At 39.1% G+C, this 72,089-nt stretch overlaps 2 long non-coding RNA genes across 3 annotated transcripts; one reads left to right on the forward strand and one right to left on the reverse strand.

Moving 5' to 3' along the window:
* Positions 1–7,440: 7,440 nt before the first annotated feature.
* Positions 7,441–50,184, reverse strand: LOC137168390 (uncharacterized). 2 transcript variants are annotated; one of them, XR_010924273.1, is made up of 5 exons: positions 49,726–50,184; positions 22,576–22,829; positions 8,351–8,469; positions 8,189–8,244; positions 7,441–8,015 (listed from the first exon to the last, which is right to left on the reverse strand). It is a non-coding gene; the product is annotated as an uncharacterized lncRNA (long non-coding RNA). The 2 variants fall into 2 exon arrangements; XR_010924272.1 differs by having other exon boundaries at positions 7,441–8,244; positions 49,726–50,182.
* A 16-nt stretch (positions 50,185–50,200) lies between these two features.
* Positions 50,201–53,289, forward strand: LOC137168391 (uncharacterized). Its single transcript, XR_010924274.1, has 3 exons — positions 50,201–50,595; positions 50,678–50,797; positions 52,304–53,289. It is a non-coding gene; the product is annotated as an uncharacterized lncRNA (long non-coding RNA).
* Positions 53,290–72,089: the final 18,800 nt, after the last annotated feature.

Raw genomic sequence — 72,089 nt, forward strand, 5'->3', positions numbered from 1 at the left:
CCAAAACATTACAACCAAACTAATTTCACAGCTGAAAAGCAAACTGTTGATAGAAGCGTTGGTGTGTCATTTCGGATAACTAGCAGGATGTGCACCATTAAAAAAACGCACCATCACAGTACACCAGAGCTGACATCACGCTAGCTTGTGGTATGACAGAAGTTAGTGCTACCAGTTTTCATAGCATTTATTGTTAAAAACAAATAGTTTGGGCTCTCTGTGAACTTGTGTTTACCTGAGGCGGAGGGCATTGCCTACGACCTTGAAAATGTTGCCTTGGATTTCAAAATGGCTTGAATCCATTCAAATAATTTATTTAAAATGAAGTCAGCAATTTGCAACAGCTATACATAAGCTTGCCTTTAACAATGAATGTATAGGCTGGAGATTTTGGTACATTCTTCAACTGTAGATCCAAAGTCAGATTAATATCCACAATAGTTAATCAATGATTAACTCAGACTGACTGCAAAGCAACAAATGGTCAATACATGCAGAGAAAATTCTTCTGAAGTTAATAATCCAACATAAAAATGCATGTGCCCACTCAGCTAACCAACACACAACCACACTGACTTAAAAACTCTACTAGCTGAACAAATTTTAGAAGTTCAACTGATTTAAATCATCACCTGTAACAAAACAAGCCCTCTAGTAGCATTGCCAAGGCAAGTTAGGAACAAATGGGAACAAAAAGAATACATAAAGACTCACAGAGCCAACAAAAACAACTTCAAAGTGGCCCCAACAAGTCTTGTGTGTGCCTTAACAAGTGGAGAAAGTCTTTACAAATAACTCTTCACCCTGTTTCTTTCTAGGTCTTTAGCCTTCCCAGTGGTATTCCAATCTGTAATTACTGACTCTATTTGATTCTAATCACCACTCTGAAAAGACAGATACCACATCCCCTTTTAAACCCTCCCACAAAGACCTAGAAAGGTGCAAAGCTATATTTCTCCCAATTATCTAGTCAGGATCGACTGGCTGAGTGCTGAAGTTCTCAGAGTGTGTTTGCCAATTTGCTGTGTCAATTAGATTTTCTCCTATGTAAGTAATCAGACTCCGGGAGAGGGTGAGAGAGGGAAAGATGAAGGGGAAAGTAATTACAGCTTTTTGGGAGGTTTGCAGCTGCTCCACGGCGCCTCTGTACCACCCCTGTCTTTTTTAATCTCTTTTATTGGACTTTACGGAGAGCCTCTGCTTTTGTGTGTCTCAGTAAGAAAAGAGATTAGACACAAACACAGATAGCTGATAAACATGTGGAGAATGCATTCATCTGCGCACATGTATGTTCTCTTGCTTTCAGCTGCATGCACACACACACACACACACAAACACACATAGGCAAAAAGAGAGAATGCTGAGGAGAGAAATCTCAACAATATGACTGATGACAACAGTGTTTCTTCAGCAGTCGGAAATCTCTCATTTATTTCAGCCCATTGCTGCTTGGCTGAGGCATTGTGTTGGGAATGTTATTTAGAATTGGATTTCTCCTCCAAGCATACTGATTATGACTTGGCATGAGTGGAAAAAAGTTTAAACGTGATAATCACTTTTAATCTAAGTGAAAATGTGACTCACAGTAGCCAAAGTTGTAAATACATTTCAAAAGCTTTGTTAAGAACTGGCCATTTAATGCTTGGATAGATTTTCAAAGCAAAAAGAAAATTGCATCAGAACAAAGCAGTAATTCATTCATTATATTCCTGAAAGCTTGACTGATCTGTCTTTGTGTTCTTGTTTGATAATGACTTGTGGAGAAATATGGAAGCAAAATGGGGAACAGAATTGAGCAGACAGAGGAGCAGAGATAGGCTCACTCTCTGACACTTGGCCGTCCTGTCTGCCCTTGTCAAAGCCTGACACCTTACTAATCCCTGCTCCTGACCACCCCACCACATCCCCCATCTCAGCTGGCCAAGGTTGGCTCACAGACAATCCTGTCACCCAGTCAGAGATCTTGGACCTGTCCAAGTCCTGTCCAGATGTAGGCACCAGAATTCACACGAACACCTTTGGTCCACTGGGCATGCCTCCTGAGACAAATCCTCTGACAATGTCCTTGGCCCTTTTGTATTTGATATGACTTAATGTGTTTATTTAAAGGAATAGTTATAGGAAAAATGAAACCTGAGACATTACTGTATCTAATTAGTCTCATGTCAGCTGAAACTACATTTAATTTTAAAGGAACATCATCAACAAAACCCTTGTAATTCCATCGTAGCAAAAGCTCTCAAAGTTAACAGTACAATCTTTTTACAGCTTAACAAAACCCAAACAGCTTAAAATACCCCTAAAATTTCTGAAAAACAACAAGTGCAGTGTTAGAGAAATGTTTTGTGGGAAAACAACTGCACCATGGGACCACAAGAGCGATATTTCCCTCATTATCTCCTACTATACAGTTTATCTTTTCTTAGAGACAACATTCTATACATACATTAGTTGTTTGCTTTGAAAATGTGTTTTTATGCCTCACAGTAACCAGCCTTCGCATTTCAAATGTAGAAAGTTTTGAAGTGAACTCTTCAAGTTCTTTCACAGCCATATGAGCAGATGGGAGTGGGTGGTGTGCCCCTTGAATTTAATTCATTCTAGATATTGGGATATTATTATGGGATATAATTATTATACCAGTGTTCTTTTAGATAGAGGCATTTCTTAATACAGTCATAGGTCTATACTGAAAAAAACATGTATAGTATAAATGTGCAGCATCAGGGTGTGGCTACAAAGAAAAAGTACAACGATCACATATTCTACCCTTGTACACAGAAAGTGGAAACAAACAACCATAAAAAACACCATAAATTTCATGTCCAGTGCAGTGAAACTGTCAGAAACTTTATTGCAAAATCTACACCTGCTGTATCCCTCAAACTGTGTGTGTAAGCAGTGTGAGGTTAAGCAGTAACTGTTTCACAGTCACTCAGTTCATTTAAGACTGCTATTAAAATCATTAACAGCAACCAGAGGAGGCAGCAGCATCCACAACTGCTCTTAAGTTTCAAAGTCAAACACACAAAAAGACATTTAAAGGCCCAAACAGGAAGTTTTTACCATATAAATCTGAGGTACAGTAAATTCACATTTAAAATCAAAGCTTTTTTTCTTGTACTTTGTCCTTGGTATGTTTTTAGTCCATAATCAATGAAAATTATGTCTCTTTTACTGCTTGCTTTTAAAGGGAACATTCATAAATTGGATTTTGCTGTTGTCTAGTACTAGTCTTTAAATCCACATCAATTTGTTGTCTAAATGTATTGTCTGCTCATACCATCAGCATTTCATAATTCTCACTAAGGATAGTCTTTGATCCAAAATTCAATTCACTATAATCACATTATAGGGGCACAGAGCCTTTATTACAAACAACAACAAAGTGGATTATAATCCTGGTTTGAAATGAAAAGTGGGATTGATAGGCAAATAGAAAACATGGGAATTATCTGCCCTACTAAGAAGGATTGTTTTTGTAATAAAAAAGAAAGTTGGGATTCACTTGTAATTATTTTAAGGCTTGCAACTACTTTTTTTTTTTCATTTTGCACACGTGTATACTAATAAAGACATCATTTTCTCAGTGGAATATGAGGGATAATCAGATACTGGAGGCACTGACTCACTGATCTCCTGTGTATATGTTGCAGTATTTGGGTACATTTCTGCATTAACAAGTGCATAACAAGTGTGGATCCTTCCTCTTCAGTTGAGCCTGAAAATTACATCAAACACATACACTCATATGTACATTCTTAATATTATTTTAGGGGGTTTTATGAAAACACACGCACACACACAAATACATGCACAAAGAGGGGGAGTACATGACTACACACCGTGTTCATTAGCAAGGCAGAGAAAGTAACACCAGTGCTAAAGGAACAGTGGATGTAACATCAGATACGTATTTCCTTAATGATCGTGTTTGTAAAGTGTAACACTGCACTCTTTTTTGGATGTTTAGTATGAATGCAATCACACACACACACACACACACACACACACACACACGTAAGATAAAGATGTTTAATGAAAATCAACGGGGATCTTGTTTCTCCTTGTCAGTGTAGGATGTTGTATAATCATCTTGTTGTATATCCTAACAGATGTGATGCATTTATTTATCCTATATCACCTGCTTACTGGACCTAACTGTCCTTACTAACCTGAAAAAATGATGTCAACAAACTAAAACATTAAGGAATGTGAATTTTTTGGGTCAAGAACATTTACTGTGTTTCCTACAAAGTGAAAGTATTACCCCAAATTGAATTCAAAGTGCATATTTTTGATAAGAAAATGACATTTTTTTGTTTTGCATATGAAAAATCAGTTAACAGTCACTAAATATGTGACTATAAATATTTTCATACATTAGAGATGCATATTAGCATATAAGAGATGATGATACAAGTCATGAACATATACCATTACATTTTAATATATGTAAAAATAACTGACATGAGATGTCTTGTGTGAAATGTATGATGTATGATGCTTTGAGTTGCCATGTGAGTTTTCACCTTTGTTTTTGGCAATGACATTTTAAAGCTTTAATCTACCAAATATTTTTGAGGGCTTCATACATGGCATCATCTTTATTTTCCATGCAGATAAGTGGGTGGCACAGCTGTTTACAAACTGTGCTGTAGATGATTGGCTTGATATTTAAAATGTTAATATAAATGAACTGAAATAATGCATATGTATATGTTAATTAAAAATGAGTATAAATACATCAGAACAAAACTATTAAATCTTGAACAATAAGATATGTGAGATGTAAATACGTGGTTGCCAGTAAGTGACATTTGTGTGTCTGATTAAAAAGGAAGCCTTTCGTGTGCAGAGCACACAAACACTGACATCATAAAACTTTACACACACACACACATACACACACCTTCAGCCAACCTAGAACACCTTATCAGCTTTTTGTTAATTAAAAGCCAAGCAATTCTTTTTCCACTTCTTCTCCTCCACAAGAGTGAAACACTTCCCGGAGTAATCACTCAATACCAATCACTTAATATCTTATTTAAAAGGTGTGTGTGTCCGTGTGTGTAGATATGTAAACGTGTGTTAAGTGTTTGCGTTCTATCGATTCATATTCATTCTTTGTATGAAGTCTTTCCTATTCCTGCTCAGACAGACAGAGCCTATCCCTGCATGTATTGGGCATAAGGCAGAGAAAAACACCCTGAACAGGTCACCACTGTATTAAAGGAATGACCAAAATAGTATTCTAAGGTATGCAGAGGAAATTGAACTGTCAATTAAGATGACATATTGTAATGAGGCCTATTATTCATAATGTTTTAGTGTTTCACTTCATTAAGCTGCAAAGTAAACCTATCGACAACGGAGACAGAGGATTTCTTTTAAGCATAACCCAATCTTGTCATGATGTCAGATGTCTATGTTAAACATGGTCAAAGTTCTAAAACTTGAGGTGAACATATGTAAAATACTCCCTACAAGTCAAGTCAGGGCTCCAACCTGCTCTTGTGGTTGGTTTGCAATATTACCTCGACTTCCTCCTCGTGATGATGTCACATTGTTCATGCATGCCCACAAACTGCTGTCCATTCTGTGGTCTTTGTTGCCAAGGTTGTTCCCACACATTGTGCATGTTGTCCACTCACATATTTCAGATTGGATTCAGGCTTGAACATGTATGGATGTATTTGAAAAGTTGACATTTTAACTTAAGAACAAGAGAAAGAAATGAAATCCTACCACTACTGTTTGTTTATGTAGCATCCAGAACCAAAATTGGACAATAAGAGCGGAGTGGGCTCATCGGGAAGGGGGTCTGACTGAGACTGGAGGTAAAATGGCCTTTTAGAGACTGAGGCTGCAGATAGAGCCAGTATAAGATAAATAAGGACTTTTTTGAACTGTAAATCATGCAAATATATTCTAGTAGAGCCCCAGAATATAAATAAAGAAATGTGCATGACTCCTTTAACCATAACCCAGTCTTTCCATAACCTTAACCAAGGAGTTAGTGGCAACAATTTAAAAAAAAAAAAAATTAGGAATAGTCAATAGTTGTTTATGAAGCCACTAACAAACAACATATTTTATCATTAAGGTATGAGGACTAGCTGGTTGTACTCCATACAGTCCGTTGCTGGCAACTGGTGTATTAAAGGCATTCTGGGCTTGAGGCTGACTGTATTACTGTCTTGAACACTCTCAGTCCAGACACCAGTCAGAGCACCATAATGAGGGCAAAGCAGCAAAGCAATGAGACAGAGTGTGGAATCTGGCCGTGAAGGTTAGGCCAATATATCAACACACACTGGGGGTCTGACGGGTCTCTGAGCATTTTCCTCCGGTTTATTTTCCCTCCTTCTTCCCCCTCTTTCATCACCTTCCTCTGCACCTTTGTTGGTTGATGTCTGACCTGGCCTGCAGGAGTTTTGAAGTGACAGACTACAAGCTTGTCCCATGTCAAAGGGCATTGTGATGGGGGGAAATATTGGTCACACATACACACATGCATGCACACACACATACTCTATACCGCGGCGATGGTGGATACGTATGCTGTCAAAGTCGATGCAGTATAAATTTGCCTGTGGCTTGTTACACTCGTCTGCATCTTGAACTTTAGTTTTTGCAGCTCTGCAAAATAATTTAAAAAATGAAACTGACATGTTTTTGAGAGATCTATACAGTTTGTTCTGTTGTGTTACACTTCATAAAAAGAAAAGTACATTTGGTTTCTATGCAATTACTACAATTCGCATAAATAAAAATGATCACATTAACAAATGGACACACTTTGTGTCATCAGATCTTAATTTTGTTAGTGAGACATAGAGTTGGTCCAGAACATTTGAACAAATGTGTACACCATAGATTGTAGCTACAGATTCATTAGCATTGATTTATATTCAAGTCAGATTTTACTTTAATGGCATCCTTTGAGTCATTTCTCACTGTAACATAACAGTTGCAATCGTATCTTAGCAACAAAACAAGGACACAGTGATGGGAAGGTGACCTTAGAGTGTGTGTACCTGGGTCTCTCTGGAGTCGTGCAGAGCAAACTGTGAAACTGCTGGAAATGGATTTGGAATTTGATCAAATTTCATCAGCATCATTTACTTTATATTCCACTGTCTTTCTAAAGTAAAGAGCACAAAGAACAAATTTACTGACAGTTAAGTTGCAACTTTTAAGGTATATGAGTTAACACTACTGTCCTGCACACTGCAGCATTAATCACGAAACAACTGTCAGAGGAATAACAAGTAATTCCCTCAGCAGCTGGGGCTGGGAGATGCAAAATACATCCATCTGTGTATCACAACCTGAATGGAAATATGACACATTATACATTTTTTTGAGGAATATTTACACTGGTCATCATACAAACATGTGTAAAAAGTGTTTTTAAAATGCTAAGAATGTGGAAATATCACAGTTGCATCATCGCTATTCCTTTCTCTTTTCCCTGGAAATAACTTTGCATTCAGCACATCCAAGGAGTGACTGACCACATTATGAGTCGTTATTTACTACCATGGTATTTGAATGATTTCATGATGACAGTCAAGTATTTAATGCTGAAACAAATGAAGAAAAAATAATATAAAACTGTGAGAAACACTTATGATTTATTTATAGATTATTTGTATGCAAATCACATCTGGCAAATGCTTAATAATTTTAATGAATAGGTAATAAATGTATCAGCAAGATGTTCTTTACTTATGCCCTTTTATATGGTAATTGCTTGAGTTAAGGATTTTTGGAGGACGGAAACATGCTAGAGTTGATGTTACATAACACATTTCATAGAGTATCTACAGTAGATTAAAGGGAATATATTTTTATCGGTGTAATATTAGAATACATATGCAATGCCTGAAGAGGAAAAAGAATTTCATGTCATAACCTCCTTAAACCTGAAGGTTATCTCACCAACCATAACCTATAAAAACTAATGAAGTCAGAGCTTAGAAACACCTTCCTGATCCAAGTGGAATAGGCTGGAGGAGATAAGGAGGAAAATAAATTTACCCGAATGTGCAAGAGATAGACATATTTCATATTTCAAACAAACATTTCTGTTTGTAATCTTTAAAACAACAGAATTTGTTAACAGCCGGGTTTGTCAAAGGGATTCCTACAGTTAGGAGTGACATTTTAAAGCATATGGCACCTCTTTAAGTCTGTGGAAAAGAACAGCCGGTAGAACCTTCCCTCTCTCAACTCCATCTGAAAGGAAGAAAGAGGCTGTTGAATATTCATGACCATATTCATGACAGCATAAGGTATCCACTGGGATGTCAGAGGGGCAGGTCAAGGCTTTGAACGTACTTACCTCAGTGAGGGTTCTGTTAGATAGCAGCCCACAAGAGGTTTAGGTAAGAGAGCCCAAACTCTCTGAACCTCCATGTTGTGTCAAAGGTCAATGCTCCGTTGACCCTGGCAGTTGGGATACTGCAGGGAGCCAAAGGACAATCAAATTAAGACAGTCAGAGGTTCTGTTTGTGTATGTGTGTTCGGGGTCACTGTCAATATCCAGTCCCACACGTTGAGGGCATGTGGCCCGTTTGCTGTTTTGTATTCGCTTCAATCCAGTCAGTCAATTGTTCTCTCAATAAAAGATTATGATGAATTTGTTTTGTCCCAAAGAATCTACTTCCCCCCCTCTGCTCTTTTCACTTTGTATGAGTCAAGACAACAGACTAATTGGTGCATTAAAACAACCTGAAGCCTGAAATAAAGTGAGGCGGAGAGTACAGTCTCAAAGCTGCGTGAGGATTAGAAGACAGAAAAGAGTTGAAGACAGAAAGAAAGAGGGAAGCAGTGATAATGAAGAGAGAAACAAAAAAGACGAGAAAAAGGGAACCCGAAACAAAGAACAAACATGATAGGGAAACAAACTTAGCAAGCAAGCCGAATGAAAGACACAGCCAGCCTTCTAGCTTGTACAGAGATTTGTGAGTGTATGTGTTAAAGTTTTATATGTGCTGGAGACAAATTGCAGCACAGAGAGAGCATCTGAGCTGGGATCAAACAACCAAAGAGACGAGGGGGAGGCCAAATCAGCGGTGGCTCCAGACCTGGCAGGAACCTCACGTCTCTTACATACCAGACTCTCACACTGAGCCTTGTTTGTTTGTCTGCTTTTCTATTTTCATCCTCCGTTCATCATCACAATAATACCCCTCCTTTCTCCTTGGCCAAAAACTCCTACAGTATATCTCATCCTTCTTCTTCCCGCACTCTCTCTGTGGCCAAAAGTGATTTTTCTTCTCATGTTCTCCATGTTGCACTCAAGTTACCTTACGTTTCAAGCACAAAGTGACACGAGGACAGATTGTGTTTCATAATGAAGTAGGCAAGATGCATCAGCTGTAGTTGTAATATTCTGTAGGGTGCTGTGCTTGAGCACCTTGCTTGTACTTCATACTGTATAACATACATTATAAATAGTGCATATTAGCACAACGTTTGACCCTGTTACATCATCCAACCTCAGATGCTTGCTGAAAATGTCATACCGTTTTAATACGTCAGCAAATTAGTGAAGCCACATAAAAAACAAAGAATACATCACAGTGTTCTGTCAGACTATGTGATTTTCTTTTTAGTTCATTTCTGCTCACCTTAGTGTGCAATCAGCTTATTTTCACTAAAATTAGCCTCTTCGGTAAACTTGATTCAAGTCAAATTCAGAGGACAGACAATTGATGGAAAAAATGAGTGAGCCGTGAAATGCCTTTTCAGATATTTTCCTATGCTTTGATTACAGTCTTGCGCTTCCTTTGTAACACAACAACACTGATATACAGCTACCAAATGGCTATAATGTGGTGCTGAGCCCATCTCTTACAAAAAACCAACACAATAGACCATAAAGTAGTGAAAAAGCTTTGTGATAAAACTTTGATTTCAAAAGCAGTTTAAAAGAAGACACTGAGACTGTCAGTTTGATCTCCTTGATCCAGGGTGGTATAGACCCCACTTCAGCCCCTCTAGAGTTTCTGAGATGCCAGTTTGAGGGTATCTTGGCAGCTGGCATCTCTGCAACTGTCTTGCATCGTCTGGCATTCACCCTGCCTGCAACAGCTGGAGGGGGGGCGGACTGACAGTCACAGACAGCAAAGATCAAAGAGAAGTAAAAATGGAGGGACAGAGCCCATCTGTCAACCCAAGCAGTCACATCCTGCTCAGTGCTGTACAATGGCAGCTGGCTGGAGCCCTACGCTTGCTTGGCAAAGCATCAAGTCATCCTGATTATTTGCATCCACCCATACCAGGTCTAACAGTAGTTCAACAAGGAGATACCAACAAAAGATTAATTACTTTACTTATTTACAAGATAATTGGGCCTAAAAGCCAATGCTGGCTCAAACATCTTAATGTAACTGAGTGATGTTGTAGATGAGTTTGTCACACAGCAGAGATCTGAGTTAAATATTTATGTATTTATTCTGGATTGATCTTGTGTTGTAGTATTTGCATGTATTTTGAGTTATCTTGTGTTTATGTAGTTTTGCTTTGCATGTTAGTTGCTTTGGATTTCTTTGCATGTATGTTGACCTGCCTGTGTGATCATGCCAGATCACCCACACCTCTGCGCAGTCTAGTACCTCTAATTAATCAATGCATGCAGATCCCGGCAAGCAGTGGGCCAGGGAAGGCGGAACTGTACCTCCAGAGAAGGTACAACTGGCTACCTGCCAGAGGTCAAAGGCGGCAGCAGGAAACAGAAAAGAGGGCAGAGAAGAGAGCATGTGTCAGGAGGAGGAGGCGGCGGTGTGAGAGTTCCTGAGGGGAACGACAGAGATGCTAGGTGTGTGTAATTTTGGTCATTGATGGCTTGAGTATCTCTCTCTTTCAGCATACCCATGGGCGCATCTTTTATTTATTTATTGTGTTGACATTTTTACCTTATTGTATTCTCATTCTAAAGTTTTGTACTAAATTATTATTTTATTAATTTCTTTCACGTGATCCTTGGTTACCCAGTGCTGCTGTCTGCCTGATAAAAGAACCTGAACATAAAATTCCTAAGGCTAAGTTTATGTGTGAGATGATGGACCTCTGATACTAAAACAATCAATCCTGGACACTGGTGGTGTGCTGGGTGGAGGACTGTCACTGATTTAAAAACAGTGGTAAGACAATAAACATAGGGAGGTTATGACTGATTTTGAAGTGGCCTCTAGAAAAGAGGGAAACAGACTGAAGCAAAGGGAATGTCCTCAGAAAAGCAAAGGAAATGTTTCGAATAATGGGAACGATAACAGAAAGGCTACACATGAATGTAATGTACTGACAGCAACCTTTTTCCAGAGTGATTATTTCAAGTCCGTTGATGAACTTTTGCTTAATTGGAAAAACAATTTATGGCTATATTTGTGCCTTAGCATAGCAGCATTTGCAGGCTCTTATCTAACCTTTAGCTTGTCTTTTTCTCTAACCGCGTTTTGGTGATGGCTTAATTATGTTCAATAAATGTGTTTTTGCTTTAGTGTTTCAGCTTTGCATAAATGTGTATTCATGCTTGAAAATTACCTTGCCATCATTTTCACTTTTCATATTTCCTTTGATGTCAATACATTAATTTCAGATGGCTGTGATGAATGCAATTTGCCTGAGTGATCAGTCTCGTTAGCTGTGGTGTGTGTGGGTGGACCGGGTGTGTTCTCGCTTGCACTCCCTCTGCCTCGTTCTGTGTTTATGGGTGAGCAGAAATGCGGTTCTCTGGTGATCATTGACACAAGCATGGGCAATGAGGTGAGCTCAGAGGTGCACTGAGACTCTGCTCATTTAGGAAAATCAAACAAAGACACAACATCAGCTTCACAAAATCTTAAAAAATGTGGTTCAATATTTTGAGTAATACACTTATTTGCTGCCGGAGAGTTAGATGAGAATATTGAAACCTATATCTGGTGTAACTGGAGACAGGAAACTGTTAGCTTAGCAAAAAGACTAGAAACAAGGGGAAACTGCATAGTTTAGCTCTGTCCAATTTAAACAAAATCAGCGTACCAGCACTGCTAAAGATCACAAATTAACATGCTACTCTAATTTGTTTAATCTGTAGGATCCAGGAAGTTACTGGTCCCAGCTAAGAAAAAACTGAATTGTAATTTCTTACGCTTTTTTGTTTTGTTTTGTTTTGTTTTTGTATGGATTAAAAAGCTAACCAGCTGCTGGCATAGCCTTATATTTAACAGACAGATATGATATCTTCTCATCTCTGCCAGAAAGCAAATAAGTGAATTTCCCAAAATGTGGAACTATTCCTTTAATATTTCAAGGTGTGTAAGTTTTATGTTCTTACTCATAGTGAATGCTATTCATTTCTTGCACAAGGCTCCTTGTGTCTTGATTTAGCTTCTTTGATGACCGAAAAAAATGATCACCTAAAACTAGAAAAATAGCAACAAATTCTCCAATGGCTCTTTGTTGGAAGCATTCTAAAGTCTATGACTTGTTCAGCACATGCAGTTTGACAGGTAAGGTTTGAGCATGTGTCATCTTACATATGAAGAACAAACTGTATATAGTTTTTTATTTATGTGTTGAAAGAGTATATGCATGTCTTTACAATTCCTCACGGACAGCACGTTGATGTAGTAGCCATCCACCATGCCTGCTGACGTACTGTGGCCATACCGTGCTCTCTAATAGCTGTCTGCTCCAGTCTACCTGCCCTGTCGTATCTATGTCTCATGGATGTATGACAGCCCTGAAGCTGTGCAGTGCCACCATCATGGAACACTTGACATCTTCATGTATTTATGACTCTATTAAAAAGCTGCACAAGGACAAGGGGGTAGTGTGTGATGGCGTTTCATTCTTCCTTCTCCCCCTCCCATCGTACTCCCCCTCTTTTTTCCCATTTTTCTCAGTCATTAGCTCAGATTTATGTAACCACCCGTTGATAGAAAGTAGATAAATGTAAGGTTAATATAAAACCGAGTAGGGATATTTGTGGTAAACATAGAAATTTCCTGTCTTTTGTCATTTTTAGATGACATGTATTTCATTTATCACGACCTTTAATGTATAATGCCTAATATAATGAGTTACTGCAGGCTAGATTCTAGCATCTATAAATTATATCAGTGAAATGATTTGAGAGAATATTTGGGATTTCATTAGAATACAAAGACTGATTATTTATTGGCATGCTGTGCATTTGTGAAAGGGTAATAACGCAGTGCATATATTAAGCTACAGTATAATGTACCAGGTGGTCCATGAGATGTCTGTTGTCTGGTGGGTGTCTATATGCCTGCTGCCCACACGGATTTTAAAAGGCCAGACATGTAGCCGTATCAAAGGGCAGAAGAAAATGCAGTTTTACAAGCTCAGAGAGGCCAGTTTACTGAAAGCCAGCAAACACTTGCTGAGAAGTTGCTAAAGATGATGACCCTTTGACACACCAGTGCTTGTGTGTGTGACTAAAATGATCTTTATGAGGACAAAGAAGTCAGCAGTTATAAAATCACAACCCTCACACATGCAGGGAGACAAATGTGTGATTGCATCTTTTGTGTGTCTGTGCGTGTCTTCTGCTCTCAGTTCAATAGGCCCATTTCACCTGTCCTTGCAATCATCTCCTCCATTCAAGAAGACGCTCTCATTACAACCATGCCATCTCACTTAGGCCAAAAGATCATAGAAATCTGGTTGCTGCATCGTATATAGCAATGATATACTTAAATATATGCCAGACTTGGTTCTCAAATATAAGAATGTCAAAGGGGGGGAAATCAGATTTTTGACCATGTGCAGCGTCAACAGCAGTTTTACACTAAAACATGTTACTGCAGTGCATGTAGCGTATCCTCAGATTTCCTGCCTTAACCTGATTTCTCCCAATAACATGGCTTTATGTAAACACAATGACATTTTGAGGATCCACTGTGGAAAGCACATGGCATACACATTCACCTCCTCTCACAGATAAGCTCGTAGCAGCTTAAATTTAAAGAAAGAGTGAATGGTATGCAGATCACATGAGACATCAAGTGAAGAATACAGACTTCCACCTCTGTAAACATAACCAACAATATCCTAGAGAACAGGTACCAATTACAGAGACTCAACTTAAGTATCTGATCAAAGACTCTTTTGATGACAAAAATTGCAGCTACATCAGCTTAGAATAGAAATTCTAACTGCACCATATTTTTTCCTTATTAGATTCATTATGAGTCATTATGTGCACTTTCGCTATTTACTGTACGAGCACAATGCTACCCGCAGTATATGCCTTTTCTGAAACGTGTAACAGCAGCACGTGTAAGCTAAGCACCCACCAATAAAGAAATGTCTGAAAAAAAGAAAACTCAAGGCTCAGTAACAGGGGAAAATACTATATATTAAATAATCTTTCACCAAACTTCTCAAGACCCTTCAGTACATTTCAGCCAGCGCTAGCATTATGAAAGCAACAGTCCGAAAAATCCATGGAGGTTATAGCAGCCTATCCACCAGTGTGCTCATAGATAAATGTAGAGCCTGAATTAATGCAACTTTGTAGTTATGTAATGAACTTCAAATACTAAAGTTTTAGTAATCGGAGCTGTCACAAAGTAGTGTAACATATTGCAAACAAAGCTATAATTATAAAACAGCACAGTCTTTGTTACTGCTGTGAAAGAGCTGTGTATGACATGAGTCTTGTCTCTTTCACTCTGCATGCCAGGTTTTTTTTGCAAAAACCCACTTTTTCTTGTGCTTGAGACAAAGAAGCTCCAAACACAAAATTAGCGAAAACTACAGTGTTGTTTTTTGCTGTAATGGCTCAAATAAACCTAAATTGGCAATAAATTATGTGTGATGATAACTGGCACATACATTTCAAGTTCACTTAAGTTAAGTATATACTATATTCATCCCAATTTGAAAAAATATCTGAATACTGTTTAGATTAGGGTGTGAAGCATACTTTGCAATGGCATGAGATGATTATTGTCACTGTTTGCATTTGATTGACCCATAAGGTGGCCTAGTCTATAGTCATTCTGAAGAGTCCCTTAAGCAATTTTGTTATGTATTACTCTTTTCTAACTAGCATTGTACCATCCTATAAAGATATTCACCATGTCTTAAAGGGTAGAAGAAATGTGACCCCAACACAATACACAGATGTTAACATTAGAAGAGATCAGAGCGGGTTTCTCAAATAAATATCATCTACATTAAGTGTTCAGTCACTCAATAAATCCCCCTCAGAGGTTTATTAAAAGTGAGATATCAAAGTAGCCTTCCAGACAGAGGGGAGTAGACAGCTGTTTAGCAGGCAGTTAGCACCACAGTCTTGTCAAACAAACAAAAATCATAAGAACACACATTGATGAATACACACTCACACAAACCGACACATTATACAGTACTCTGGAGAATATACATAGCAGCTATTTAAAAGTGGTGATAATGACTACGTTACCCACCAACACCGTGGGAACCCGGGCCTGAGGGGCCCATGGGATTCACCAGAGAACTGCTTCAAAGCCCAGCCAAAATAAGATACTGGGTAACATGAATTAGAGGCTACAGCACCAATGAAAAAAAGACAATTAAATTGAAATAACTGCCAATAAAGTTGAGGAGTGGTTCAACTTTCTTTCCTTCCTGTAATTTTTGCATGCTGTGTGTTCACCTCAAGAATGCCTACATATGTTTAGGGGAATTGCTGTCTTTAGGTTACATGTTTTGATTATCTCAAGGCAATGGAGGAACACAGACCAAGTCCCTGTGTTATTTAAACCCAGAGTGTATATCTGTCTAATCAATCAATGAAAAAGCCTTTGGCCATGACATGTGCACACAAACACATACATACAGAAGACAGGGCTATTGCTGTCCACTGCAGAGAAACCACGCTCCTCCCACTAACTCTCTACTTATAGACAAATTAAGACATTGATTGCCCTCAATGTACTTAAACTTGTATTGATTTGGCTCAGCTGTCTGAAATTACCTCCAACCTGCATACCTCACGGACACACTTTGACATGGACATATACACAAACATTTATGACTAAAAGAATTGCAGAATGCTAAGTTTACCCATAGAGATCATGTTCAGCACTCCAGCGAAACCGCTGTCACAGCCAGAATTGGATCAACACAATCCTGCACATGAGTGCATGCACACACACACAGAGCTTGAACACAGCTTTGAGGCACACAATCCCTTACAACACCTTCTGTTGATTCATGGCAGTACATCTATCTTTCGTGCCTCTCAGGTGTTACTCACAAACACACACACAGCTATACATTCAAAATAATTGAAGATGCATATTCGCAAATACTCTGTGGTAGACACACACACACACACACGCACACACCACTGCCCCAATGTAATTGACTGGCTCCGCTGGGACAGAGCCTTGGGTGGGGCTCAGGTGATGAGGGGAAAAGAGGTTGATGAGTCTAAAGCACCTAAAGAAATTACTTCTTTTCTCTCTGCTTTATATTCCTTTTGTGTCACTCCTTTTCCGTGGTTTTTCCCTATACAGCTCCAGATGTGATAAATGAGTCACTTCGACTGTGTGCGCTACAGTCTTAAATCATATGCGCTTTTTTTTCCCCCAAACAACCTTCTCTTACATGAGGAGAGAATATGGCCTCCAAGGACAGAAAGAAACTCCTTTCTCTTCATGTCAAATATTGTGTGTGGTTTAACTTGACTTCTTCACATTAACTAGCAGTATCCCCAGGCTACAAGCACAGTGTCCTTGTAAAAGTGTGGGTTGGACCCTAGGATGGGAAAATGTGAAGTGGAGAGTGTGGTGTGAAGTGATTAGGTCTTTGTCCAAATGCCTCTGGCTGCACTTCGACCGACTTCTGCCAAGGAGACAGTGGAGGGGGGACAGTGACAAAATGAAGGGGAGCAGGTAGGTTAAAGCTCAATTAAGCAATTGCTCTGAAATTAACACTGAATCAGATGACTGCCTGGTACTAGCACCGATCCCACTGAGAATCAATACCTGAGTCTGAAGCTTTATGCTGCTTTTAGCTCATTTTTTTAGGTTTTCTGGTCTTACTTTTGATGAGTAGCAAAGAAAGAGGACTCAAGAAGGACACACAAGGTTTTTTATTCATTTTTTATAACTGTGTCCCAATTCTATACTACTTACTACTTGTATACAGTGTGTACTATATACCTATACTACTTATATATAATCGTTATGGTATACTGTTTTTACGGTTAGTATAGAAGAAATCAACATTCTTTGCCATTTTATACTAACAAGAAGACAATACCTGCTCTGTCAGATGTCAAACTGTGGCACAGCAATCAATTTTTTTTAATATACATACTGACTGCTTTAAGTATATTTAATTTTGTTATGTTTCCACACTCAAAACTCGCTTTAGTATTAGTATTAGTATTAGTATTAGTAGTATACTAGTATAATATTAGTAGAATGTAGAAAATAACTACTTTAACATTGCATATAACATTTTATAAATATCAATTTATTATGGATGTATAATTTATAACTTTGACCTGCTTCAACCCCGTCAAAGGTTAGCTTGACATTATGTCATGCGTCTCCTCTTCTCACGTATTCATTCTATGCCAGCTAGCTAGCATAGCTACGATGATGAGCTAACTAGGCATGCAGTATCCTAGCAGATAGATTGTCAAAAATAATTCCGCACATTATAGACCCAGACCAAACAGGCTTTATCACAAACAGACATTTATCTGATAATGTAAGACGAACCCTGAATATAGTAGACCACTCACAGAAAATGAATACTCAAACATTGATCCTCACTTTGGATGCTGAAAAAACCTTTGACAGGGTGTCATGGTCCTTATTATTAGAAACCTGTGTTAAGTTCGGTTTCCATGACACTTTTATCAAATGGATCCAAGCAATGTATAACACATCAAGAGCACAGATCAGAGCAAACGGGACCCTGTCAGATAGCTTTGAATTAAATAGGGGAATGAGAGAAGGGGATCCACTTTCACCTTTAATTTTTGCGATCTTTATTGAACCCCTGGCAGCATACATCAGAGCGACCAATGAAGTTGAAGGTGTGAAAATAGCACAGGAATATCACAAATTGGCCTTATATGCAGATGATGTGGTTCTATATATCACAAACTTAGAAAAATCATTACCAATACTTATGAAAATTATTAATAACTATGGTTTAGTATCAAGGTACAAGCTAAATATGCAGAAGTGTGAAGCAATGGTTTTAGGTGCACTTGTCAGCAAAGAATTGAAAAAGGAATATCAATGGAGATGGGACATGGATAGAGTCAAATATCTGGGAACTGTGATACCAAAGAATATGAAGTTACTATATCAAGTGAACTATAACTGTTTGGAGGCACAAATAAGGCAAGATCTGAATCGGTGGAGAACTGTTTCTCTATCAATAGGTGGAAGAATAGATGCAATCAGAATGAACGTACTCACCCGTTTTTTGTTCTTATTCCAGACAATACCTCTGTATATAAGTGCAAATGCTTTTAAAAAATGGGACAAAATGATAAGCAAATTTGTATGGGACAGTAAAGAACCAAGAATAAACTGAAGACACTTAAAATGGCTAAAGAGAAGGGTGGACTTGTTCTCCCCAATTTACCCCTGAATTTACCCCTAACACACAAGATACAGCTTTTAATACATGGGCACAAAAAGAATTAACAATATTTGGACAATGCCTAAATGAAAATGGAATACTGACATTCGAATCTTTAAGGCAACATTAACATTTACCACACTCCTACTTCTTCCGATATTTACAAGTGAGAAGTTATATTCAGAATAGTAAAATAGGAAGGAAGATCAGCAGTGATCTTCATCCACTTGTGCAATTTCTGATAAAGAATTATAGTAATATCAGAGTGCCACATCAAATCTCAGCAATTTACGCTATCTAAGAAAACAGCCACAATCAACAAGACATAAGAGTAAAATTAAAATGGGAAGAAGAACTTAACATGAACATATGAGTACACTTGGAAGGAAATGAATCGTAATCTACATACAACCACTGCATCTCCTTATTGGAGAGAGTATGCATGGAAAATACAATCACACTACTTTTTAACACCAGCTCAACAAGCTAAATACAATTGTAATATATCACCGAACTGCTGGAGGGAGTGTGGTGGACCCTATGCTAACTTTAGTCATATTTTTTGGTTTTACCCATCATTACAATTGTACACAATATACAGAAAGAAATCAATACTATCTTAAATTCTATCTGAATACAGACTTTGTGCTGTTAGGCAATACAGTAGACAAAATACGGAATGAAAATGATAAATACCTGTTAAGGATATATAACAGTATAACAGCACTTAAACAGATAACAAGAAACTGGCTCCAAAAAACATGTCCTACTACAACATTGTACAATCAAAGTCAGTACTGTAAAATTGTCATTATTTATTTATTTATTACTTTAATTTATTGTATAATTTATTGTATGATGTATCACCAGGTGACACACCCACACACATTATTTATGTATATCATTAAAAAAATGGATTGTCATCATTACATGGGCTATACAACATAAGTAAAAAGTATGAAATGCCATGATGATAATAAAAAATAACTGCGCATGCAGTAAAATACAACTTTAATAAGCAGTGGGAGGAAGAGTTCTTCACAAAAGTAAAAGAAAAGTCTTATTTGTGGAGCAATGGCAAAGCGGCACAACATAGAGAGGCACTTCAATACATGCCGCAAAACCTTAAATGCTAGCTACCTGCCAGGCAAATCATTACAGGTAGAAAAAGCCTGTGAGTTAAGACATCTTTGGGCAAACAGCAATCTTTTTTCACTAGGCCAGTGAAAAAGTCCCAAGCAGCAACGGAAGCCTTGTTTAGAGCTACACAGAAAGGAGCAATGATGCTGATCACAAATATCTTCAAAGACGAGAAGAATGGGCCCGAAGTCATCTCTGCTTTTTCCGACATCCAACTGGGGGTAAATACAATCACCAGAAGACTGTCAGCTGGACCAAGATCTGAGTATGTGCAGGTGGTTTATCATCCAGTGCGACAAGTCAGTGGACACCAGCAGTATGGCGCAGCTAGTTGTGTTTGTACGAATGGTGTTCCATGATTTCTCCACAAAAGAAGAACGCCTGACACTACTGCTACTGAAGACAACTACAAGGGGTGTTGATATCTACAATGCGGTGCAGGGGTATTTCGTGGAGAAAAAGGTACTGTTGAAAAAACTAGTGTCTGTCAGTCAGCTGTCACACAGGCTTTGTCATGCAATGCAAAGGTGACCCAGATTTCACCAAATTTCTACATTACCACTGCATCATTCATCAGCTGGCGATATGTGCAAAAGTGATGGGCTTTGATCATGTAATGACTCCAGTCATGAAGATCATAAACAGCATCTGCTCCAAAGCTAAACAACACAGGTCATTCAAAGTTCTGTTGGAGGAACTGTCAGCTGAATATGGTGACTGGTTACTACACACTGTAATCCAATGGCTCAGCAGGGAAAGAATTTTGCAGTGTTTTTTTATTATTTTTGGGCGAAATCAAAGAGTTCATGGAATCCAGAGTGGAGCACGCCTCGCTGCTTCAGGACACTGAGGGGATACTAGACCTTGAACTGTGAACTGCAAGGAAAAGGCAGGACTGTCTCTGACATGATCAGTGCTGTAAACACATTGAAAGCCAAGATGGACATTTACAGATAAAGTCAGTGCTGAATGACAATGCTTCTGCATCTGGGGCCTTCAACAGGGCTGCAGAAAAGTACTCCCAACTCATAATTAGCAAGAGTTTGAGGACAGGTTCTGTGACTTTGATAAGCTGGAGCCATGTGTGTTATTCATTTCAAATCCTTTCATGCAAATGAACATGACATGCATTGCTGAGGAACTAAGTGCAGCATTCAGCCTGGATGCTGGTGAGGTAAAGATGGAAATTCTCACGTTGCATAGTGACATTAACCTCAAAGCCCAAACTTTTGGTGCCTTGTGAACCCAGAAAAGTACAAAGGTGTATGCACAGCAGCTATGAAAGTTGCCTGTCTTTTTGGTTCAACCCATCAGTGTGAATCAGCCTTTTCTGATATGAATTTCATTAAGAATAAACACAGAACACGCCTTATTGATACACACCTAAACGACTCAATCAGAGTTGCAGTGTCAAGTTATATCCCTGATTACAGTGCACTTGTAAACAGTATGCAATGCCAAGCTTCCCACTAAAAGACCTTTACAGGTGTTTATAGATGTTTTCTTTTGAAACATAAAAAAGGAGTTTAGGAACTTTAACTTTAAACTTCAATATCATTGTAAATGTGACAAATGTGATATTGTATGACTCTCAAATGTTTTAACAGATTAATTGTTGAGATTAACAGAGAAATCATTAAACTTGCATTTTTAAATACATATATATATATATATTTGTTTTCTTATGATCAATTGGATAAACATTAATATCGATTTCGAGGAATCATTAACATTAATCAGTGAACACAGACAGTCTCCTAACATATGTAGCCTCTTAAATGTATAATATTCATTATTTAAAAAGTAAACCGAGCAAATTTATATTATTTAGGAAGATTGTATCAAACAAGTAGCCCCCCATATTATGCTCTACCCTTCAGGTAGCTCTCAGTCTCACAAAGGTTGAGACGGCTAGCTGCCTCCATCGACCACCACACATTTCACAACAAAACGCAGCATGTTGCTCCCCGGCCACACCACATTGAGCCTACCACTGTAAAGTGTAAAGTTGGTGGTGTGCAGGTACGTACAGTGGATGGGATGACTAAGTGGGAGTGAGAGATGCTTTGATGAAGCATGGTGCACAACACAACGTTAGGGATCTTTTATGTTATGTTAAGATATTACCTGCAATAGTGTTGCGCTGCTACTTGATCACGCTGACAAGAGTGTGAGCAACAGAAATTGATGGGTAGGCACCTTACATGGCAGCCTCTGCTATCAGCGTATGAATGTGTGTGTGAATGGGTGAATGTGGCATGTAGTGTAAAGTGCTTTGAGTGGTCAGAAGACTAGAAAGGCGTTATATGAGTGCAGTCCATTTACGGTTTACCAAGGAATTTCTGATTCTTACATATAGAACCTTTAAATTTTATTAATTATAATTTCATCTAAATGTGTCAGCTCTCTACTTGAAAGAATTACCAACCACAACCATGATAAATAAAATGTCAAACCCTAAAATAACGTACACTGTTAAAGTAGTATCCATCTCCTATCATGGTTATCTCTTCTTCTCATTTGCCAGGTCGATTGGAAGGCGGCTGTTCTGGTCGACTGTTGGTTATCATGTGGTACTGATGGTGTCAAAAAAAAAAAAAAAACTGTTTCCAAATTATTATTTTTTACAGAAATATTTTTAAAAATAGTTTGCCGTTTAGGCAAACAAGAAACAGAATCTTAGTTTAATGTTTTCTGCATGAAGGATATCTTTCTATTTAGATCTGTCAGGTAAAAGTGAATCTGGTTATTAAAGTGCAGCTCCTAGAGTCTGGTTTAGGTGCCCTGTTGCTCCAGTAAAGTATGTCAGTATACCTTTTCCAAGTCTCCTGCTGACTTGATGCTCAAGGAGCTGCTCTGTGATGTCAGGGCTAGAACTCTAGAGACAAGCCCAAGCTGCTGTGGGTCTGAGGGATGCATCACTCTCTTCCTTGGCATCCCCTTGTCATCAGCCAGCCGTCCTCTCAAGATGGGTCTCTGCAGGTCTGGCATGCACTGTAGTCCTTTGGAACTGCACCAGTATATGTGAGCTTAATCTCTTGGAATTTTTGCTCCAGAATTTGCAGTACCTAAAGAAAAAAAGACAACACAACAAGTTGTACATGATGACACTTAATTTGTAGTAGTTTTTGTAGAAGTTGTATTTGTAATTGTAATTATAAATACAGGTAAATCAGTGGTTTAATACGGTAATTGGGTTTTACACATAGCAAAATTCCATCCCTGTTTTTCATTGCTGGCCTGTGGATATGATGGTTATAATCCAGGCCTGCAGGCAGGACACAAGCCTCATACACACAGGTGGGCTGAAGGAGAACCTCTTGGACATGTACATAAAAATGTGGAGTGTAGGTGGTTGTTGCCAATGCTGGAATAACAACTTTTTCTCCAGGATTTTCCACCACTGAAACAGGCTTTCACCATCTGAACTGCATTTGTAGAATGACCCATGCTTGGCTTAAATCTCCTGTAACGGGCTAGATATTCTAAAGCCTGAATACAGAGCCAAGAGGAGGTGCAGAAGTCTAGTGTTCTCTCAGACAACTTGAATAACAATATGCAAAGGTTATTTTTGCCTGATGACGCCAAAAATAAACTGCTTTAAGCCTGTTGTTGTTAAGTAAGCAACACCTTACTAGTTATCTAAAAGCTGCCTTAAAATTGGAGCTGATTGACAGCCTACGCATAACCGCTTATTTCCACCAACATACATTTTTTAGTTATTTATGAAATTAAATACAATAAACAAACACTGTATGTGACTGTAACAAAACAGAAACAGTCATCAAAACCAAAACCCCATTCTCAATTGTGTCTCAATTGTGCATCATTGCAGCAAAACTGTTACCCTTTACCAAAGAGTATACTTGCACAAGATGCATGTGTTGGCGTTGTGGTTATCCGCCACAATGGCGTTTACCAAAAAGTATGCGCATACAAGATGATACGTTGGCATTTTGGTTGTCCGCCAGAAACTGTTATAAATGGACTTTCATGCAGTTTTAAGCAACATTTTTACAATAAACTTTTAGATCTTGGTCGTTTTTAACTGTAACTTTTAACTGGAAGAAGGATTTTAGTCGTTGGACGTCTGGATCTTCAGTTATCAGAGAAACAAGCTGAGCAAACATTAGCAGCAGCTCGGCTAGCAGCCCCTCCTGGATGTCCTGTGCCTGCCTAACAACAATGAAGAAATTGCTTTATTCACTGTTTTTACCTGTTTTAATCAGTCTGTTTTAGTCTGATTTAGTCAGATCTGTTTTAGAAGTAATCCCAAGCCAGAGAAGCTGGTTGTCTAACAATAAAGACAACTCCCATGATCCTGCACTACTTCACAACGTCATCAAACTTTGTCTTTTGTTATCGTTTTGATTAAGAGACCCCTAGCAGCAGAAATTAAATATTGTGCGTTTAAAATCAAAATGGAATGAATTGCACGCACGTTTTTCTTTTTTTACTCACAATGCAGAGTGTAAAGACAACAAGAAAACAAGAATTAAATGTGATCGAGAAGATGAAGACTGGGATAATTGGAGGCAGAGATGGAACCAGACGGAACTGAAACATATAAAAAGCGATACTAAACTTATGATGACACTGTGATGCTGTGATGATCTGAGCACAAATGAGGGCAATGTGCTCATTATCAGCAATCAACAGACACGCCTGTTATATGACTTTGCTTTAGAAGTACTGTAGGCTAAACTTGTGCGCTAGTTTGGCAAACTATCCAGCAAACTGATTCACTTGTAACTAATGTGATGATTAATGACTCCATTGATCATACAGTAAAACTGCTTTATTGTTGCAAAATAATACCGTAAATTTTATTGTGTAGCGTACACATTTACAGTTGAAAAACACTATGTACTTGTTAAAAAACACATTTGCTTGGTGTACTGAAAGTAATATAACCAATGCAGTGCATATTGGCACACAAATGGCCTACACTCGGGTACAGGTAAAGCACACTAAATGAGTGAGTAGTACAGCATGTGAGAGTAGGAGAAAGGCCTGGGTGTGTTGGGGAAAGCTTATTCTCTATATCTCTGATAAAGAAGTGCAGAAACCCAGTAGAGAGAGGAAGAGCTAAGAGACAGAACACCCACAGTCAGCCCCTCTCTCACTCCCCCTAAGGCTGTGCCATTGATCTGCCTGCCAGCTACACTTAAAGTGGTTTGGGAGAGAGCAGAAGAGGGGGTTGTGAATCACATAATATCTGTCGTATGACCTGTGATTCATACGACAGGTGCATGGCCTATAGCATAACTTGTACTCAACCAAAAGGTGAATTAACAAGCTTTATTGTTACAATTAGTTTTAATGTGTTTTTGTTTTGTTTTGTTTCATTTTTTATGTGTAATGTTATTGTAAAATGAATACCATTGAGTTTTGGACTGTTGACAGAATAAAACTAGCAATATGAAGACTTAATTTAGGCTGTAGGATAAAGCGATGCACATTTTTCCACTACTGTCTGATATTTTATAGACTTATTATATAGACAAATTTATAAATTGATGTAAAAAATAATCTGATTAATTTCAGAACAAAAAGCAAATAAAACAATTTGCAGAAGGTTAACATGAAAAGAAACAGTTTTACAAAGGTCAAACTGTATATAGACACAGTATCCTATACTATCTGTCAGACTAGTACCTGTCTGGGTTACATGAGATGAATGCCCTTGTTCAGTCACTTTGTAGAGTGTCCTATGAAATTAAAATGCATTTGTAACAGTAAGTGCATATATATATATATATATATATATATATATATATATATTGTTCCTCAGCGTTGGCATTGATCCTACAAGTCTCTGAACTCTACTGCAGGGATGAACACCATTCTTCAAAAAGATATTCCCTCATTTGGTGTTTTGATGATGGTAGTGGAGAGTGCTGTCTAACACATCAGTCCAAAATCTCACAGGTGTTCAATTAGGTTGAGATCTGGTGACTGCGAAGGTCATATGTCACAGCCCGGCTCATAGGCTGCGACAAAATATGGGAAACCAGACGAGTTTTGTAACTTAGGATAAGTGTTTATTTACAAAATATAGTAAATAAACACTTAATAATAATAATGTAGATATAGATATAGAGATATAGATATATACACACACATACAGGTATATATAAGGTATAAGAACACCATGAACGCACTACCAACTCTGAACCTGCTGATCTGTCTCTTTCTCCGCCCTCACAGTGGGAGATGAGCAATAAGAGAAGTTTCTCATGGGAATGAAGAAGGAAAGAAAGTAGCCCTCTTCAGTCATGCCTCCCTGTCTGCTGGCAATTACAGCTCCATTGGCTGAATCATTAGAGTAATTTACTTACAAAGTGCTCCATACTCCACTTTGAAGAGTCAAACTGGCCCACCATTTCCCTCCTGCATCAGACCAGCATGCACACATTTCGACCCAGTCGATATAAATGATTGTCTTCTTTTGCTCCCTTACAGAGCCAATCTTTAAAGTTCTCTGCACTCAGGTGCAGTATTTGTAATACTCGCAGGACCTGCATTATATGTAGCAGACTTAAACTGCTTTATATAAATATGCCTAAAAGAGCAGAGCGATTGTCACAGTAGTACAGTGTTTATTTTTTCATTTATTTTCATTGTCCTTTTTTGACATTAACCTCTGACCAGCAATGGAAAACACTACAAAATTGGCCTAAAATCAATTGATTCTTGAAAAAACAGTAATAATACAGTTTGGTGACACGTATAATGTGTGGCTGTTAACAAATCTGTAGTTGGTATTACTGCTCCTGGTCATCTACATTTCTGTGTTAATAATTTTATAAGCCATGTTAATTTGATCTCTTTTTGTGCCCTTAACCATATTTTGCAGATGGGTGTGTGTGTGTGGTCATCTAGGCTCTATCAGCAGTGTTCAATACACATATTACACATAATTCCATGTTCATTACGTTTGTGCAGATTGGATTGCTATTTGCAAGACCCCTATAGCCATCACTCACATAGGAAAAGTGGCAGATGGAGGCTACAGTTTATACATACATTCACATCAATATTATAATCAACCAACCGGACATGGAGGAACAGGATAACTGATAAACAGGGTAATGATTAGATTAAAAAAAACAAAAAAACAACAAAAAACAAACACCAAATACACATAAACACACACTATTAAACACCAATATCCTCCATTCCGTTTACCCCAGTCTGTGTGGTATATGACATTTGCCAGTAAATCATTTTGTCAATTAATCACGTGTCAACCAGGGAAAAGGAAATGGCAGGTGTTGACTGATATCGTTTATGGGAAAAAACGAACAACTGGATACCAAGAATGAGCTGGGGAACTTATGGAGGAAGAGATTGGGACTTCTGAGGAAAAGCAGTGTGCTACAATCTAACAACACTTGGCCTTGATTCAGAGAGAATTCCAGAAGAGTAGCTGCACCAAAAATGAGCTCCTGAATACATCTCAAACTTGGACCTAAAAAAAGTGGGACATTTTGCAAAATAACCCTCAAATAATCTGAAGAAAGGACTCTCAAGAAAAAGTAACAGCATTAATCAGCAAGAACAGAAGAGGAAATGTCATCTTTGGACAAAAGCTAACAGAAGAGTTATTTTATGAAAACAAGAAGACAAACTTAAAAAAATTAAAGGATCCTTGTTGGTATCATTAATGTATCTGGTAAACTGTATGTAGTTTGGGAGGGAGGGGGGGGTTGTTTTGTTTTTTAGCCAGTGTTGATGGGCTAGAAAAGCTAGCCTAGCCTAGCTCCCCTTGGAGTAAACAAGCGGTCGCCATGGAAACTGGTCAGCAGACAGCTAAGCACAGCACAGCCCTCAGAGCGGAGTGCAGGGACATTGACAACCCTGCTAAATGTAAGAGTGGAACAGATACGGAGAAACACAAATAGAAGGCAGGAACACAAAGAGCACAAAGAAGGAAGGAAGAACAACCTCATATTCTTCACTGATTCCTTCTACATCCGGAGAGATACTCTGTGCAGCGATTATGCATACATATCTAGTGAGGGCATTGGCTCAGGAGGCAGATTAAAGATCTGTAAAGATGAACACCTTGACAAGGATGACCCTCTGCTTACTATCACATATTACACCAAAGGAAAGGTCATGGTCCAAGGGAATGAAGCCAATCTGAGGTCCTTTGAAGAGACATTCCCCCTGTTGAACGCTGAGGTGGACACCAAGAAGATCAGTGTCCCCTCTGACAGTGAAGATGATGAGAGCCCACCACCTTGTCCATCTCTGGCCCTCCCACACCTGCCAACTCCACCAACCAGCTGAAGGAGAGTATGTCACTGCTAGAGCTGGACTTTGCTGAATTCAAATAGCTGACCCAACCCAGACTGTCTGACCCCCCAGACAACACTCTGCAGCAGCTTAAAGAGGAGCTCCAGCAGCTCAAGAGAGACAACCGGGCCTTGGCATCTGACCTCAGAGGAAGTGTAGAGGCACTCAAATAGGAGATCAGTGTGCTCCGTGTTCAGTTAGCCAAAGTGACGGAGAATGCTGAGAATAAAGAGAGGAGCTTCACCAGGCAAGTCCAACGCCTGACAAACCAACTTTCATCAGTCCCCACAATAACAAGTACAGAGACACAGACTCTCCCTGTGAGTGTCTCAAACCCCTGCCTTGTCTCTGTTCCACCCGCTCTGCTCTGCACCCAGCCCAACAACACCCTGGCACATCCTGATACATCCACACAGCCAGCTGCAAACTGCCAGCTCTGCCCATCTCAGCTTCCCCCTGAAGAGCAAGCCCAACAAATGGTCCTGCTGGCTGACTCTAATGGGAAAATCCTGGCCACAAACAAGCTTTTTCCTGGTAACAAAGTGCTGTCTAAACGCTTCAGCACCTCATTGTGGTCTCCACCCTGCTGCCTAGGACAGACACCCCTCCTCATGTCATCCATGACATTAATATGGAGATCAGAAGAGGATGTGCCACCTTACTTACTTACCCACTCCCCACATGCCCACCACCTCACCACTGTGAAGCACATTCAGAGGAGTCTACCTTCACCCGCCTCAGCCCCTGCCCACCAACCCCCTCATCAGCAGCAGAGCTACACAGCAGTAGCTGCCCCTTGTCCCTCTCCCCAACCACAGCAGTGGAGCTATGCTGCAGTTGTAGCCCAGCCTATTGCCACAGTCCCTCCCCCTACTACCTCTGAGCTAGAAGACAGATAAAAGAGATCTTTGCCATCAGATTTTACCAGTAAAACAGGGTAAATCAAACATTTTGTTAAGGTTAGATCAAACCCTGGGTATAACTGATAGGGATCAATAAATATCTCTGTGCTATTTGTATAACCCCAGAAGACTTATTTTGAAGAAGACATTTTTGAGACTCTCCTTTAGAAATTGCCTATTTCCAAGCCCAGGGAAACGTGCTTCTAACTGTAAATCTGAATGGACGAACAGGAATTGAACCTGATGTCATCAACCCGCAGGAAAACAACCATGTGTTTGGTCAGTCTCCTCTGTTTACCACACCAACCATCACCCATCGGAACAACCTTGACTCTGAAATAAATCAAAATGGCAAGGAGGTAGTGCATCTCTGTTGGGCCTTAGGCCTATGCATAGTTAACGGTAGGTTCAGCAGGGACTCTTCAGGGAGTTTCACATGCCCCTCAGCTCTTGGGTCTAGTGTAGTAGACTATGCAATCACTGATATGGACCCCTCCACTATCAGTGCATTCACTGTCAGACAAAAATCCCTCTTTTCAGACCATGACCAAATAAATGTGTTCTTTAAACTCTCAGGTCAAATGAGTGACACAAAACTATCTGATGGGCCCCAGACAGTGGAGACAGATTCATCATGGCCTTGAACTCCCCTGATTTGATGAATGACATATCAATATATGACCAAAATCAATATGTCCCTACCAGAGATAGTGTAAAAAAGGCCATGAGGCAGCTATTAAAGCTGACCTTATAAAAATTGGAGCCTGTTAAAAGGCAAAACACTGACAAATGTTTTGATCAAGAATGTAAAACCATCAGAAAAGACCTGAGAAAAATAGCAAATGAAAAACATCGCCAACCAAACAACCAGCCTTACGCATTAAGTACGCATTAAATTTTAAGCAAATATAACCATACAATTAGGAATAAAAAACAAAATTATACCCACATGAAACTTGAAGATATGGAGAACGCCATTCATCAAAATCAATTGTGGGATATGTGGAACACCTTTAACACAAAGCAACCACAAGCATTACCCATCCAGAATGGTGACATCTGGAGAGAACATTTTGAAAATCTGTACAAAGAAATACCAATAAATCTAATTAATTTAGATCAATGTATTATAAAAGAAAAACTCCAAACAATAGAAGAAACAATTAAAGACAACAAAACCCCCTTGATTTCCCCAATTACTTGGGAAGAATTGACCACACAGACAAAATATCTCCAGCCAAGGACAGCTTGTGGTCCAGACAGCATTAAAAATGAAATGCTCAAATGCAGCACCCCAGAGATGCAGGGTGCAGTGTAGAAGCTGCTCAATATCGTCTTACAATCAGGATGTTTTCCTAACATCTGGTGCAAAGGGCTCATTTCCCACATTCATAAGAGTGGGGACAAATCAGACCCTAGTAACTACCGTAAGGAAATTATTCTTATTGATTTCAAGAAAGCTTTTGACTATTTGGCATGAAGGGCTCTATTACAGATTTCTACATTGTGGTATTGATTAATATCTTACACTGCACCGTAACTGTTTTCATTATATTTAAATGTCTTTTTATATTGCCTCGTTTTGCTTCACATTCTTTCTTGATGCCTTTTTTGTTTTATGTAAAGCACTTTGAATTGCAATGTTGTTGAAATATGCTATACAAATAAACCTGCCTTGCTTTGCTTTGCCTATAGGGGGCAAAATGTATGATCTGGTTAAATCAATGTATTTGGAAAATAGGTGTGCTGTTAAAATTGGAGACAAACAAACTGAGTTCTTCACCCAGAGATGAGGTGTTTGTTAGGGTTACAATTTAGGTCTGATTTTATTCAATGTGTATATAAATAAACTTGCTGTTCAGTTGGATCAATGTGCTGCTCCTGGTCTCTCCCTCCTAGGTAGAGAGGTGAAGTCTCTGTTTTATGCTGATGACCTTGTTCTACTGTCTCCTACTGAACAAGGACTACAGTAACAGCTGGACATAGTAGAAAAATATTGTCAGAACTGGGCCCTGGCAGTAAATATGAAGAAAACAAATGTCATGATTTTTCAAAAATGCCCCAGATGTCAGGAGAATAAATACCACTTCACCATAAATAATCATATAATTGAACGTAGTATGAGGTATACCTACCTTAGTATAACCATAACAGCATGAGGGAGTTTCAACATGGCAGTGAATGCACTAAAAGAAAAAGTTTGAAGAGCTCTAACTGCAATTAAGAGAAAATTTCCAAATTCTAATTAAAATGTGGCAACCCAGTTAAAATATTTGATAGTGTGATCCTGCCCATTGTGCTCTATGGTAGTGGAGTATGGGGTCCACTCAATCATCATAGCTATACCCGTTGGGACAAACATCCAACAGAATCTTTACGTGCAGAATTCTGCAGATATGTTTTACATGTACACAGAAAAACACCAATAAATGCATGTAGAGCAGAATAAGGCAGATACCCACTGATAATTAATGTTGTGTTAATGTTCATATTATTGTTATTTTGTACTATCCAGATTGTATTTTAATGCTTTGGCAACATCGTTCTTGAAACTTTGATGCCAATAAAGCCCACTGAATTTACTTGAATTTAGCCTACTTGAATTGAATTGAATGTTTTTATACTCAGAAACTCTCAGACTTTACCTCTAAACTTCTCTCCTCATCTTTCATTCTTTCACCTCGAAGAACAAGTTACTGATCAAAGTTTCAAATGCATATATTGATGGTGTGTTGTCCTGCATCAGTGCATATTCCCAACAATTATTTATTAAGGAGGACTGGAGGGTTGTAAGAAAAAAAAAAATAAAATAAATATATATATATATATATATATATATATATATATATATATATATATATATATATATATATATAGACCCACATCTATGCTGCTACACAAATTCTCCATTATATTTTTGTATATACTGTAAATATGATACATTATTAGTTTTATTGAAAAAAATACAAAATTGTTGTAATTTAATGTATAATTCTTTGAAATACAAAACGAAAAAAGAAAACAAAAAGACTTATACTGGCTTTAAAAGTCACTATTTGTATATTTATAAGTATTTTTGTGAGTGTGTCTACAAGGAAGTGATGTGTATTTATTTTCTACAGCCAAAGGAACAAAGGAATCCAGGTCTATGTGTGATTGTGATGAGATCTGTGAGTGCCCTCTAGTGTTTAAAGCCTCTGCCTCTGTAATCATGAAAAAGATGAGTGACAACTGCATCACAGATGCCGCCCTCAGCATTGCATGCTGTGGGTAATAGCACTAATTGCTATTACTAATGGATAAAGCATTTATTTTCTGTACACCTGCCGTCCTGCCAGATATCTCTTTTTCAGGGAGCATTTCAATCTCAGGAGACAAATTCAAACACGTGGTGTGCAGCAGTCATAAAAGACAGCAAAGACGGCAATATAATGAGACATCAATCATGAAGACAGACAGTGAAAATGATGATTAAACAAAACAACTGCAAGATTCCATCATCCATAACCTGCATGCTCAAAAACAAAGAGCTTCTTATTATGAGCTAAACCTTTTCTCACCACAACTAGACTGATTATTGTAGAATTATCAGTGTGTGTGAGTGAGAAACTGCTGTAAATTATCATTCTTTACTATTAGCTGTACTTGTAGTGCACTAACATGAAGATATCCTTTACACTTTAGTTAATACAGGCCTGGACACATCAGAGACACACAGGATCTAAAAACTGGTAAAATAGAAAAGCTGCTTTCAGCTACCACACCTCCATTTTAGTACTCAGGGAGACCCAGAAAAGAAAATAATGAAACCAATTATAAAAGCAGTCATTTTGATTAGGCACACATGCAAAATCTCTAAGCTACAAAATGATGCGAAGAAACAACCTCTCTCTGCAACACAGATCCCAGTATGACTCAGTATGACACTGACACATGATATGTGGCTTCTATTTGTCACTCATTACAGCTCAAAAATTACTCCACTTTTATGCTGTAACCATCTTTGTTTTTTTTATCTCCTCTGTACCTTTTGTTATTTTCTCTCATTTCCACACAACTGTGCATAAGCAAACCGCAACCAAACTAATCAAACACACATGTACCATGCATGCACGCTGATGTACACAAACACATGCACACAGTTTTATAATAAGCTTGTACATATTTCCTCTGTTGATAGACTTCCAACCTTGAGAGCCCCATTAGAACAAAGCTAAAAAAAAAAAACACTGAATCTAAACTGTGAGGAGAAGTTATTACCTCCAGCTATAAAATGCCCTGCCCTTTTACACAACAACAATGACACATTCTGGCCACATCAACCATATGTTCCAGCATTCTCACTTTTCTGTATCCAATTTATTTTGCCCTGCCATGCAGGCAAGAAGGGGAGGTAGCTGATATCAAATCTGTTGGTTGTGTTTAGAAATCTTCTATAGAAGGAAGAGTTCTATAATTAGAATAAATAGCATGAAACTATGACAGAGCATGAGCTGATGCATACTAGAACTTTTGCATGTTGAAAGAAAAACATGAAGTTACAAGTGCGGCAGGAATCCACTTAAGGGTTAGAGAGTATTGTAGTTGGTTACACAGTAGAAATGTAGCAAATAGACAAATGACCTTGGAGAAAGCAAACAAATCTATATCTAACTTTTTTGTAATTATTTTAGTTTCTATTTGAATTTTAATTGTGTACAAAAAAGCAAATTATAATTGCTGATTGATTGTAGTGTTTAAGTGAAACAAATTCAAGTATCTGTGCAACATTTGTGAGTTACAACCTTTCATGATATCAGATGATCCTCTCTTATCAACTCCATCTATCTGCCCACATTCTACTGGTATTTTACAACTGTCCACATATAGAGCTACAGACATCTTCTTCAATACAAGCACACAACTCATGGATTGACTCTTATTTGGTGCTGCTGTTTTTCTTAATTTCTATTAATATGAGAAGATGATCACTGTGTTTCTCACATAGGATATTTTGACAAAAACAGGAGAAACTCACATCAACCTAGGTAAACTTGTCTCCTTGGAAGTTTAATTCAAGTTTTATTTTAGTTAGGAAACCTGTTCAACACTACCTGACTGTAAATCAAGAACTGTTCCAAACCATGTCTGAGAAAGACCATTTGAGTTAATCTGGTACAAAAAGCCAGTCTAGAACTAGGCCTAACCCCTAAACTGGAGACCAGTTAATGCAAATCAAATCAACTATCATTGTGCAAGGCATCCCTCCAGTGACAGTGTCTGTGTGTCTGCCTGTGCAGTTATTTGTAGTGATGACTGAAATGTTAGCATTAGTAGCTAATCTGTGGGGAGTGTTTTTGACAACCATAGCAGAGTGCTGGGTGAATGGGAATAAGGTGTCAGTGCAGCTGCTTTAATAACTGCCTAAAGACTTCTCTCTCACTTACAGAGGTGCCAAGAGGAGATGGCAAATACAATGCATTAAGAAAGTATTCAGACCCCTTCACTTTTTTCACATTTTGTTGTGTTGTAGCCTTATGTTAAAATAGTTTAAATTCATTTTTTCCCTCATCAATCTATGCTCAATACCCCATAATGACAAAGTAAAAACAGAATTTTAGAATTTTTTGAAAAATTTATTAAAAAAGAAGAACTGAAATATCACACTGACATAAGTATTCTTTGCTCTGACACCTGAAATTTAGTCTGGGTGTCTTCCATTTCTCTTGATAATCTTTGAGATGTTTCTACAGCTTGATTGGAGTCCACCTGTGGTAAGTTCAATTGATTGGACATGATTTGGATAACATCTCACAGCTGACAATGCATAGTTGAGCAATAATCAAGCCATGAGGTCGAAGGAACTGCCTGCAGAGCTCAGAGACAGGATTGTGTCGAGACACAGATCTGGGGAAGGCTACAAAAAATTTCTGCTGCATTGAAGGTTCCCAAGAGCACAGTGGCCTCCATAATTCTTAAATGGAAGAAGTTTGGAACAACAAGGACTCTTCCTGGAGCTGGCTGCCAGGCCAAACTGAACGACTGGGGGGGAGGGGCCTTGATAAGGCAGGTGACCAAGAACCCAATGGTCACTCTGGCTGAGCTCCAGAAGGACAACCATCACTGCAGCACTCCACCGATCTGGGCTTTATGGCAGTATGGCCAGACGGAAGCCTCTCCTCAGTGAAAGACACAGGAAAGCCCACTTGGGGTTTGCAAAAAAGCACCTAAAGGACTCTCATACTGTGAGAGACAGGATTCTCTGATCTGATGAATCCAAGATTTAACTGTCTTGCCTCAATTCTAAATGTCATGTCTAGGGGAAACCAGACACCGTTAACCAACTGCCCATACTATCCCAATGGTGAAGCATGGTGGTGGCAGCATCATGCTGTGGGGGTGTTTTTCAGTGGCAGGGACTGGGAGACTGGTCAGGGTTGAGGGAAAGCTGAACAGAGCAAAGTACAGAGATCCTTAATGAAAACCTGATACAGAGCACTTAGGACCTCAGACTGGGCCGAAGATTCACCTTCCTCCAGGACAATGACCCTAAGGACACAACCAAGACAATGCGGGAGTGGCTTAAGGACAACTCTGTGAATGTCCTTGAGAAGCCCAGCCAGAGCCCTGACTTGAACCCAATCAAACATCTCTGGAGAGACCTGAAAATGGCTGTCCACCAACTGTCACCATCCAACCTGACAGAGCTTGAGAGGATCTGCAGGGAGGAATGGCAGAAAATCCACAAATCCAGATGTGTATCCCTTTGGTCATTGTCACCACCAATGGGAAGGAGAAGCAACACTTAGTCCGGGAGGTGGTGAGAGCAGTGGTGGAGGAGGAAAGGACCTGTAGAATGGTGGCGATGAGCCAACAGGGAGCACTGACCAGATGGGACAATGCCATGGAGTGGAAAGTGACCTGGGCTGAGCGGTGGAAGGTTGAGTCCAACTGGATCAAGTTCCTTGTCCAGGCGGTCCATGATGTGCTCCCCAGCCCGTCAAACCTCCACACACAGGGCAAGGTAGAGATAACGGCCTGTCCACTTTGCTCGAAGCATGGAACCCTCGAGCACATCCTAAACTGCTGCACCAAAAAACTGGGAGAGGGGTGGTACTGATGGAGGCATTACCAGGTCTTGAGGTCCATCACAGAATCCATCAGCACTGGAGTCGGCTAAGAAGACTCGTCCCTCAAAACAATCTATTGCCTTCGTCAGAGCGGGGGAGCAGCCAGGACCTTCTGTGAGAACAACAGAAGGAATACTGGCCTCTGCAAGGGACTGATAGCTGATGGTAGACCTTGAGAGGCAACTCAAGCTCCTACAGCACATTAAGACCACCACCTTAAGACCTGACCTGGTTCTGGTGTCCAATTCCACAAAGCAAGTCGTGCTCCTGGAGTTGACAATACCTTGGGGGGACCACCTTGAAGAGGCATTTGAGAGGAAGCTCACCAAGTATGATGGTCTGGTCAGAAAATGTTAGTAAGGTGGCTGATGAGCAAGATGCTTGCCTATAGAGGGTTGGGTGCAGGAGCTTTGCAGCCCAATCTCTATCCAGAGCCCTTAGCTCACTGGGTATTGAGAGAGAGAGGAGGAGAAGAGCCATCTGCAGTACCAACGATGCGGCAGAGAGAGCCTCAAGGTCGCTGTGGCTCAAGAGAGGAGAGACATGGGGGCAGAGTAGCTAGTTTGCCATCTGGTCAAAATCTTGGGTCTGATCAGCCTTAGCTGGGTTACCCGGAGGAGAGTGTGTGATGTTGAAAGACCCGAAACACCCAATGATTCCAGGAACATCACTGAAGGTGTGTCCTGAAGTATCAGTGGATATATTTGCACAGCTACAAAGCTTGTCACATCATACTCAGGACAACTCCAGGCTGTAACCGCTGCCAAAGGTGCTTCAAGCAAGTACTGAGTAAAGGGTCTGAATACTTATGTCAATGTGATGTTTCAGTTTTTTCGTTCTTAATAAATTTGCAAAAAATTCTAAAATCATGTTTTTGCTTTGTCATTACGGGGTATTGAGTATAGACTGATGAGGGAAAAAATGAATTTAAGTGATGTAGCATAAGGCTACAACATAATAAAATGTGAAAAAAGTGAAGGGGTCTGAAAACTTTCTGATTGTACAGTAATTCCCTTATCAATATTAGATTTTAACAGCAGTGTTTATTTCTCTGTCAGGATATGCACTGCATTCAGCATATCCATGATAATGTATTAATTATGGAACAATTACCCGCGTCGCCCCCAAGGAGAGACACAAGTGGCAACATCTGTCTTTTGAATACACTTTCAGGAACAAAACTTTTTCCTCGACTGATATTTATGAAGGTATTTTTATACAGTTTATACAGTACATATAGTATATAAGAATATCAGTATCAGAATCATCGGTATCTATACCAACACAGAATAACAACACAGTATAACAACACAACGATATTCAGGAATATACACAAGGAATGACTATATATAGGTGAAACCGTTTCTGTGAACTGTAAACAGGATATAAATAGTGCAAAGCAATGAAGAGTGCAAAGAGTGCTGAGATAAATATTAGATGGTAAAGGACAATGACACCTATTATATGTATATAATAGGTGGTTATGTACAGTATATATGTAAGTATATATAAGCATATTGGTACAATACAGAGTTAAGTTATCATTGCATAGCAGTCACAATATATGTAGTGCACACACACACACATACGCACACACTCACTTACACACATAACTTGCTTGGTGATCATTCACACATACACATGAAATACAAAATGAAAATTTGAATTGCCAGCCTGCCTGAATCCAATCACTTCCCATATTACCAGTAATAGGACATTATGCAGATTGGCTGACCTTTCCCCTGCTCCAGGGGTTTTAGCAACCACCTGTGGAGATTGGACAGAAACACACCAATAAACAAATAAATGAGCAATAAAAATGGGGGAATACACAAGCCTCAGCGTACCTATCTGGAGCCATTTTGTGACTGATCATCAGTTATATCAGCTACAGTAAATGCTCACTGTTTCATAAACATATTTTATTCATCATATTAATATAAATGAAAACAACAACACATTTATCCCACTAACAATTGTCTATGTAGCAAAAGCCTGCAAAAACTATTCAACACATACAGTATGAATGGGTGACGTATTCCTACATTACAACAAACACAGCCAATTTTATGTTGCATGATGTTTGATGGTGATTCACCTACAACCAAGGGTCAAAGCATTGATATTTTATGCATTTGAAACTTTAATGTTCAGGACAACACTTTTTCACACCGGTTCACACAAGCACACAAACATGAGCACCCACACAGAGCTCCCACCCATGTTCTCCTTTGTCTTGCTGTTTGTCCTCTCTCAAAGCAGCCAAGACAGGCCCTGTCAGTTTAGGTAATGAGAGGTGATCTGTAGTGCTTGATCCAATTATAGAAGTCTGGATGGCATAAAGCAGCAGACAGGGGCCTGCACAAGAGAGAACAAGCGAGGGAAGAAGAAGCACACAACTATACACGTACACATACAGCTGTGTGCCTCTCAGTTTGCATGAATGACCTATGATGCTTGTCCATGCATATACCTGCCATTTTCTGTAACCATGTAGTTTCTGTCCAGGCTGAATACTGCATTTAACTAGCACCTACTTAAGTCCTCCAGTTGTGGAGTGCTCGGGGTCTATGGCCTCTCTGCATCCACAGCCCATTAGCTCAGGCAGGCCCCATCACCTAGTTCACCCATGCATGAGATGGACCCTCTGTAATACAAATTGTCCGCACCACTTACGGCAGCTCCGCCGGAGAGCAAACATGACAGCCATTAATTGGCAAGGCCCTCAGCGTGGGACAGGCTTCAGGGGAGAGAGAGCGCCCACCGCTCAGCCATGAGCAGTGGGTGTTCTGAGCTGAGCGGAGGGAGAATGAGAAGACAGGAGTCAAAAAGGGAGGGGAGATAAGGGATGAGGGAATTAAGGAAGGGGCAGGAAAAAGGGAGGGGAGGAGAGGAAAGGTGGATGAAAGAAAAGAGGCAACAGAGAGACAGGAGTCGAGGCAGAGGGCAGCGAGAAGCTGTTAGAAGCTCATTTCCCACTGCATTCTATTAGCACAGAGCAAATTAAGGAGTTAAGAAAGTCTTTTCTCATTAGGTGCTGAAAGAAGGTAACCGAGTAATAGTGTGTGTATGTGTGTGTGTGTGTGTGTGTGTGTGTGTGATTGTGTGAGAATGTGTCTTACTAAATTAATAATCAGACAAATGGTGGATTACATACAGCAATACCATTTTAGCTGGCATGCTTGAAAAAGTTATTTTATACTGTCAAACATTTTGGAATAGCAGGTGCTTTAAACTAGCATTAGTGAATGTACATTTTTTTTAAGACTGCATCTTCTTCTTTTGGCTGGTCCTGTTAGGGGTCGCCACAATGAGTCATCCATTTCCATCTTTTCCTCTCTTCTGCATCTTCCTCTGCTGTGCCAACCACGTGAATTTCTTCCCTCACCCTATCCATTAACCTCCTCTTTGGCCTGCTTGTTTTCCTCATGCCTGGCAGCTCCATCTTCAGCATCCTTCTTCCAATATAACCAGCATCTCTCCTCTGCACCTGTCCAAACCATCTCAGTCTGGCCTCTATCACTTTGCCTCCAAACCGTCCAACCTGAGCAGTCCCTCTAATATACTCATTCCTAATCCTGTCCATCCTCGTCACTCTCAACGAAATCTTTGCATCTTCAACTCTGCCACCTACACCTCCTTTTCGTCACCCACTCCACCCTACCTGCACTCTCTTCTTCACCTCTCTTCCACACTCCCCATTACTTTGAACAGTTGACTCCAATTATTTAAACTCATCTACCTTTGCCACCTCTACTCCTTGCATCTTCACCATTCCACTGTCCGCCCTCCCATTCACATACATGTATTCCCCTTGCTCCTAATGACTTTCATTCCTCATCTCTCCAGTGAATACCTCCACCTTACCAGGCTCTCCTCAAACTGCTCCCTACTCTCACTACAGATCACAGTGTCATCCACAAACATCATAGTCCATGAAGACTCCTACCTTATCTCGTCTGTCAACCTGTCCATCACCATTGCAAACAAGAAAAGACTCAGAGCCAATCCTTGATGTAATCCCACCTCCACTTTGAACCCATCTGTCACTCCAACCACACACCTCACCGCTGTCACACTGTCCTCATATACAGCCTTCACCACTCTTACATACTTCTCTGCCACTCCCGACATCCTCATACAATACCACACCTCCTCTCTCGGCACCTTGTTACATGCTTTCTCTAGATCCACACAGACACAATGCAACTGCTTCTGACCTTCTCTATACTTCTCCATTAACATTCTCAAAGTAAATATTGCATATTGCTGCTTACTAATCATCACCTCTCCTCTTAACCTAGCTTCCACTATTCTTTCCCATAACTTCATGCTGTGGCTGATCAATTTTATACCTTTGTAGTTACTACAGCTCTGCACATAACCCTAACTCTTACAAATCGGTACCAGTACACTTCTTCTCCAGTCCTCAGGCATCCTCTCACTTTTCAAGATTGTGTTAAACAATCTAGTTAAGAACCCCACTGCTATCTCCTCAGACATCTCCATGCCTCTGCAGGTATGTGATTTGGCCTTCACCACCTCTCTCTTCGCCTTCCGCCACATCTCCTTGTACTCCTCTACTTTCTTCATCTTTCTGGCTATTCCACTTCTTTGCCAACCTCCTCCTCTGCACACTTAACTGTACTTCCTCATTCCACCACCAAGTCTTGTCTGCCTTCCTCTGGCCAGATGACACACTAAGTACCTTCCTAGCTGTCTCCATCACTACTTCTGCAGTAGTTACCCAGCCATCTGGCAACTCTTCACTACCACCTAGCGCCCATCTTAACTTCTCCCTGAGTTCCACACAACAGTCTTCCCTCTTCAACTTCCACCATATGATCCTTGGCTTTATCTTCACTCTCTTCTTCTTTTTGGTCTCCAAAGTCATCCTACAGACTACCATCCGATGCTGCCAAACTACGTTCTCCCCTGCCACCACCTTGCAGTCTGCAGTCTGTTTCAGATTGTACCTTCTGCATAAGACATAGTCCAACTGTTTGTGCCTTCCTCCACTCTTATACGTCACCCTGTGCTCCTCCCTCTTCTTGAAATACATATTCACCACAGCCGTTTCCATCCTTTTCACAAAATCCACCACCATCTGTCCTTCCATATTCCTCTTCTTGACACCATACCTGCCCATCTCCTCTTCATCACTTCTGTTCCCTTCACCAACATACCCATTTAAGTCTGCTCCAATCACCACTCCTTGGGTATACTCCTCACCAATTTATCCAGCTCAATTCTTCTTTCTCTTCTATCTCACACCCCATTGTGGGGCATATGTGCTGAAACATTCATCATCACACCTTCAATTTCCAGCTTCATACTCATCACCCTGTCTGACGCTCTCTTCACCTCCAACACACTCTTGACATACTCTGGCTTCAGGATTACCCCTACCCCATTTCTCCTCCCATCCACACCATGATAGAACAGTTTGAACCCACCTCTGATGCTCCTGGCCTTCAACCCCTTCCACCTGGACTCTTGCACACACAGTATATCTACCTTCCTTCTCTCCATCATATCAGCCAACTCTCTCTCTCTTTATCAGTCAAAGTGTCGACATCCAGAGCTCCAACTCTCATCTCCACACTCCTACCTTTCCTCCTCTCCCGCTGCCTCCAGACATGCCTTTCCCCCTCTCCTTCTCCCAGCAGTAGCATAGTTTCCACCGGCACCCTGCTGGTCAATAGTAGCGGTGGTGACTGTTGGTATCCTAGGCCTTGACCAATTCAATATGGAAGTCTGATTTATGATCCGCATATTTGATTTGGTATAGGTTTTACGCCGGATGCCCTTCCTGACACAACTCTCCCCATTTATCTGGGCTTGGGAACAGCTAAGAATGCACTGGCTTGTGCATCCCCAGTAGCTCGGCTTATTCATTTATTTAATCTTATTTATTAATTTCATTTTTTTAAGACTATTCAATATATGAAAACGTGACATTCAGTCAGTCGATATCAGTTCTCTTTCATGCTTTATCTACACACAATATATGTCCAAAATGGACATCCCCATTAAGAGCAATTTCTGCTTCTGTGTCAAACAGAGAGAAACTCATCTGACTTCAAGGATCTTGGTAATCCTTTTGGATGTAATGCAAGTCCTTGAATGAATCCCTGATAAGCTAATGTCAGCTAATGCTAAATATCACAATACAAACATAGAATAAATTTACATGATCAAATAAAATCATTAGGTCCGAACAATATTCCATATAAAATACAATTCTGTCAACACAAATAAAAAATAAACTTCCCGACAACATGGTCACTTTCTTTTTCAGGCAACTATACAACATAACTAAGACTCTCTTAACTATACTTATAAATTGAGCTAAGATCATTTGAGTTATGGCTAAATTTTACTCAGATCTCGACATAATGGTACATTTCTTTCATTCTTTATGACTCTATCTTTCTAATTCAATCCAATACCATATGATCGGACCTTGTAAATGTAACTCTCAAATGATTTTCAATATAGATACATAAGTGACATACATAAGTATACATGATTAACTGGCAGATTTGAGTCTATATATCTACAGTATAACAAGCATCATGGGGTCTTCCAGCATAGCAAGTAGAAGTCATGAAGTTGTTAAATAATGATTAAATCATAACCAGGAAATCTTTACTTGAGCGACAATTATTTAGATTCTGGCCATACCTTTAAACACGTGCACATTTATATGTCAAAGTGACATTAATATCTTCTAAAGTATAGACCTGCCGTATGCTGCTTGTTGCCTACAAGCCAATACATAAAGAAACACAACTGTAATACTTGGTAAATAACAGCAGGGGTCACTGCAAGCTTAAACTTCTCTCTGCTACAGACTATATCCAGTTAGGTGATCCAGTTTTTCACATTCATTTTTTTAACTCCTAGATTTTTGAAAGAAAAGTGCTGGCTGTAGGCACAGACACATGTATCAAATAACTCATCTGATACAAAGAGATTTGTCATTTCTTGCGTCCTTTATCTTCTGTGATATTTTCTCTTACAGCTGAAGTTTTTTGTTTGTATTGGGACAATGGCATGTCCTTCTGTTTTGACGTCATTGTCATCCCCAGACGCCACTAATGCAAAATTTCTAAATACCAGACACATTGATGCTCACACGTCATCAAAGATGTGATTTGTTCAGTGGGAAAGGCTGGAATAAATCAGAAACAGAAACATACATTTGAGATGAGAAATGCTTTCAGTCTTCATTCCATGGTTCTTTGTCAATATGAGATGGTCAATTAAAACCTAAAGCAGCATTAAATGGCTTTAAAGCTGGCCTCTTTGGAACATGCATTATGAAAAACAGCACAGTAGGAAACAGATAATAATTTGGTTTCTTTTCAGGGTCCAGAAAATAGCTTTCTAAAGAGTCATTAAACACACAAACAATCATGCAGACAATATTTAGGATCTGTGTACTGATGTACTGAAATGCATGCAGAGAGGACCAAACATATTTTGAACATTGCTAACACAATGTAGGTAGTTGCTACTCCACAAACATGCAGACACAAACACACCCACATGTGTGACAACATGCATAAACTGAAAACTGAAATTCAAGATCCTACTTACAGACAGGTCCACCACGTGTTCCCCCACCCACGCACCACCATTACACACAAGCAAAGGAACAAACAGACACACAGACACACAGACACACACACACACACACACACACACACACACAGCAAGAGAGTTCTGTAATCTCTTAATCTCTCCAGTGAGAATCAGGATGGTTGTGTCGTTCAGATGAGAAAGTAGAGCTGTTGGGCCCAGGTGTGTGTGTGTGTGTGTGTGTGTGTGTGTGTGTGTGTGATTTATGTAGTGAGCTTAGCTTCAAGGCCTGCTGGGGCTGAAAGGCCTTCAGACAAAATTCAACAAAGTGAGGGAAGAGTAAAAAGAAAAAAAGAAAAAAACATTTGTCCAAGGTAGCTTTCTGTTTTAAGTAACCTATCACACAGTGCAAGAATGCACCTAGCTTGTGCAACATTAAGATGGAGCAGTGTTAAAGAGCTAAAACCTAGTCATTACTAACCTCTGCACTTCATTCTGTATTGTTTGCACTGCTTGATGGCCTTCCTATGTACAGATTTTACATAGCACTGCCAGAGTCTTGTGGAAGTTTGAGTACAAGGATTAAAACTGAATGTATGGACAAATTAGGTCAGACCTCTCACTTCATCATATAGTCTTTAGCATCACAAATCCTACAAGTATATCTGACTGTTTCTTCAGGGCAGCCTTATTAGTACTGTATGTCTGCAAAAGTAGCCATGTTGAACTGAATCTGTGTGTTTTTGTTGTTTTATTTTTTTGTTTGTTTTTTTGAGGAAAAGTGCATTATGTTAAGGTTGTAAATTCAATTGCTGAATCCGCCAAAACATGAATGAAACTTGAATGATGTAGAGCATCTTATTTCTTCATTAAGTAGCCTATTTCATTGCTATAGTCTCACAGGGGCTTTGACATATTTAGCATTTTATTATTCAGCATGCATGCTCTGTAAGCAGATATTGCTCCCCTTGTGCCCCCCTTGTCTCTGTTAGACTGATTGTTAAGAGGAGATGCAGTGAGACCTCACCCAAATCTTAGCTGGGGTCTATGAGATGCTGCAAGAATAATACCTCTTCCTTGTCTGCTTGTGCACTAAATTGTTTCACTTAGAAGAATGCTTTATTTATGAAATAAGGGAACCTTACACTGTGGGTGGACGGTTAATTGCCAAAGTCTATGGATAGCAAGGGGCAATTTGTAGAAAAATGAAAAGGGATCTATCTTTTTAAGGAATAATGAATGACACATGTCCCTCAGGTCAAATATGTCCGAAATGAGACTTGCATTTTAACAAAGCACCCGTATTATGGAGGAGCATGTGTTTGAATTTTTCTTGTATGAGTATGAGGGAGGACAAATTTGCAGATGATCATTTAAAACTTTGCCCACGTTCATCCAAATATCCCGTATCCAAGTAATTGCATCTAATCAGTTGTGTAACAGCGTGGAAATCTGTTTAAACTCGTCGCTGAATTCAAATGAGGAAAACAATGTTTGTCTTTGAGTTGTTAGAAATCAAGTCAAGTGTTTATTGCAAAGGCACAAAAATGAGCAGGGAAATTTCATGTCACAATATTAAAACACACACACACACACACACAAAAAAAAAAGAGCTGTGTGTGTTTGCGTGCGTGTCTGTGTTTCTCTGTGTACATAGAAATCAAAGGGTCTTTGAGGCGGTGGAACTGCGTCTGCATTGAGGCCTTCGGTTCTTTTAGCCAGAGACTGTTGTGTTGCCATGGAAACGCCTGTTGAACGAGGGTTCTATGAATCTTTCAGCAACCCCCTTTTTCTTACGACCACTTGGGATCTTTTCATAACCCACACAACATACAAAACTTTCCACGGTGGGGAGGGTGTCCAGTCGCCAGTAAATTGGTCAATATGTCTTTGCAGTTTATCAATAAAGAGGGGTCAGTGTTGTTTCAGCAAAACGAGTAGCCTATGAGATAGACCACTACACCTCTGATGCCTGAAACAAAACACCTCGACAATGCATGCAAAAACATACATGCAAAGAGGCCAAGCAAACACCATGCATGCTAAAAAGATGTTTGTTCACCACTGAAGGGAAAGAGGCAGGCACAGCTACTCAACTCCCAGTGATCACAACGACCTTCTCCTGTTTCTCTTTCTTAGTCCCTCTCAGCAGACTATGAGCGCTGGGTTAATAACAAGACTGTCAACAAATCTGCTCTCCTTTAACTAGTGTCCTTGTGCTGAGACAGAAAAATGATGCTTTGTAGTTTAGGCCAAAGAATCTCCAAAATCTTTGCAATTTCCTATATTTGCAAATATATTAAGTTTATCATTTAATGGAAGACACTCTATACAATAGAAAGATTAAATTGATCCCATATGGACAATAATTTACAGAGTCTTGAAGAAGGAATGAAATTTGATTAGGGCTTTGAGAAGTACTCCACTGGTTAGTGGTATGATTGAGATGGGAATGCAGACTTGAATGCTAATCAATATTTCAGCTCAGTATAAAGAAGAGGGTTAGTGATGGGAGACTTTCAAACAAACAGTAGAGGTCCCAAGGTTTTCATGCATGCACATAAGACCTTGTCATTGCTGCTGGGTACTTGAGGCTGTTGGACCTTTAGCATGAATGATTAATCCACTTCAGCTTTTATGTGTCTTGGAGGGGAGACAAAGTGTTCTGGCTCATCAGTGCTACATCCAAGCATACTTTAGTAATGACGGCGACATGCTGCTAGATTTAAAGACGACCTTTATTATAATCAAACCCTCTGAATTTTCCTTTCTTTCTCTGTCTCCTGCCATCAACGTATGTATTAATCAAGCCCAAGTAGTTTCATTGAGCCACAACCATTCTGAAATAAGTCTGTACAGGACTGTATTTCTTTTCAGTCAACAGTAGCAGAATCTGACAGTACTGAGATTGCATAATGAGGGATCTCTCATGTTGACAGTGTTGTGTTGGTTAACAGTATGTGGTATTTACTAGGAATCGCCGAACAGAAATCACGCAGAATTGCTGTTGAACAGCTGTGCATGAATATGTTGGGCTTTGTTGACACAGAACGGCTGCCAAATCACTGTTCACTCAGTGTGCAGAGACTTAAGGATTGAGATATATGTAAGATTGCACCCCTTATCCACAAGTAGTAGGTCAAAGGCAATTGGACTTGCTGTTAGGTTTTGAGGATGTTTCACCTCTTCTCTTGGATGAATCGTCAACAAAAAAGCAGGCCCAGTTGCCTTCGAGTTGCTACTTGCAGATCTCCTGACCTGGAGCACTGAGAATCTTCAGACGCCTCTTAAGCACATTTTGAGAGGTTTTCATGATGAAAAGTGAAATGTTTACCAAGTCTTCAGCTTAGTTGGTTTATCCGCCTTGCCCACCAGGCAGAGCATTCTGGGAAATCTAATTTCCCTTTCATCAAAAAAAAAAGAAAAAAAAAAAGCCAGATTTCATTTTGTAAGACGACTGCGCTCAGTAGAGAACACAGTTGAAGGTCAAACTTCACTGAAGAGACATAGAGACATACTGCTGCTAACTGTATTTTAACCTATGCTTTAGTGGGTTGTCATATGGTATTTCAAAGCAGTAGACATCTGCATCAGTGGGTTGGGTTTAACAATACCACTGCATTTTACAAGTATTTTTGTACTTTTTTGTCAGTAAAACTAGCTTTTGTTCTGTCGTATTAGATTATTAGTTACTATATTGACATAGTATCAGTTAAAAGGTTCTTTTTGAACATACATGCAATGTCAATGAGGCAACGTAGAACCAGAACCACCGAAGATCTGTTACGAGCATACATTATGCAACAGTTGTTTGTTTTTAAAGACTAAAATGTCTACACACAGAAAATATATAAAATGTAGCAAAGTCAGGAGTACTTAGTCATCATGTGTCATGTCAATGATACATTTTATAAATGCATTGTGCAAGAGAAACAGTTACTTTCTCTCCAGTGTGCCTTCAGTTGTGTCTGTTTTTTTTTAATTTTTCTGTCTTTGTGCAAATGATGTTGGCAGCTTACTTTTAAATTAAATGGAAAGTTTCTTGAATATTTTCTGTTTAGTATCATTTATTATGCATATTACAATTTACTTAAGGTTTTTATCCTTTACACTGTACATGGAGCTGATTTACTCTGCAAACACCATTCATCAACAGCACTTGCATGTCAAATTAATCAAACTCTTTCACTACAGTTATGATTGTGTACAGTTACAATGTAGCATGATGCTTTCAGTACAGCCCTTTGGTAAAAATCATGGTTTTAACCTCTTGCTACTACAGCACTGGTGTGAATGTCAATGTAGGAGTGTTCTTTGAATAGACCCATTAGTAATAACAACACTGTACCTTTTAAGCATAGTGCTATCATAAAGGACATTTTCCCTTGAATAACAGTAGGTCGAGTCTTGAATTCTGTCCAGATTGAATGCTCATGCGGTGTATCAGGCTTTCCAGCTATGAAGGGGTGGTTGTATAGAATTCATGGTTTTCTGTCAAAATCAACAAAAAGGAAAAATATAGGGATTCTAGGAGTACAACAGAGGTGTTTTTATCTGCCAAGTCAACATCGGTTCTCATACAATTTGGGGCTCACTTGCTTAGATGATATTTTTATGGAGCCAGATGTCTCAGTTTGTCATGAGAATACATCTTTGGAGAAAACTTGCTAAAATTCTGGTTGTTGACGTTCTTTTCTGCCACTGGCAAGGCTAAATCCCCAGGCCCACATTTCAATTTTGTGTCAATTTCTGGTTTGAAATACCTTCCTTAGTTTAAGCACAAACATTAAAGGTGATAAATAGGTATAGAAATTCACAGCTTAGTTTCCATTTCATTGGTGCCACCTGCTTTACATTTAAGTAAAAAGTCATCATATTGATCTCCAGTCGTCGACCTCAGCTGGCCCCATGACACCAGGGGCCCGACCGAATTGCTTCGATACTACCAAGTGTTAAAAAATGCCCTGTCATTCGGTGCCAATACCTAAGGAGTTAAGCTCATCATTGTCAGTGAACCAATAAGTATGCAGCATGTTTATACCAACAAGTAATAATGCTGTTGGTGATAAGCTAACGTTACATGTCGCAGAGGCATGCAGGAAAAACACTACATTACTCTCAGAGACAGGGCTCACGTGTGTGTGTGTATGACCACAGTGTGCCTCGCGATGGTGTAAAAAATGCAAAAGTGTGGCTCCAAATTTAATGGAACACTTGAAGGTCCATGGAATAAATTTAAGAGCAGAAATGTGCTTATCTATTGGGTCAGCTGGCTAAACAGCTAAGCTCTTCACATTAGCTTCTGCCCCTGTCCACCCTGGTGTGAGCACAATGCCATTGAGTGTCAATCTGTTCACACTGGCAGAAAAAGGAAAAATTTCCAAGGAAAAGAAAGATGAGTGCCACAGGGCTCCAACTTTATTGTTAAAGGTTTGCTACCTTTTTCTACAGTGGTAAGGTAAGTACGTTGTAAAGGGTGTTGTTGTAACTTAAAGGTAATTGGCAGATATACCAGAGGCAGTATTAATATAACCATGCTATTGTTGATATTTTGTATTCTGTCAATTATAGGGAGATGATAAGAGCCCTAAACCCCAAGTCTCAGGCCCCCAGAAGAGACATGCTCAAATACACTCATACCTGCAGTAGAGAAGGAAAATGTCAAGAGAGAGTGAGGGATGTGGCTGTGAGTGCTGATGGGTGGACGAGTGTGGTGTGGGACCTCTACTTAACTGTTTCAGTCCATTATGTGAAGGGGATACCATGAAGGAGAAAATCCTGCATACAAGGACGGTGTACACACCCCAGACAGGGAACATTATAGCAGACAAGATAGGAGATTTTCTGGATGAATTCAGTGTAAAGGACAAAGTAGTTGCCATCACAACACTACAAGGCCTATTCAAAGACAAAGTGGACAGTCTACAACACCAAAGGCAGTGACACATACAGGTGCTGAGATGCGGTAAACATGGAGTTAAACAACACATTAATCTAACATTATGACTCATTTCTTCAAAACCAACTTTTAAGTTAATAAAGACTATGGATGTTTCACTCACCAGTTGTTGTCCCTGCTTAGACTGCTGTAGTTTAGTGTAACGTTAGTCTATTTGTGTATTTCTCCATCTTCCATGGAACAAAATAATCCGAACAGTTTAACAAACTTTGTACATTTCACGGCCCCTTTTAAAACTTCATCCTCCTCTCCTTCAAGGTGGCAAACCTGCCAACCACTTAGTCATTAGTGTTTATTCACCCGCTCCCGCTCAACACCCAGCAAAGTGAGGTTGGATAGTTTGGCCTCATCCACACACGATAGCAAATAGCTCTTAATGAGCCTCAGAAGGCTGAAACTTTGTCTGGCAAGTTTCATTCACCATTAATATAAAAAGACGCGAATATCTCATATTTTGGTTTTCAGCGAAATTAGTCATAAACTTTGAATCGCTGCTTCTGCGGTCCTCACCCCCCGCAGAGTTAACGAGCAGAAATACGGACAGCGCCACACTGCTATTGCAACCCACATTGTGGTGGGAGGGGGTATTACACCCATAGTGATAAGAACCACCATAGAGAATGAATAGAAGAAGCTGAGAGAGTTAAGTTCTCCTATTCCTGCTGCACCCGCGGGGTCGAGCACTACATCCCCAGCGGGCCCCTACTGAGCGTTAATTTTGGGGGCCCCTGCCTGGTACTTGAGGGCCCACGCGCTCTACGTACTCTGCGTAGGCGGAGCAGCGGCACTGCTTAGTTGTTTTCATTAGGTATACCCAGAGACCTGACTACTATACTATGTTTTTGTCTTGCACAATGAGAGCATCAGGCAGTTCTTGGAGAGCACAGCCTTGGACCCAAGGTTCAAGATGAAAGTGGCAGATAGAGTGCGGACCAGACTAGAGGAGGAGCTCATGAATAGGACCTCATTACAGGTGTTTATTGTTATTGGTAATTTTTTTTCTCCTCTTCCATTGTAGATCAATGTATATGACCTTCATAATCTATTGAATACAGAATAAAGATGAAATGACCAAGGACCGGCAGATTGAACAGGATCTTGAAGAGACAGCCAGTGACCATGATGACGACTCATGATGAAGACAGTACAGCTGCAGTAGCAACACTGATACCCTGGTAGTGTCCTATTTTTCTTTTTCTTTTTTCCTTTTCTTTTTTGTTCACAGAAGCAGCCAAAGATCTCTGCCCTTAAGGAGCTATTTGCAGAGGAGAACATGGCAATTGAAGTAAGATCATAAGACACTGTCAGCTCTGCAGAGAAGGTTCAGGAAGATACAGCGCTGCCGAGGTTTACCATCTACCAGAGGAGGCTTGTCCATAGAGGCAGAAAAAAAAGAGTAATTGGTTGAAATAAACCATTGTCAAATCTCAGCGTCATTTATAAAATAATTTTTTATCTCTTCTTTGGAAAAAATCAATTATTGAAATTCTGATTAAAATGCTTGAACAGAGACACTTGCAGGGCAGGCAAGAAGGGAAAGGTCAGTCTGTGAAGTGGTGGTGGAAAGTAGAGGAGGATGGGCTCCTGCTGTTGAGATCTCATATCAATTTAATGTACTTCTTTTTTTTCATGCTAATCTATGATTGGCCAAAACATGTAAAATGACGCTTTAAGGGAGGACATCCTCCTTAACCAATCAACGAGCAGAATACAATATTGACATTGTGTTGGTCCAATGACAGTTTCCAAATTTTATCTTCAACTCTCTACTACTGTATGTGGTAAAGTGATCGATCAATTCATACAGTAGCATATTAAGAGATTATAACATGCAAATTGGGAACTACTTTTAAACGCATTACTAAAAAATTACATTTTGTTTGGGCCTTTTCAACAGAGTCCAAATTTCCTTTTTTTTAGATCTAGCAGCTACATTTCCCTTTGTTATCGAGTAGTAAAATAGCTACTTGCATTACCCAACACAATAGTTAGTTTGTTGTAGCAGTCCTGAAGGACTGTTGAGGACTGTTGTTAAGCTAACAGCGAGAATGGATCTGGACTGGGGGGAATGGCAGCAGCAGGATGCCTCTGGTGAGTGGCCTGTTTGTCATTGTTGCTAAAGATATCAGACTAGTTAACCAGCAGCAACAAAGTTCTGTTAACAAATGGATGTTATGACATGGACACTTCATCTCCATGAAAGAAAGAAGATATCACATAACATGAGTCAGATACACCTTCTCTCTCTCTGTCTCTTTGGTCGCACATTTCTTCTCTGATGGTTAAATGTCTCTCTGTGGCTGTGAATTTATCTCCATAACAAGAATGCGGCAAAGAGATCATAAATGTACTATAGGTAGTTTGCCTGGACAATGAAGCTGTTGAAGTGAGCTGTCTGTGGAATTCATTCACTTTTTACTTGAGTGGTTGTTCAGTCACTTGTTGATGTTGTGTGATTTGTGAATGAGTGTGCAGGAGGTCTGGCTGCTTGCTTGTAAGAATTTCTTCATTTTTGTTTGTTTTTAAGCTGAGTCGTATATTGAGTAATAAGTTTAAATGAACTAGAATTAAGGCTTTTTAAATAGTAAAAAATAACTAGAATAACAACAGTGTTTGTATGTCATGTATAAAAGTGTGTAAGTCATGTATTTGTTATATGTGTGATGACCCTCTCTGAACAGACCTCTACCTGCAGGAGCCTGTTGGGCGGAGTTTGGTCGTCAGGAGGATTCAGGTCACCTGGACTGTCCAGCTTCCATATAAGCCGGAGGCAGTCAGTCATTTGCCCTCTTCCCTCTGGCTTTCACCATGTTGTTTGTGGTTGTGTTTGGTTTCATTTATTTTTAAGTTATGTACATTAAATCTATCTTTAGTTATAACTCATGTGTGGTCTCCCCTCCTTTGTCCAGCCTTGAGCCGGGTTGTGATGCATGCACAACACTTTTTGATGTGAACCTACACTTTTAGATCTGTGAATGTTTTTAGTGTTCAGTCTTTCTAGTGTTTAGCACTGATCTGTACCTGTATCAGATTATAAGCTTTGTGGTGCTTTATTTCTATGTACTCAGCAAATACAAAGCAAACACATGTAAATCATATGATATGTTGTCTGTTTTTGATAAGAACATAAATCTGTTGTCACAGTAGAACAATAATATAAATTTGAAGTTGGCTTTGTTTAATTTTGTTGTTTAAATGACACATCTGAAACACTCCAGGGCTAAAATCTTTGTTTAGAGACATTATGTATATGCTAAATGTCTTCAAAGAAGCAGCCTTTTCACCACTCAGGGGTTTTTGTTTTTGAAAGCAAATTGTTTTATTGGCATATGAAATTGTACCCCACTCTGATTTTATCGGATAAGGGATGATGATATAGTATGATGCGGTTTGTTGTAAGATTCCATGTTACATTCTGTTTGAATATGGGTTGCTATAATTCAATAGGTTATGCTATAAATTGAGGCGGCAGTGGCTCAGGACTCAGGAGGAGATAGAGCAGTCATCTAATCTTAAGGTTCTCAGTTTGATTCCGGCTTTCATACATTTTTATTTATTGATATTATGTTAACAACTTCAAGTAGTGGTAAATAGGTTTATTTTTTGTTTTAAAACTGGTTTGAGTGGAAAAATGCCAAAGAGCTGAAAAATAAAATTAAGATGTGTACCGTAATATGTAATGTAAGTTTTTTGTTAAAATGGATTTTATAGAATTGGTACCAAAAAAAGTATCATTCAGGGACTGGTATCGAAGTCATGGTAGGAGGAAATTATCTCATGTTGCAGTTTGCATGTTGCAAATTTGGTGAAATGGGCCCCAGGACAGCGTGAATCAGGAGTGAGCTTTCTCTTGACTTAAAACTAACAGGACAAGGTGTATGATGAATGAATTGATAGATGCTACGAGGTGTGCCTAAAAGGAGTGATGAATGAAACAGTAGAGGAGAGAAAGATGAATGAAGTAGGCGTCGTGAACTTCTGCTAAACTCCATTAAACAGGTCACTGGGTAAATGAGTACAGTTGTTGAGTTAATGACTCTTGAAAGCAATTTAAGCCTAAATTATAATATAAGCAGCAGGTTTTTGGGATACACGAAAGATTGCAGAGACATAACTACAATCTCAATAGGGAGGTCATACATCAAGGTTAGCAACACATCTGCAACCAAAAAGTGGCACTCAAGGACACTTGAACAGGGCAGCACTGCCACAGGGCATTAATGTATCCTGCAGGAGAAAAGATAGTCTTCTTAATTATTATGCCATCCTGGTGCCACTAATACTTGGCTCTTTTAATACTAAGAAGTGCATTACTGAGAAGTGTATTACATTGTGCACCTCTTCTCTTACATCGTCTTACGACAGATAGAGGAGGCAGGCGAGAGGAATTAAGAGAGTGAGAGAATCCCCAAGGAGAATCCAGTGTGAGCAGAGAACACAGCGGAAGATGAATGCATTTTCCCTAATTAAAGCGAATGATGGCTTATCATGATCACTATAAGCTATCATTCACAGACCGTAAGGCCTAATGAGCTATTATCCCCGCACGTGCCTAACATCAAGAGACTGCAACTGCTACATTTGTTTGTTGATTCCTCTACGTCCTGCTCTTTAGCGGTGAGAAAGCCATTTTTCAATTCTAGCGCCCAAGAGTAAAAGCAGCTCTAAGCATAATTGAAAACAAATATGTAAACCGGGAAAAAAAAACGCTTGAGGAATGAAAGGATATATCAAGTGATTAAGCTCTGTCAGCTACTTTGATTGGCTTCAAATGCAGAAAAGGAATGGCTAATCAGTTCATTGAGTAGCCATGAAAAGGCGAGTTCTCCAGGCATCGCTACTTGTGTTCATTAGTAACATCCTGGCATTTCTCTATCCAGACCATCACATGAAAAAGAGACACTGAGGCCTTGAAGAAGGTTTTTAGTATTTTTTTTTATTCAGGGAGCTGGCCTGGTAAGTACATCACACAGGGAGCACAGTGTGATGTGATGGAATGTAAACTGACTGTAGTTTAAAATTTATTTCAAGTTCTATTTCATTCTTTCTGACCATCAGAAATTGTATGAAATATCTGGATATGCATCACACGTATGCACAGGACATCGAGACATAATACCAACAAAGTCACATGTGTGACCAGGGTGACGCAAGACACCTGATAAAGGGACCTAGCACCCAGCAATTGTCTCCTTTTCATCTTCTCACCTAAACACACAGGTCATGAATGCTGTTAGTATTAGCTAGCATCAGTGCTTTACTGCCTATGCCAGTAGCCTTGTAACCGATCAGTTGGAGCTACATTTCCCTCCTCCAGAGGCTGCATAACCGGTGCTCATCTCCGCCGGTAGTATTGCTCAAACTTTGACCACAAAGTGTTGGACTTTTCCAAGTAAGAAGCCAACTTTATTTCCTCTGCAGGCGTGCCCTGCTAACTTACCCACTTAGCGCCTCTGCTCATTGCAGCTTAATTTCTATCATGTGCTGTATTAGCTCGGGTGGGTTTTATACTTGACCACTACACTAGACTTGCTGAGGTGTTTTCGTCTCATGACAACAGCTGTGTCGACAGTCGGAGAACCATAGAGAAGAGTGTTTTGTTTTGCTCCTTGGCTACTGACTTAACACTGTTAACAGTAATTACATGCAATTACACCTAACAGGGTGACCTGTGTGAATTACCGGTGACTCTGGATTTGTAGCTGAGTGTTTCTCTTTCTAACACTATATCACTAGCCTTACAGCAGTACAGGTGCTGGTTTAATTGGATTTGTAGCCAAGTGTTTCTCAGGCTATGTGGAACCACAGGGCAGTCAGGGGAACCTGGGCTCCAGCACATTAATGTGCCGGGGCTGCGTGCGGTACACTTAGCCCTCAGGCATTTCTTCCTTTCTTGTTAACCTCATGTGAACCACCAGGGGGGCACCAGACACAGGGGCTCCTTCAGTGGGCCTCACCTTGCCTTGCAAGTCTCAGGGCAATGCATTTGGTTTTGTAAGACTGGTGCGCTTGTGCGTTTGTCTGTTATGGAGGGCACAGAAAGGGTTGTACTTGGTCTAAACAGGTTTTTGAACAGGGTCATCGATACCGTATCTCACGCATACAGGCACAGGGGCCTCAAGGTCCCACTGGTGAAATGTCATTCAACCAGGAATGTGTCCATTTCTTGGGCCACCTTGAAAGGTGTTCCAGTGAGTGACATCTGTGCTGCAGCTGCTTGGGCTTCTTCCTGTACCTTTTCCTACTTCTACAGAGTTAACGTGGCTGCCCCCTATCCTGTGGTGACAGCAGTTTTGTCTGTTCCTTCGGTCTGCAACTGATTCTCGGTGAGTACAGATTCAGGAAGAAAGACATAGAACAAGAGTTACGAATGTAACTAAGGTTCTATGAATTCTAGATGACTGCCAGAGCTCATTGTCACTCGGAGTCTTGACGAGAATATTCTGTAGAAGATGACTGCTGGGTGCCAGATTAGTCAGGAGTTAGGCAGAGTCAGGCACTGCCAAGATCGCAACGGCCGGAGCCACACACTGGGTGACATCACGGTGGCTACATCCATATTTTTTTACTTTCAACTGAAATTCTTATGCTGCATTCACTGTCATCAGTAAATCACACTACCTCCCATGTAAATAGTTACAAAATTAACTCCCCATGTAAATAGTTACAGACATTCAAACACAACATTACATGTTATGAAACCATACACATAGAAACATGGAAAATATCCTAGGGTTTGTGAACAAGATAACCCAGGGGGTTACATCATATTTCTGTGGAACAAACAAGGCATGAGGGATCATTTTAGCAAGTGTGTTTTGCATTGATCTAACATGCCACAACAACCATGCTGCATGATATATTTGCTGTTTCAAAAGATATGTTCTTGGTGGATGTCAAAGAGTAAAACAAGTGAACATTAAACTGGCCTTCAGGCCTATCCTGTGTGAAGCCCCAGGGTATGGAAATGTGGATGATTGATATGTAATATGTACATCGGAAAATAATTGACACACAACTTGAATACTAAACGTAAATAATTAGTTAAATCTTTTTTTTTTTTTCATTCAGGACCAATTTGCTTCCTGCTTTTTACTGACTATTTAGACATCTCGAGATATTTTATAAATGATGGTCATATACTTTCTGTAGAGATTCAAGACATCCATGTAAATGGCAACAGCAACACAAAATACAGCAGGGATCCATGAGTCTTACATTTATGTACACATTAATATATTAGTTTGCATAATATACAGAATATTCCTGGCGGGGGCTGCAGTAGATACTGTAAAAGGCAAAAAACAACACCAAGCAATTCCTCTGCCACCCTCTATGAAATCATGAAGGAAATTTAGAAAACTACATAAAGGTTTAACAATTCCTTTGCAAATCTAAAATGCACTTTCATCAATTCCAAGTTTTTCATTTCATGTTTGTTAATTTTAATACTCAAACTGGAGTGTTCGTGAACCCACAAGCTGCACAAGCAGCATCCTGTTTGTTTATTTGCAGCCTCACCCTCTTGAAGCGTTCATAACACAGTCTTTGCACTCTGTTTCAAGGATGCAGACGCAGTAAGGGAGCTCAAATATTGACAACAGTAGTCAATTGTTAAACACTAAACATAAACTTGCAAGTGATCATTCTACCTCTTCTTTATACTGCTATGAGAGGGATCATATGTAAGAATCATTCATGGCCACTCTGTGAAACAATTTATTTCTTAATGTCAGATTTCATTTAAACACCTGAAGGGAATGCCTCATAATAATTTTATGTGTGCTTAAATTTAAAAACACCACCATCGCCTGATAACCGCAGTAAGGCATTAACATGCCACACCACTCCGAAGCTGCATTCAGTGTGGTAATGTTTTATCAAACTGTTAAGCAGTGATGATTATGCACTTAGTAATTTTCTTCACTCCATGTAACAGCCCTCCACAGACATTCTCCCACACACTCTTCCTCCCGCTAACCTGACACACAAGCTGAATTCACAAAACACCTCTTCATTACTGAAACTGAAGCTGAACAGTGAGACAAAACAACAGCAAATATTCAAATTAATTTAGACACACAGATGGATTGAAAGATAGACAGATCATTCCTTCCTTAGAGCATTTCACACAAGTACTCCATTCATTCATAAGAATTAGGTCATGGTCCACTGAATCTAGGCTGTACAAATTTAGAGCTTATTGATACTGCTGCAAACACAATTTTGTATTGAATGACCAATATATCACACTTCATTCATCATATCATCATTATGTTTTTTCTCCACTTAGTAGTGTGTCGTTTCAGATCCTTCAGCATATTGGCTATAAGGGAAAACTATAGGACACTGCGACATATCAGTTGCTGCATGTTGCTGTGTAATTATTTATAATTCATCACAGTGATATACAAATTCCATCAGTCATTTTTATCATTATTATATGGACCTTTATTTTTGCTGCATTGTGTATATCATGACATTCACATATTTAAGGGTATACAATATGGTACACCAAATCTGTGAGTAGTTACAAAGGAACGAGTGAGGAATGAATTAGTAACAACCTGATAATTGATGAGTCGTTAATAAGTAGTTCCTCAGTAACTCAGAATTGAGACCTTTATAATAGATAATGATGAACAGACTGGTAATGATTAGTTCATAAATATCTGTGAATCAACCTACGGCACAAAAGACTCATTAATTACTGATAACTTAACCATTAGTTACTCTTTATGTGCACCCTCTAGTTAAATGGTGCATCATGAGTAGTTACTACATAGTCCCTCATTACTTCATGAATACCTATTTCCTACCATTTTTCTGCTTTTCAAAGTAAAGTAAAGCATCATCCTATAAAACTAACAAGTAGCTACTGAGTTTTTAGTGGCGAGTTCACAATTAGATCCTTAATAACAAACCAGATACAGCTCACCATCTAGTTCAGAGTTAATCAGCAACATCGTGGAGAAAGTGGTCAGTATGTTGGTTGACAGATATTTGTAGTATGAACTAATAATTACTTAATGAGTGATTGATACAGCATCTCCTTGTCTGTTCTCTAGTAGCTCATCTGTATCTACTATATAGTCCTTGATTCTGAGTTACTGTATTCAAGAACTACTTATTAATAATTTATTATTATCAGTTTTTATTACTGTTATTATGAACTACTCACAATTTTGTATACTGTATTGAAAAGTGTTAGCTATTCAAGTAAGTATGTAAGTAGTAGTAAGTATTTACGTTTTTTATGTGCATAAGCAACATTAAATATGCCTTTCATATTATAATAAACTGTCCATCATTGGGACTTTTTTTGCATCAATAGAGAAAAGTTAATGTTGACACCTTGGAACAGAACAGGAAGAGGGAAAGACAGGATACCAAATCAGTTCTAGAAAAGTTTTCAATCGCCATTTCAATCATCATCAACAAGTATCAGAGAGGTCATTAAAAATTTAATTTATAGGTCTCTACATCTTGAAACAGACTTTACAAATCACACAAAAGTAATTTGATTATTTCTGTATACTCTAAAAAACACCTGCAGCAACCATGTGTATGGTCTAAAGTGCATACATACACTCATTGCACATTCCGTTTTTTATTAATGCCAGTTTATGTGTGGGAAATGATGTTTGCTTGTTTTTGTATGTAAGCATTATATATACCTTTGGCTTCTAGCTGGCCCTGGCTAAACTTGAAATATTGGATGGTTTGCTTGTTAGTTTGTCTGCCTCCTTGTGTGTTTGACCCTGTCTTTAATTATGCTATCTTGAAGTGTATGTGAGTAACCATATAGCAGCCCAGGGAACTTGGCTGGACTGTTAACCATCATCATGAGCCCAGATTCATCTCCATCAAAAAACTTTAAAAAATGTACTTCTAAACAGACTGTTTCCATGCATTTTTTCTTGCATATTAGGGATACACATTGCTTAAAAATGTGAAAATTGGAGAAGGAAGGAAAAGTTTGGATTTGATTTACCATGTAATCTGCACATAAATATTCCAGCCACTTGAATGTCTCAAACCAAAATGAGCGTCATATCAAATAGCCTACCTATTACTATTATTACAAGGCCTTTATGATGAAAAATCCTCAAAACCCATAATACAATGTCAATTTCATGAATGAGAGTTGAAAACTGCTAACTACTCAAAGTGAATGAGTAAACTTTGCAAAATTTGGTTGCAAAATTATTGCCGATGGACCTACTTGATATGAACCACAATATATGATTACACAATATACGGTATATTACACCTGACACTGACCTACAGTGATGTGTGTGTGACACATCTAAATCAATTACATTCAGTGTTTATTTCCTAGCTTAATCTGACATCGCTCGTGAGTGAGCCAGCATTTTAAACTGACTAACGTTATCAGCTAAGCTAGTAGCCTAAAGTTTTGTTTTATGGAAGCTGTGGTAACTTAGCTGTCAATGTATGACATGATCAGTAAAAAAGTTAGATTTCTCATAAAACTTGCCTTGGGTGTTATCACTGTTTGTAGGACTACCAGACTGATAAAATATGAAACTTTTTGGCAATCTAACACAAGACTAGGCTAGTTTGGCGTCGCTAGCCAAGGGGAGGCACAACTAAGCTATCATTGCTAACGGTTTAGCTGGCTACAATGCAGTGCAAAGTACGTTAGCTATGCTCTGCTCATATCATGTTCACGTTACTTGGAACTCATACAGACATTTACACACCAACATGAGAGGATGTTCATGCCACTGCTTCAGCTTCAACCCCCTTTAGTGAGCATAGTAGCCCCATCACTTGAAGAATTAACAGACACCTGTGAGCTAATAAGAAACAAATATTTCCACATATTTTCCTGTAAGCCATCTGTCATTGTTCTTGCCTCCGTTCTGTTCACTGAAGATACAAAATTACAACACTGCTGTCTTCTTTAGTGCCAAACCGCTCAAAGTGGAGAATTATTCAGAGCTAAAGAAAAAAATCTCTGGGGCTGCAGCCTTGAATGTTCTGCCCATACAGCAGCCTGTGAGGGAGCTAGAAAGCACTAGGGTGAAAAAACACAATTGAACATTGTCTTTGTTAAGTTGGTCATAGACTAATACAGGAAGTTCATTTTGCTATGTTGTGCTTTTGTTTTGGAACCCTTACTAATTGCTTTCTCTTTGAGGTCTACTTCCTGCTGGGCATGTTTTCTTGGGGTGAACACCTGAGAATGCAGCCACAGGGCTCCAGCTGCTGCCAAATAACCTTGTTAGGCTGTACCAAGTAGTCAGTGGAGAGAGACGGCAGTAGGTAGAGGAGATTTATTTAAAATTGTTTTTTGTTTGGTATTACTTCAGTTTAAATATGTATTATTATGCATTTAATTTAATCTGTAGTAGTCAAAAGTCCTTTGTGTTTTGTATATATATATATTATTAAGGTTAAATTGTAAGTTCACTGTGCATTTTCACTTACCCTTTGCTCTGTAATGGGGCCAGTAGGGGCCTAAACTATAAGTGTTGGGTGAAAGAGTAGTGCTGTGTGTCAGAGAGAGAGGGGTTAGGTTGTGTGTCATCTCTGCTATGGAAACCTGCTGAACCTGCAAGTCCAGTTTTTGTCCACCAACCTTTTTATGTCTTTGTAAGTGTTGTGGAACTTTTTGTAATTATTTTTGCAAGTAAAAAAAATCAAAGCACTGAAAAAATCCCTCTTGGATTGATGCTGCTCATTTTTCCACCACACTATACACCTCAATACTGCTGGCTTTCATCCTGTTTTGTAACGGTCCACAATCCAAAAAACCTTGCACAGCCCCAGAAATTATTTTGATCCATCAAAGTAACTAATGCAATTTTGAATTATTCATCAACATTTTTAAAATTCAATAAATGACAAAATATTCTTCATTCACCTTTGGCACTAAAATTCACTCTTGTTAATAAAACTGAAGAAGCACCAGATTCTCTCCATCTTTTGAGGTTTTGGGTGCCATCCTCTGTGAGACTTCTGGAACCAGTTGTCTTTGTTCTACAAAGAGGAAGCTGTTTCGGTGCCTTTAGAAGGTGGTTTGATAGCCTCCCCTAGAGCACAATACAAAAACACATTCATTTTTTATGGTTTTTGCCAATGCCAACTTACAGGTTTCTTACACTGCTGTGAGCCTTCCTCTAGACAGCATTTGAATCTGACACCAAGAGAGGGAAGGTTGGATGGCAGGGAGGGGATGGATGAGATGATGGATGGATGTGTGTGATGTGTGGAGTGAAAGTATCTCTCCTGTATCCCTCTGACAGCTGCAGCTCGTTGTCAGCCTGCAGCACTAGGGTGAGGAGATGATGAAACTACCAAGTCTCAATAAAAATCACGTCACAGAACTTTTGTTTGTGGGCAAAAAGTGATGCTGTTACGTGTGACTCATACAGCACCGTATGCACTGAGTAAAATAGAACTTTATAAAAACTGCAGCGCTGCTGCAGTTTAGTATCTCCTTTGTGTTTTGTTCAATTTAGAGTTTTGAAAGACTCCCACATAAGATCCAATGGGCTGATGCTTTGTGATATACAGCAGAAATAAAACTTCCCGATACCTGGCAGACCAACACTGAGCAATCACACTGACAACAAGAGGACGTGTAAGAGTGAGTGAACATAGCTTAAAGCTTCGAGATATCCTTTTTTTGATTGAGGAAACTAAATCTTTTTTATTGAAAATCATACTCAATACTGCACTCAGGGGAAATAAAGAGGAATTAGGTTCAAGAGTTATTGTTTGCGCTCTGTGTGGATGAAGATTATGGGCCAGAGGGATGATGCCCCTGAGGTGAGTCTGGAGGTGGGACATTGAGAGGGAAGAGAGGGAAGCAAACTGGGTCAGAGAACAAAGGAATGGGAGGTGTTGAGGTATTATGAAAGTTGCAAATGTGGCTCATCTGCTGCCAGTGCTGTAAGATATAGAAGATCTGCTATTTTCTGAAAACTCCTTTATTTAATATAGCTCCAATTAGGACATTATCATTTGCTTGCATGGCTGAGGAGATACTTCACACAAAGCTAGAAAACAATCCAGTTCCCATCACATACCATTTTCCACCCTGCGAATCATTGCTCACTGTAATAGATCAATAGAGCTTGCACTGTATCTCAGCCTGTGCCCTATTTTCAGTCTTGTGCCTCAAGCCTGATATCCTAATGCTTGCTGTATCCAGATTGGAGATAACCAGGGACAACTCTCATCTGCACCACTCCAGACTACTCGTGATGCATTAATTTCACTCTGTCCTGTTACAGCGTGCTTTGTTTCCAGCCTGTTCATGATGGAATAAGTAAGTGCATAAGGAGAAGAGAAAGACAGAGAGAGCGGGAGAGAGAGAGAGAGAAAGAGAGAGAAAGAGATTTATGACTACAAAAGAACAAGCAACCATATAGGACCAGATATGAAAAGTTCAGGGACAATCAGTTTTAGAGTTTGTTCAGCACAGTGCTGATATTTCTGAATAATTTACCGTGTGCTTCAGGTACTGTGAGTCAGGATGGCACAGACTGCGAGGCTTGCTGATCGGGCATAGACAGAAGCACGCATGAGGAGAAAGCTGGGAACTGGTTTAATTGGTTGAATGAGCTCAAATGAGATCGATCTACTTGATCTATCTTAATCTATTTCTCTCTGGCTGTTTTTATCCTCTGTCATTTACTTTCTTTCTTGTTTTTTTCTCAGTATTTATTGGTTTCTTTTTTCATTTTTATGCTTGTTTTTTCTCCATTTTTCCTGCCTTCTTGTTCTTGTTTTCCCTTTTGCCATCATCTCTCTCTCTCTCCTACTTTTCTTGCATTTTCTCCACCTTTCTTCCTTTACGCTACCCCTATCTGGTCTCAGTGTGACCATTAATAATGCAACAAAACTTGTATTCTTGGGAGCTCATTTTAAAGTTTACTTTTGCACTGACGTCCGAATTGCAAGCCCTCCTTAGGAGAGATTTCGTAATAATGTGCCACTGTTGATAGTATTTAACTACAAAGACTACACCTTACCTTGAACTTAACTTTAGCTTTGGGCTTTAAAGCACGGTTTTTGTGCTTTAATGGCAAATGTATTTGAAAATAGTAGGTATAGATGGAGAGTCTTGGGTCTACTAGCTGCAAGCTTTTACTGTACAGCCATTATTTACACAGAAAGGGGGTGGATTTCCAATTTGCATGTGTGAATATTACATTGCATGGCGTCACAAATTCAGTTTTTTTTAATAACATAGAAAGTGACAGCTAGACTGGGACCCAGTTATTCAAGCTGACCACATCCTTAATATTCACTTGAAATACACTTCTGATTATTTATGTAAGGCTTAACAGCATGAAATGATAAATATGCATAATTTGGCTGAGAAGCCCACTCTTACAAGGGGAGAAAGTATTTAGGGGGAAAAGTATCTATGTACTACCTGGTCATTACATTTCATGTCATACTGACCTGCCACTGTAACCATGAAAATCTACTTTACAGCAGTCTTTGTATGAATGCTCTGCTCTCTCCCGATTTAATATCCCATGATTTGATTGAAAAAAAAAACCCCAAGAAATTATTACTATAGTTAACTACTGATATAATAAAACAATGGGGAAAATGCCTAGATTTCAATACAATATATTCAAAAAACAGCAAAGATAAAGGAACATCTTGTGTCACTTTTATGAAGTGGTTTAACTTTCTTGTTGATAAAAATATCAAATAACTAGGTAACATTTTTATGGTATATCACTTATTGAAGTGAAGATCAGACATGTGTGACCTGTCAAACCTGACGCTAACCAGCGTTAGCTTATAGATATATACACATATATATCTATAACTAATCTAGGTTTTTAACAGGACAACAGAGGACATTACAAAGGTATTCAATGGCCTTATTTAGGTGACAATTAATAGTTATCACAATAACAACCAAGTGTTTGGATGTATTAAAGTCTTATGCTGTTAAGAGCAGCTTCATAATTATCAAACAGATGCTGCATTAATGGCCTGCAGGCATTAGCAGCTAATACTAACAAACTTACATCAATAAAAACTATTAGTACATTCTAATATTCTCCAACTGCACTGAGTAAAGTAAGGCACATAGTGTAATACACATGTAAACCAAGGTTTAATCCAACTACCAAAATTCAAAACACTAACTTGGAAGTTACTATCACCATCAAACTGATCAGTAAGTGTTTTAACACATAGAGTAACAGCAGGAAACCACTAACCTATAAAACACTGGTATGAAATATGCTAGATCCTATATACTGAATTTAAGTTTTTAATGGATGTAAATGAAAAAATACCAATTTACCCTTTTAAAACAACTACAAAGCAGAGGGAGGATACCACCAAAGGTGCACAGTGCTTAATTTCAATGTGAAAAGTGCCCTGAGATAACTTCTGTTATGATTTGGTGCTATATAAATAAATTGAATTGAGTTGAATTGAACTAATTAGCTATTTCAGAATGTTTCAATCTGCGCCTGGCTATACATCAAAATACCCACAGAGACACACAATCATGAGACAGTTTTTAAAAAAAATATAATAACCATAAATAAATAGTGAAAATGTTCAAAATACCCCATCACTCAGTCATTCATGATTTAAATTTTTCCCCCAAATTTCATATAAATCTCTTACCAGGTTTCACATATAAATAAATAAATAAATAACAAAGTCTGTATGAATCTGAAAATGTAACCTCTTGGTAAACATGAGTTCAATTGTAGAATTAATCTGACTTGTAATAATGTCAAACTGCAAACTGAAAACCACAACATCCGTGCTGGGTTTCACACTTAAGTCCTGTGTTAAATCATCAAGGCTGTGCAAGTTACAGGCAGACTGCCTCGTGTTTGGTGATCTGCTGGCAGGATCTGGAAAGGCACTCCGGTGCAGTGGAGGACAGGGCAGTACTGCTGTCTCATAGTCTTTGGTGACGTCTCTGAGAGAGGAGAGTACTCCTCTCTCAGAGACTCCATCAGGGCTGAATTCATATGCTGGGGGAGATAAAAAAAATGTTTAAATCACATTCAGTGATATAATATTTAATACGTGCACTGACCCAAATAATAAATTAGATTAAATGTCTGAATGAAATTGCTAAGTGGTTGATGATGGCTGGCCTCCAAAGCTTCAGGTCCTCCACTCCTTCCTCTCTATGCCTGCATCCAAAGCCAAAGTTTCAGAACAAAAACAATATGTTACACATAAAAAACAGCCAACCTAAACCGAACTTCAAACATCAGAGTACAATTTTTAAACAGGCCACGCATTAAGAATTTTTTTTTCCCCTTCTGGACACAACACTATTTAAAAAAGATGAAGGATATCAAAGGAAGTGAAAGTTTTTACATGATGTTGAGACATTAACAGATGCTGCTGAGCTGGCACACCTGGTATTTATTAGCTGTTTCCTGACACCTCTACCTTCTCCTGAGGATGGTTTCAAAGTAGCACAGAGCTTGAAACTGCAAATATGCATCTGTTCTTTTTGAGAATAACTCTTATTTTACATAACAGTGCAACGTCATATATGCACTATTATGCTGGAGAATAGGCTGGGATGGGGAAAGTGACGTAAGATGATGCATTGTTGAAAAAAAATGTCCATGTCTGGTGTATTTCAGTGATCAGAGTTACTGTGACACTTGAGTCATTGTTTAAGTTATTAGTAATACTTGTGCTTTTCCTACTTACAAGTCAGAATGTCAACAAGTACTCCATATTGAATGGCAAAATATGTCATTGGTCCACGCACAGAGCGACACATAGAAGCATTTTCTGATCTGACGCCTCTATTGTTAGTTGTTGACAACCTCATTTGTCTGTTCTTCGAAAACATTACAACTCACTTTTGGATAATAAATATGTTTCATGTTTGGTCAGGTTTAGACACAAAAATGACTTGGTTAAGTTTAGGGAAACATTGTGTTTTGGATTAAAATAACTACTTTACGTTTAGGGGACCTTCATTGTCTTGGTTTTTATAATAACCGCAGATTAAGGTTATGGGACACTAAGGAGCCATAGTTTCCAAAAAAACAATGTTAACTTGTTGACTCATCCATCCACCCGGACCTCCTTCCTACGTGGACTCTGTCGCTCTATTATAATATTAACTCATGTCCTCCTTTCCCATCATAATTACTACAGCCCCTGGAGGTCTTTGTCACTAGGATGTAAACATATATTGTTTTGTTGCAGTTGCTGAAACAATGATTCTGTCATTTTTCTGTCTCAAAAACACCTGCTGTGAAAAAGCCTATTGCACTTTCACTATATTCTATCATACAGATGGGAACAACAACAATTTACCAATAAAAAACATTGTGAATTCCAGCTTTCCAGTTTTGCATCATCCAAAACTTTCTCAAACTGGAAAATGTTACAGGCAAAAATCAATTAAAGCAACACAGTAATCACTTGAGTGTGAAAGATTCACCCAGTAATGTTTTTTCAGTCTCTCTGGATCTTCTCTCTCTCCAGCCAGGGTTCTGCATCCTCATCCTCAGCTCATTCTTTACTAAATCAACAACATTTCACATTATGATGCATGTTTTTCCCTAATTTCCCCTATACTGATCATGCCAATCTGATTCTGACACAGTCTACTTGGGTTTGTGTTGGTTTACTGTCTGCTGCAGTCACACAAAAACTGAAGATACCTTTTGCACTTATATTTTTACTAACTTTTAGCTATAAGAAAAACTTTTCAGTGGAAGTTTAAACTACTTACTTATCTGTACTTCAGGCCCCTGCCATTTGGGATTTTGTTTTATCAGGTCTTCGTGCACCTGTTCATTTTTGTTAGTATGTACCGTATCTGTTTACATGAGTGGGAGGAGGCAACTGAATTTGTCTTCTGCATGCAAATGTGGTTGTGGCAGCAGTTGGGTAGTCTCACTGTGGTCATCTACTTCTCCTCCCTCTCTTATATCTAGTGTTGTGATTTCAATGAGATTTTCATGTGGGGACACAGATGGAGTTTAAGATATATTTTCAGATCAAATCTCAGTTGCTTTCAAAAGACAATCAGCTATAACTTTTTTTTTTTTCAAACTCACTTATTCTCACTTGCACGCACACACACTGTGAGAGAGAGGGAGAGAGCAGAGAGTGTCCTCTTAGATCATCTAAACATCAATGGCTTGTCATATAGCAGTCCCTCCTGTCAGCCCACAGTGGATGGGGAGCCACAGAAGTCTTTCCAGCAGCAGTCGAAGACAATGATACCCAACCGACCTCGCAGAGAGCAAGAACATCAAACACACACGTATGCACATACGCACACTGAATACACACAAATACAGTGACTCATTGTGTCAAGTCACGGATTTTACTTCACACACACACACAAACACGGCTAGGTTGCAGAAGAAGGTCTCCCTTTAAGTTCATACGTCAAGCTCCAAAATACACACCACGGTACCGAGTAAGGAAAATAGGACTAACACGTACTGAAGAGAAAGTAAGAGCTCAGAGAGGATATTGTTTTAGATGCAGCGACAGTGGCAGTGAGTTTCCAAAAAAGTTCTCCATCCTCACAAGTATTTGATAACCTGATTTTTAGAATATATATACATTCCTTATTTATATTCATAGTTAACTTTATCCAAAAGACTAAAGCAAAATCTCTCCATGAATACTAAACAAGAGAAGTTTTATATGTAAAGATTTGCCACAACACTAACAGGCCTGTATGGCAAACACAGTAGAAAAATCTCTATATTCCATGCCATGTTTTCTAATATCTCCCTGAAATATGAAAGAGACATTTTATGGATGTTTTGCATCAAGTGACTGACAGAGCATTTCCAGTGATTGGATAGGCATAAAATTCTCTTGCTAAATCATTACTGCAAGCAACGAGCAACTGCATTGAGAAAGCATCCGTGTACAGTCTGTGTATTGACAATAAGTCAAGGATAGAAGAATGTGTATGTAAAAATCATTTTGTCTATTTTCAAGGCTTTTCTATAACCATTTGTCTTTCCTCTTAGTATTGTTGGCAAGATCAGTATTAGCACCAATACAGACAATATTAGACGGATAAAGTATTCACATTAAATATAGTTTGACACTTTGTAAGTGATACAGACATAGAATTTTATGACATTTGGCATTTATTCAGTCACAGCAAGCTGCAAATTCTTTTAGTGCCATAGCAATCCTTGGCTTTATGTAACCTTACATAAAAATGTTAAACACAGCGAGATACACACATTTTAAATTCTGGAACAAGAGCATGTATTGAATTGGTAGCTCGAATTGGCAGAAAGTTTGAATTCATGTATCAGGAGGGAAAAGTTGGATTGAAGCACCTCTAATTATCTCCCTTATTCTCTTTTATTTTTAGATAAAAAACACTTTTAATGGAACATTCCTGAAACAAAGATAATTACTTTGAGATCAAGTTATCTGCCCCATAATAATCTCAAGCCACTGGCAATAAATGTTCTTGTTTAAACAACAACAAATGTCTGTGTGCGTGATTGTCTGTCTGGCAGCATGGGGGCTCAGTCGTTAGCATTGCTGCCTCACAGTAAGAAGGTCATGTATTCCTTCCAGCAGCCTCACTGTATGTGTCACTCAGCCTCAGTCACCCAGCAGACAGAGTAGTCACATAATTGGGTTCGAACAGGTGTGACTTATAAACAGACAAAAAAAAAAACACAGCTCTGTGGTTTGTTCTGTGATGAAAAATGTGGTGAATGAAGAAGCAGTGACAGGCGGACTGTGTGAACGCTTTGAGCTGCATGTACAACTGTGGGTAAAATTAGGAATTAGAGCAGGGTAGAGCGGAGAATGTCTGCATTCAGTGTGGGTCAGCGCTCAGTGCGCAGCCTCCCTCCTCGTTTCCCTCTGAGACTGCTATAAAAGAATATCTGATGTTGATGCAGAAAGTAAGGAAGAGGCTGAGAGGACAAAAAGAATGCTATATGACTGTGGCCTTCAGAGCCAGTGGGTGATATTTTATGCCAGGCGTGTAGCCAGTAATGGGTCTGGGCGACACTGGCCCACCCACATTACTCACTGGCCCACCCAGCCAAGTTTGATCAAAATGCATTTTGTAACACATATAAAATATATATATGAGGAAATAAATATAAACTTTATTTATTGATGACATGACGTGTGTGGCTGCCAAAATATAAGCCCACTTGTGTTATTGCAATATATATATATATATTATTTATTTTTATTTTTTTTCTTTCGTGTGTGAGCCGGTCTGGCAAATATAGATCCTGCACGTAAACATAGTGGAGTGGGGAAATGAAGCGTGAGACGTGGTTGACACATGCTGGTTAGAAGTGTCTCCGGCAGCCCGACTACTAAAAACTGTAGTTATCAACTTGACAGGACAGAGGAAACTCTTCAGAGAAAACAGAATTAAACTTTTATCTTCTGAAATAAATTTTTTAGACAGCTCTGATGGAGCTCAGGATTTATCAGGAAGGCTGCTTTACTCTGAACAATTTCAAACCAAACCATTAGATCCTGACTGATCCTGTTGACGTGTCAGGAGATTTAAATAAAATCAAGGTGCTACTCATCAAAGTGGTATGGACAGTTTTCTTGATAAAACAGAGTGTAAGGGTTCAGTTCTCTGTAAAATGTACAAATTTGTTTTTTCATGAGCTGACCAGTACTGAAGCAATAATGGCTGTAGGCTATAATGAATGCACAAGGGGTATGTTACGTGTGCGATTTCTGGTTTTGTCAACAGCTTACATTTAGTTTCCACTTTCTGCAATAAAATAGTTAATTAACAGTGCCGTGTGCTGTAGAGCCGATGCACAGCTGCTCTTATCGATGCATATATACTGTATTTTAGGCTGGATAGGCTAAAGACGGCTTTTTGTCCATACTGTTGTGTACAGCCTTTATAGACTGATGCTCTGTTGGTTGAGCATGTCGGATAGGCAGTGTTTTGCTGTATTGCCTTTGTGATGCAGAATGTTGCAAAGTAACCTGGTCGCTCTTTTTTTTTGTCTATGTTTGATCTTTTTTCTTCTTCTAACTTTTCATTTCATGTCCATTTTTCTGGCCCACCCACTTTTGTATTGGCCCATCCAAAATACAATTTCTGCCTACATCACTGCTTTATGCCAACAATTTGCACACATTCTATTCGAAATACATACGTAGATGTGCCTACACATTTGAAAACCAGGCAAGGGTAAGAGAGAGAGAGACAGAAAGAGACAGAGAGAGAGAGTGAGCAAGAAACTTATAGTAACCAAAATGAAAGCCCGGATGTGATTAGGCAAAATTTGTTGCAGAGTTTGTTCTGCAGACAAGAAGATGTTTAATTCTGAATAATTCAAACTCTGAATAAATGATTCCTTGCTTTAGGTTTTATGGGTTTTGGTCGCTGACATGGGCACAACGAGGAATGCAAGAAAATTGCAAGATTGTCCTGCTAAACGAAAAGGTGCTTAGTAGCTCAAACGTACTGTGAGACAAAATACAGGGGACAAAAGAAACACACAAGGGACAGAGACTGAAAATATAACAGAAAACAGTTAAAAGCAAATAATTGCTTGAAAACAAGTGTTTAAAGTTGGTCTGCGACTGAATTATTTTAGTCTCAATTAATCGTTTTGTTTATAAAATATCAAAAAATTGTGAATATTGCTCATTGCAATTTTTAAAAGCCAAAGGTGAAATTGCTTATATTTGCCCGACTAACATTTCAAAACGTATTCAGTTTACTATCAGAAAAGACAAAGAAAAGCAGCAAATCCTCACAACTGAGAAGTTGAAACTGAGGAATATTTGGCATTTTTGCTCGAAAAATGACTTAAACAATAAACAATTATCAAAACATTTGCCTTTTTTTCTCAACTAACCATTTCAGCTCTAGTTTAACTGCCATCATTATTTTTTCAGAATGTCTGATGCTCATCCACCAGCCATACTCTGCTCTGACTAAGGTATAGCCAGAACAGCTCTTCCCGAGGATCTCAAGCTGTCTTCTGGCTCATGTGGGATTAAAATATCATTAATGTCTGTAGGCGCAAAACATAGATGAGCTTTAAATTTCATCAGCTAAATGCTGAAATCAATTTCCAAAGAGACAGGTAACCAGTGAAGTGAAACCAGGATGTGTGTAATTATAGGGTCTCCCTGTTTGGAGTTAAGATGCTGGTGAGTGCTCTCAGTAGGTAAGGAAAGAGAAAGGCATGGATTACCTTCTCCATGTTGACAAAATTTCACTTTGATTTTCGATGTATTTGTCAGTTCTCAGAAACAAAACTTGCTCATCAAAGGTGAGGCTGCTATGAGGATCAGGCATGGTTCAGAAATTCTGATCAAAAATGTTGTCGTAACTCAAAAATACAACTACTGAGTCTAAATAAGTTTGATTAATGTTTTTGAAAAGGAACTGCAGCTTTGAAATAAGACTGTAGTTAAGCCGCCTGAAAAATTTTACAAATTCAGCGTGCCTGAGACATTGTG

This window comes from Thunnus thynnus, chromosome 17 (genome assembly GCF_963924715.1).
Source record: "Thunnus thynnus chromosome 17, fThuThy2.1, whole genome shotgun sequence".
NCBI lineage: Eukaryota > Metazoa > Chordata > Actinopteri > Scombriformes > Scombridae > Thunnus > Thunnus thynnus.